At 53.1% G+C, this 70,444-nt stretch overlaps 2 protein-coding genes across 3 annotated transcripts; one reads left to right on the forward strand and one right to left on the reverse strand.

Annotated features, from left to right (window-relative positions):
- The first annotated feature begins 3,443 nt into the window (after positions 1–3,443).
- Positions 3,444–7,367, forward strand: ZHX3 (zinc fingers and homeoboxes 3). The gene is made up of 2 exons (XM_026076801.1): positions 3,444–6,219; positions 7,357–7,367. Exons 1-2 carry the CDS (start codon positions 3,444–3,446, stop codon positions 7,365–7,367), a joined length of 2,787 nt encoding a protein of 928 aa, XP_025932586.1.
- A 7,652-nt stretch (positions 7,368–15,019) lies between these two features.
- Positions 15,020–46,025, reverse strand: PLCG1 (phospholipase C gamma 1). 2 transcript variants are annotated; one of them, XM_026076842.1, is made up of 31 exons: positions 45,873–46,025; positions 44,642–44,735; positions 44,247–44,294; positions 38,050–38,134; positions 36,791–36,874; positions 36,173–36,195; positions 34,930–35,002; positions 33,775–33,876; positions 32,768–32,886; positions 31,812–31,897; positions 31,343–31,463; positions 30,718–30,886; positions 29,996–30,118; positions 28,926–29,027; positions 28,500–28,687; positions 27,961–28,161; positions 27,356–27,475; positions 26,439–26,619; positions 26,003–26,080; positions 24,463–24,566; positions 24,141–24,237; positions 23,901–23,970; positions 22,873–23,030; positions 22,226–22,322; positions 21,440–21,664; positions 20,407–20,555; positions 17,848–17,962; positions 17,220–17,381; positions 16,843–16,931; positions 15,818–16,002; positions 15,020–15,208 (listed from the first exon to the last, which is right to left on the reverse strand). In XM_026076842.1, exons 1-31 carry the CDS (start codon positions 45,904–45,906, stop codon positions 15,166–15,168), a joined length of 3,525 nt encoding a protein of 1,174 aa, XP_025932627.1. In that variant the 5' UTR covers positions 45,907–46,025; the 3' UTR covers positions 15,020–15,165. The 2 variants fall into 2 exon arrangements, with proteins under 2 accessions (XP_025932627.1, XP_025932626.1); XM_026076841.1 differs by having other exon boundaries at positions 15,818–16,005.
- Between the last annotated feature and the right edge of the window lie 24,419 nt (positions 46,026–70,444).

The raw sequence follows: 70,444 nt of genomic DNA on the forward strand, positions 1-70,444 counted from the left end.
TGCATTTTTAACAAAACTTGTTGGAGAAAGCACTGAGCTTGATGCAAATGTGCTGGTAAATGAAATGCAGTGCTTTTAGATTCTCTGTAGGTGGGTCAGACCATTCAGATTTACCCAAAGTAATACTGACTACATGCTCTGAAGAGGCACTCTGTAAAAATGGCACAATGGGGGGCTTTGTGCGTCTCGATTGCTCTGTATCAAATTTACTCAGTTGACAGATAAAAATCATGTTTTTGATATCTGGTGACTCTATAAACACAACATAAGATCCATCTGRGACTTGAGCTGTCTCCAGTAACAGAGATTCTGGAGCTGGATCTCTATTAATAGTTCTGCTGGAAAGGCAAAACTTGCAGAGGGCCCAGCAGTTTCTCCCTGACCTGCGGCAGAGCTGCAGAATGAAATCAAACAAGCATCAGTGAAAACTTCATGCGGTAAAGGAGGTGAATGTAACTCTGTAGATCTCTGTGCAGTAATAGAACTCACTTTTACTGTTGCTTCCATGACACTGAACTCCTTTCAGCTTTTAAAGCTATATTTTGTAGCCTTGGGGCTGTTCTTATTGTTTTTTTCCTAATTGATTCGACTTGGAAAGGTCATCGTACCCTGCTAGATTGTGTAATATTTAACTTAGAATCAAAAATGAGGATCTTGGGATTGGTGTCAAATTGATGCTGTTCCCTCCTGAATAGCAAAGCCCATTCATAGGCATCCAAGTATTCTACTTGTTAATGCTAATGAATAACTTTCTGGCCCTCTGCAGAGGGAAAGACTAACCACAAAAAGGTGGGATAAGAGTGGCATAAAGCAGGTATTGAGAGCATGAAATTCGCACCATCTAAATCGAGATGACAGCATTCATACTTTCTTATTTATAGATTTTTTTAAGTTATAATTTCTAGCTTTTCATGAAGCATTAGCATAGCAAACAGTCTTTTCTGATGCCAAGTTCAGTGATGACTAACACTATTTACAGGATTATTTTGTAATCTCAGATCAGCCCACATTAACGGGAAGTTACGTTTTCCCATCAGTCTTTTAAATTGTGCCTGAAAGTTGCTGAGGCCAGAATTGGCCATCCAGGCTCTTCTATTTTAAAGCTAAAAATTTTTTCCAGAACAAATTTTTTATTAATTTCTAATGGAGTTACAAAGGTCAAATTTTACTTCCTCAGTTTGATTTTTGCATTAGGATCTTTCATTCCTGTATTCTAAAAGCTACTGACAAAAAAAAGGCAGAGTAGGTATTGCATAAGGACTACCAAGTGATTTGCCTGATCTGCATTTCTCTATGCATGAGATCAGCTCAGAAAATCTGATATAAGAAAGCTACTAGTGCACAACTGCTTTAACTGATAGGAGTTATCTCTGAGAGTCATGTAGTCGGATGGTAAGTTGCTCTTTTTTTTTTCTTTTAGTTTAGGTTTTTATTAGTGTTTTTGTAAAGCTCCATCTCTGTTACTGTGAATCCCAGGAAAATCTGGCACAGAATCTTTATAATATGAATAAGTGTGTCCGTATGCTTCCAAGTGACCTTGCAATCTGGAAAGATACAATTTTATCCATGTGAATAAAAGAAGAAAGAAGGGTTGCTGTAAAAGATTAAAGAAGGGGTTAAGGCAGAGATGTTGCTCTGTCAGATTTGCTGCCTTCCCTGTCACCAGGACCCATTTGGGCAAGTGACTCCTGGTGCCAGCTACAACAGACAGTTTTACTGCCCTCGGGTTGTGATCTCAGGCATGGAGCATCCGCTGTGCAGATTGCAAAACTACGTCAGGCCAGAAACAAAGTTTTGGCTAAAGAGCCATCCAGCCTTCCACAGTCTGGAGCAGTTGGGCAATTGCTTTAACTTGGGAATAGAACTTGAGACTTTTTAAAGCATTATTCCTTATTTTCTGTTAATGCGACAGATCTCTGGTCACCTCGAGCCCAGAAAAATGGCCTTGTGTTGTAGAGAAATTACACTTTCTTAGGAAACGCCCACACTTCACTAAGTTGTGTGAATGTTGACAGTCCTAAGTGTTGTGGGAGGGGGAAGGCTGGAGAATCTGAGATAAGCGTGGGCTGCCTGCACTTGGTTTTTGGGCCCTACCTTCTCTTGCATGCAGTTCCAGCCAAAGACGCAACAGATGCTGCTAAAACAATTGCAAAGTGTGCATGTGGTGGCACRGGGAATCTCACAAATTATTTGCTGGTTTCCTGAGCAAGGATGGCCAAAATACATGGCTCCAACTACAACCTTGTTGCTCTCTCCAGAAATTTCTGCACGCAAAGGCCTTTGGCATGGGCATGGTGCTTTGAGCTGGCAAGAAACTTTCCGACAGGATGGTTGGAAAATGCCGATTTTGAAGAAATCGAAACATTCTGTGGGAGCGTGTTAATTTTCGTCAGGTTTTCTGATGGAAACCAGGCAGGTTTCCCAGGGTGACCCTGCATGGTATTGCCTCCGCTTTGCCTGGCAGCGTGCCGCTGAGCTGAGAGCCTGGAGGCCCCAGCAGGAGCCCGGGTGTGCAGGGAGCCTAGGCATCTCCTCTGCAGAAATACTGGTAACTTGTCTTGTCAGGGAACTAAAAGGGCAAATTTCAGCATTTTTCCTCCTTAAATGAGAATTTGGTTTTCTGAGCAGACCAGCTGTAGTGCTTAGGGTTAGCATGAGCTCTTGCTGCTCCAAGGTTTTATGGTAGAGACCAGGACCCTGTATCTGGTAGGTGTAGTACGGTGATGCGGGCTCTGAAAGAGGCATTGCACAGTTGCACTGTGTAGGTAAGAAAATTGCTCCTCTTTTGGGCAAGTGAAACCCAGCAGCAGACAAGAATTGTGGTGCATATAATGCACCACAAATACCTGGTGTTCTTTTAAAAGTAGTTGTATTTGAAAAAAAGAAGTCCTTAGATCTGCCTCACATCAAATGCCAGTTGTGGGTAGAACTGGATGCTTAGAGGGTTTTGGGGTAAAAGGATCAAGCTATGGGGAGGGAAAGAAAACTGGGGGTCAGAGCTGTGGGGAGCAGAGTAGGCGCCGGGAGGCACATGGGAGGTCAGCTTCCCCTTGTGATATCTGCTCTGCTGTCAAATCACAGATTGGCTTTTGGTTTTGTGTGTTTGTTTTTTAAACAGATAATTCACTGATTGTACTTATGAAAATATGGTAAATCGAAGGTCAAGTTAAAATTTTCCAGTGTAACAGGCTGAAAATGATTTATTGAGTGAAACAGTTAAATACCAGGACAGTTGTGCTATGCCTAATGCCAAGGGAACTAACTCCTCCTCTCTCTCCTTGTCCTTAGGTTCAGTGGCAAATATGAACATTTGTCAACATTTGACAACAACTCCTTGGGACGCCATGAATTTGCTGGAATCTAGACCACAGAGCTTTCACAATAGCACTTTTAAATTTTAATTTAATTTAAATTAAAAAAAATCATCTGAATTAATTGTAGTCATGGCTAGCAAAAGAAAATCCACGACTCCCTGCATGATACCAGTAAAAACGCTGGTGCTTCAGGAGACTGAACTGGATGCTGTAGAAGATGATCATGAAGGAACTCAACAGGATGTTCCTCCTGAAGTGCCAGCAGCTAGTGATGCTGGTGCAAGTAACAGTAATAACGGAGCATTATCTAACGGGCACCGTGGTATTGCTGATAGTGATACTTATGTGTGCAAGTACTGTGACTTTGGATCTCAAGATATTCATCATTTCCTTGGGCACCTGGACTCTGAGCACTTAGACTTTAGCAAAGATCCTGTGTTTGTGTGTGTTGCATGCAGTTTTCTGGCAAAAAGCCATGAAGGGCTCTCACACCACAATACAGAGTCACATGCTGGTGAAACAAGCTTCGTTTGGAGTGTGGCTAAGAAGGATAATCATACAACTGTGGAACAAAGTCTCTGTGATGCCATCAGCAGCCACGACCTTCCAGGAGAGGTCCCTGAAGAAGTGGTGGATGGTCAGTCTGAAATTATCATCACCAAAACCCCCATCATGAAGATAATGAAAGGTAAACCTGAGGCCAAAAAAATCCACACGCTGAAAGAGAACATATCAAATCAACTGAGCAGTGAATCGGAGGTGAAAAACGGAGAGCATTCATTCACAAATGGGTCCGTGCCGGTCAGCCAGTCCACTGCAAGTTCAGCAAAATCATCTCATATAATGAATGGCTCCATCATAGGAAACGTGCCTGTTTTGCAGGCTGGTGTTGCACAACTTGTTTCACTGCCGCAGCAACCACCATTGCATCAGCAGCTACCTACATCCAAATCCCTTCCCAAGGTGATGATTCCCTTGAGTAGCATTCCAACATACAATGCAGCCATGGACTCTAACAGCTTCCTGAAAAACTCTTTCCACAAGTTCCCTTACCCTACAAAAGCTGAGCTCTGCTACTTGACTGTGGTGACAAAATACCCAGAAGAGCAGCTGAAGATCTGGTTTACTGCACAGAGATTGAAACAAGGCATCAGCTGGTCACCAGAAGAGATAGAAGATGCCAGGAAAAAGATGTTTAACACAGTTATTCAGTCTGTGCCACAACCCACAATTACAGTTTTAAACACACCATTAGTTGCAAACCCTGGAAATGTCCCGCATCTTATTCAGGCAACTTTACCTGGCCATGTGGTTGGGCAGCCAGAAGGAACGGGAGGCCTGCTTGTTACACAGCCGATAATGACAAATGGATTGAAAGGAACCGGTTCCTCCTTCACATTAGCAGTGACTTCAGTTCCCAAGCCCCAGCCCGTGACGCAGCACAACACRGTGAGTTCCAATAATGCATCAACAGTGAAAGTGGTCAATACTGCCCAGTCTCTGCTCACTGCATGTCCAGCCATATCATCACAAACTTTCCTAGATCCCAACATTTACAAAAACAAAAAGTCCCACGAGCAGCTGTCTGCATTGAAAGGCAGCTTTTACAGAAATCAGTTCCCTGGCCACGCCGAAGTCGAGCGGCTGACAAAAATTACAGGCCTTTCTGCGAAGGAGATTCGAAAATGGTTTAGTGATAGGAGATACCATTACAGGAATGTGAAAGGCGGTAGAGCCATGTTTGCTGGAGATACTCTTGATTCTCTGCCTGAAATAACCTTTGACATGTCACCCAAAGGAACAGAGTTAACTTCTGCAACGGCAGTAACACCTGTCACTCATCACCAAACAAGACGACAATCCTGGCATCAAACGCCCGACTTCACACCGACAAAATACAAAGAGCGAGCGCCAGAGCAGCTGAAGGCACTAGAGAGCAGTTTTGCACAAAATCCTCTTCCTCCAGATGAAGAGGTGAATCGCTTGAGGAGTGAGACAAAAATGACGCGGAGAGAAATTGATAGCTGGTTCTCTGAAAGGAGGAAAAAAAAGGTGGCAGAAGAAAATAAAAAGGTGGAGGAAGCAGTTCAGCAGGAGGAGGAAGAGGCCGAAAACGGYTGTGGAGAGGAAGACTCTTCAGATGACCTGAGGGCCTCAAGTGAAAACGGCTCAGTCGATGCATCTACCAACAACCCAAATTCATCAGAGCGGAAAGTGAGTCCCATTAAAATCAATCTGAAAAATCTCCGAGTGACAGAGTCCAATGGCAAAGGCGAATTACCAGGGATTAGTGCAAATGAGAAAGGGGATGGCAGCTCCAGCCGGCCACCCACTCCTCAGAAAACCAAACTGAACTTTAAAAAAACAGCCCAGCAGCGGCATTTGCTTAAACAAATGTTTGTGCAGACACAACGGCCAACAAACCAGGAATATGATGCTATAGTTTCCCAGACGGGCCTGCCGCGGGCTGAGGTAATTCGCTGGTTTGGAGATAGTCGATACGGCTATAAGAACGGGCAGTTGAAATGGTATGAGAACTACAGGCGTGGTATTTTCCCTCCAGGCTTGGTAGAAATCAGCCCTGCCGGTAGAGAGGTCTTGGAGGACTATTACAAAAAGCACAAGGTGCTGCAGGAAGACGACCTGCAGAGCCTCTGCGAGCGGTCTCAGCTGAACGCCCCCCAGGTGAGAGTCTGGTTTGCTGTGAAGGCAGAGGAGGAGACCAGGGGCTCATCCGACACAGGCAGCGAAGACAGGTACCCGAGCACTGGCGAACAAGCGGGAAATCAAAAAGGGCCGTACGACGCCTGCTCRGAGGTGTCTGAGAACAGCGAGTCGTGGGAGCCGGGAGAAGGCAGCGCAGAGGCCCTGGATGCCCCCAGCCAGCCGCCCGTGGTGCAGCTCGGTAAGGCCCTCACCTCCCCTGCTTCGGGCAGCTCACGCTTTGTCTGTAGGGCTTGGGCTGGAGGCACATTTAGACAACCACAAGGCACTGAGTAYTTTGCATTTGGGAAACTGAGACTTTAGGTAAGGAGGATGCGGAGGGCTGGAATGGTGTTCACAGCTGCTGGCCCTACCCCTCCTCCTGGACTTGCTTTTGAAAGGCTTGTGTGTGTGGAGGAGAGGAGAGGTGGTTTCCAAGCCCTCCGCGGGTTCTTCAGCGGTGCAGCTGGGGGCTGTTTCCTCTCTGGCAGGGCTCCCAGCAGATGGGGAACGCCGTGCACGGCGCTCACCCTGCCCCGCTGCGTGCTGCGCYGCCACGGGCCGGCTCTGCTCACGCAGCCCTTCGCCCGCGCGGCCAGGCTGGGCTCCTTTCACCRGGTTCTCTGGCCCCGCTGAGTTGGTTTGGAGCCTCCCACACACCTCTGCCGTGTCTGCAGGCCTTAAAAAAAAAAAATCAGCCAAGAATGATTGGTTCCCTCCCCCTCTAATTCAGAGGAGATGGAGCGTGGGCTTGCATGGGGCCATGCCTTCATTGCAGCTGAAAAATCRGGACGGGCGTTGTCCTGTGCGCGCTGCCAGGAAGCGGCAGCACCTGGCTGAGCAGGGTGGGAAGGCAGCGGAGCAGAAGCCGTTCGGGGAGGGGTGGTGGGCCAGGGTTTTTGTCCACACTGGGGAGGCGACCAAAGCCTCACACAGCTGCTCTCCCTCGAGGTTTTTGGGCTTCCTGCTCCATCCCGGCACCGGGCTCGGCTCTCACCAGCGCACGGGCAGGACATGTGTGGGCATGGCTTTTCCCTGCAGCCTGCCTGCATCCAGGCTGCTGCTGTGATTCCCGCTTCCTGCTGGAAGAGCAAGAGCTGCCTCTCCGGCCGCAGAGGAGGAGGATGGGGCTGTCCTGCCAGCTCGTGGGTTCTGGGCGCAGACTGAAGCAGAGGGAGAACCTCCTCCGGAGGCAGCTGTCGCTGGCAGGGGCCGGCTCCCGATTTTGCCTGCCATGAGCTCCATCTGCGTCCCTTCCTCCCCAGCCAGCACCTCCGCTTTGCGATCAGGTACCTGCGGGGGGATGTGGAGTCTCTCTGACACGTGTGTTCTTTTTCAGAAGCAGACTGAACTCAAACCACCTGCCCTGGAGGATCTGCTCTTACCCTGGAGAAGACATTTTTGTTTTTTTAAGAAATCCATGGGCCGGCCTGATACACACCTCAGGAGCAGGACATGGTGTTAAAGCACTGCCGTAAACGAGACCTTTGAGTACAGCACATCAGAGTGAGAGTACATGTGAAAACTGAGCACGTAGTGCAGAGCCCTCTGGCCTAACCTAGGAGATGGCTGAGAGCTGGCAGAGGAGGGGGCTGTGAGCTCCGCTCGCGCCCAGGAAATAGGATGTTCTTACTTGCTTTCCAGTGGACAGACTTTCAGATTTCATATTCATATACCGATGCCTACAGCTGCCTATACAAGCGTAATGAATCTCAGACATTGTGTAAACAAGGTCATTGCTTTAGATATGGACTATCATGGCACAATGCTTTTTTTTTCATCTGTCCATAAGGTGTTTGTTCTCTAAAGGTTGACATGGCTGCATAAATGCTCTCTAACCTTTGGTCCTTAAGCCCTGATAATGAAGGGTTTTGTGTGTATGTGTGTGTGCACATGTGTGAGTGTGTGAGTGTGTGTGGGTTAGGAAAGGAAAGGTATCTGAGAAGAAAACTGCTAGTCTTGCATTAAAGTCAAGTGGAAGTTCAGTGAGATTTTCATCCCTAAGGATGAGGTTAGATTTAGCATTGTATACCCTCCAATAGGTAGCAGGTCTAAAACCCAGAAAACCCAGGAGATGGAGTTTTGKTGTCGTTTGTCCCTTGCTGGCTAGAGTATTTTTTCCTCCTCTGCTCTTGGAGACTCACTGTAGCAGGCTGTTAAATCTCCAAGTCTCCCTTTAATCACTGAGAACTAGCACATAATAATTTTTCCATCCTGACCTGGAATCCTTTTCATTGTTTGGAGAGAACAAGCTGTTCTTCAGAGAACAAATGCAGAGAATATGCAGTGTTGCTGCTAATGGCTCGAGCCATTGTTGTCTCCAAGGGATCTGTTCGGCAGGCAGCTCTTCTGTAATCAGGAAGTTTGCCTGCTACAGCCCTGTGCGACAGATCCTGCTGCAGTGATGCTGGTAACTTCAAGTATTTGCCCAAGTCTTTTTCTTCAGTCCATCTACAGGAGTTCTGGCTTCACGTGAAATAGCAAAATAAATTTCCCTGTTAATTTTCAGTTACCTGGTTCTTGGTGCCTGTACCTTTTTAACATGCCCATGTTGTCTTGGGTTGTTGCTGTGTGATACAACTACTTGATGATTTTTTTTATATTCCTTTCTAATAGAAACCAAGGTCTAGAAGGGWACTCTTGAGCTATATAGTCCAACCAAGTGCAGTGTCAGACCATCCTGTCATAAACTAATCAAACCCCAGCTCAAAATTGGTTCCATGTCTTGCCTTCACTTTTGCTCTTGGAAGGCTATTCCAGAACTTCACTGCCTTTGAATGGTTAGAAACTTTATTTAAATTTCTAGTTTGAATTAATTCATGGCCGGTTCATTCCTGGTTTGTTTCGAAGCCAACATTGTCCTTTAACTTAAATAGTTTTTGGTGTTTATCCACTGATGTATTTATGGAGAGTAGTCATAGCTCCTCATTTTTGCCAAGCGAACTCAGCCAAGCTTTTTCAGTAGAAGGTTTTTATTTAGTGAGAGCTTTTTAATGTGGGAGACTTTATTGTTGGTGGTAAATGATATTTATTAGAAGGGTGGGTACAAGCCCCAAAGCATCGGATCCAGAGATTTACAAAAAATCTGTTTTAAAAACAAAAAGCTCTTCCAGAACCTCTTCCAAAGATGGTGTCTGATTTCTACCTTTAATTGCCTTTGCTTTTCTAATTTTTTCTTCATCCCCTCTTTAGGATGCTGCCTTACTCAAATATTAGGAGATCAGTGCTTTGCCTGCAGTAGAGGGCTTCCTCTCACCTAGCGGCACATGCCTRCATCGTAGGTGCCTGCATCTGAGCTCGCGCAGGCTCCCATTGCAGTCAGTGGACATCTGACAGCAGCACAAGGTGCAACTCCTGCAACCAGGCATAAGCATCTACTTTAAAAGAAGATRAACTGCACCCTAAAGAGAGCTGGGGGCGACTTGCTCAGATGCAGACACCTGCGCTGTAACCACATCCCCCCCCTTAGCAGTCAGACAAATCCTCCCCCAAATGCTATGAGCACAGGCGGTGGCACCATGCTGACACCAGGCTCCCTAAATTTCTTCTTCCTCAGAAGCACTATTGCTGGTCATGCCTTTGAGGCATAACTAGCAACCATCCCACCTCTGCCRCGTGTCGTCTCAGCAGCACATCGCGTCTCTGAGGCCGCATTGCTCTCGTCCTGACGAGCAGAGCTGGGTGTAATGTGAAGACTGCCAGAGTCCCAAGGATTCAGCCCTTGCAGGTGTAATCCTGTATACCCTGAAACTCCGCAGGTAACGGGGGGAGCTGGGTGTTCCTAGAGCCGAAGACACAAGTTCTGGGAGTCTTGTGGCCCGAGAGTGTGAGTGTATGTACAGTGTTACCTTCAGAGAACAAATACAAGTAGGTAATTTACTCTCTATTGTCTATGTACATGCAGGTTTATTTAAGTACACATATATACAGTTCAGATATGCCATTGATTCTTTATTGCATTAAGATGTACATTAAAAATGTACACTTTTACTAACTAATTGCTATATAAATATGTTGGAAATGTAGTTTGCCCATTCAAGGTGATTTTCTGTGGGATTTTTGGTGTACACTTAAAGGCTTATGCTAATTGGAAGAGTGATCCCCACTCCATCTACAGAAATGCTTAAGGATTATGGTATGAACTGGTCTCTTCAAACCATTTTTCCATGCACTAGCTGAAATTTTTTGCATTTGGATTGTATTCGGCCAGTTTTCCAGAAAAAATAAAAAGAGAAATCTTGTGAGCTAGGGGGAGAATTTCCCGGTGTACACAGAAAAAACAGCCTTGAGGGTTGGAAGCTGCTGAGATTTTTGAGCTTTGTCTCCATGCATTCATACAAGCACAGCAGGAGTTTTCTTTCTTTTGGGTCAGAGGAATTTTAAAAAGTGGTTCCATGCAGACTCCCCTCATACGCAGCAGCCGGGCAAACAGGCTGGCAAGCCCTGTTGCATGGGGAGGGTAAGATTTAAAGACAAATGCTGATATACAGCTTTTGAACCAGAAATCAAAAAGTAATTGAGTTCCCTTTCTAACTACCACATTCTTTGTTATCAGCATTTTTAGTTGACTTGATATTTCCTTGAAAATTTAAGCTAAAGATTTGAGGGTTTAGCTCTGCAGTGCTTTGTTTCCCTATCACATCATTTTTGAAGCTGAAGAGAAGCAGGTGTCATCTCAAAATATACTCAGGTTTTGGTGCAGGACATTAGAAATATGTTTGCATCTGAAACTGAAAGAAATGAGAGGTGGCTTGACAGTCCCAGCAGCAGCTCTTCTGGTGTTAAGAGAAGCATCACCACAATTCTACACGTAGTGTGAATACTTTTCATCATTAATCAAAGATGACTAGGTTGACTTAAAGAGTTTAAGGTAGAGGTCATACAGCCAGCATCAGTAGGGAAGGGAAATTAATTTCTTCACCTCCATCAGCCATGTGTGAGCTTGGGTTTGATAGACACAGTAGTAACCATCATTTTTAATCCATGTGAATCTTGTTACTTATTTCTCTGAGGCTGCTTAGATTAAGGTCACAATCCAATTACTTAATAACCTGAAACCCTGATTTGTGCTGTACCTGTCTCACTCATGTAAAGGGCTGCTGGTTTTCCTGATGCAAGGAACAGAGTTAGTTTATTTGTTATATCAGCAGGGCCCAGATGAGATTTCTAGACACAGCTCTGTTTTGTATGAGTGTCTTATTTTTCTGTTCCTTAACTAGTATCCTGGAAAACCTTCTTTTATTATTATATTTTTTAGCAGAACACTAAACAAACCGTGATTTACAGGAACCTATTTGCATTTGCCTGAGAGCTGAGTGCTGCTGCACATCAGGCCAACAGCCAGAGGAATGGACACAAGTGCTTGCTTCAGCTTCAGGTATTTGAAGCGGGCGCCTGTCCCCTGTCTGCTGGGGACTTGCATTGGTCACTGTGAGGAGCCGTCAGCAAAAGCAGCAGCCGATGGCAGCTGCGGCTAGAAATCCGGTAGACAGCCCCGCAGCTTAAAGCAGAGCCTTAACCTGACAGTGACACTYGTGCAGAAGCTGGAGCTGCAAAATATCTGCTTGGTTTATTCTTGCTAGTCATCCCCTGTCTGTTCAGGAGGATGCGAAAGGTTGGGTGGTTTTTTGCCCCCCATTTAATGTTTTTTGTTTGTTTGTTTTTTAATGAAAAAGCAACAATTCTGGTTACAGGGAGAAGTTTGTACTCTCCCCCTCTGCAATCAATCTATCTCCTGTTAAGAGACGTGATACAGGAGACCTGATTGGAAGTGATGTTTGGAAGCTGGGGTAAATGGTAATCAGAAGGGAAGGTGTTTTTCAGCACTTTAAGCACAAATTGGCATGGTAAAATGATACTGCACCTTCCCATGGTATTTCACAGTCAAGTTGGTTTTATTTAAAAATGCTTTAAACTGCTCTCGCCTGCTTCCCAGATAATTTTGGCTTCACTTTTTGAATCACTCTGTGGACTGATGTGATTCAGCTCACAGAGGAGTCCAATGGGGACAAGATTAGGCAAAACTACAAACGGGGGGATGGACTTGTGAGCTGTATCTTTTTTTTGTTTTTTAAGTTTAGTTTCTGCTGTATCTTTCACTGGCAATGGGCCCTGCCAGGAATACTGAATCAGAATCACAAAACTTTAAARTAGAGCAAGTGAACTCTTTTCTCTAAGCCGTGATTTATTTATTTTTTGGCTTGTTCCAGTAAAGAGTGCTCTATTGGCTCAAGTTGGCCATTTTTTTGATGGTGTGATTAAAGACAGTTTTTCCTGTACTGATGGAGGTGGTATTAGCAGGACTCTTGCTTACTGGTGCTAGTGAAGGTTGGGACAGGAATCCATGGCATAGAAAGCTTCTTGCTAAAAATTGCACTTTCTCTCTGCGCCCCATCTGGCTCGTGGTGGTGTTATGGGTACGTGGCCGTGTTTCCCCTTGCACATACTAACATTGCACTAAAAGAGAGACTTTGGGAACAGCGTGTTGATCACTTTGTTTCTCGCCAAACCACAAAGTCAGCCTAATGGGGTCTTTTTTTTCTGTTTGTTTAATTATTATTATTTAGAAATCATGCTGGTGCTGAATGACCTGGAATTTTTGCTTGGATTTATCCAAAGGAAAATGTAATTGTAGCTGCAACGGGACCTTTCATAAGGGTGGCCGTGTAGCCAGGGGGGCAGAGCAAAGTCTCTGCTGTGTAACCGTCTTTGTACCGGGGAGAGGTGKGGGGGGGTTCTGGTGGGGTTATTATTGTGTTTTTTAAGACCACAATTTTGGATGGTCACCTTGGAAACGTGTGAGACAGGAACTAGTTTTTACTTTTGGTAAAGGTTTTTAAGAGAAAAAAAAGTGAAGCTGCCTGTGATTGTGGGCTGTGGCTATTACTAGGGCTAGGGTAGCTTGTACCTGCTATGGACTTTACCTGCTCTTATTCCGAGGGCAAGAACTCCCTGTAGCAACAATGCCACTTCTGAGAAGTGAATGGCAAGTTTCCCTTCCTTTTGTATATGTGGATGTGAGGGTGGGAGAGGGGAAGAGCTTGCTTGTACAGTTTGTTGAAATGAAACCAGACATTTTTGGTTGTTCCTAAATAAAGAGCATAAAATACGAACAAGAGTTGACTGGTGATTGGAATCAGGTTTGGGTTAGCCCGTGGGCCTGGGTATTGAAATGCCCAGGTGCTACCCCACGTCCTGTACTACTGCACTGGAACTAGGGGGGTGTTACGGTGAGAGGTGTCCCACGCAGAGCTACTTGGTCCGGAGTGGGGAAGGCTGCTGCCCCATGCATGGCCCGAGGAGCCGCTGCTGCTTGCAGTTCAGCTGGGACTGACCATGCCTATATGGGGCTGCTGCGTGCACTGCCCTTCCTCTTTCAACTTGGTGCCAGAAAACCATTGCCCTCTTCACCCGCTTCCTTCGTTATACCAATAAAAGCAGCTGGGACTTCCGCGCTGCTGCCTCTTGCATCAGAGCCCATTCTGTTATCATCAGTACAAATAATAACCAGCACCAGCTGAATGAGTCCACCTTCCAGTGCAGAGGCCTGGCAAAGGGTCCTGTCAGGGTGCTGGGTGGTCTGTTCTGGTGGCACCTCTCTGGGCAATGCTGCCCTGCCTAAAAAGTACCTACCCAAGCATGCAGTGCCCTGGAGCCCAGCAGCTACTGCCCAGTGGGTCCAGGCCTGCTGGATCCCCTTCATGGACTTAAAAGAAAGTGATGGCCTCCTACAGTGCTCCAGGGCGCCGGGGATCCGTGCAGGTCCCTTGTATTGGGCCCTGGCCTGAATTAGGGTATGTTTTTCCATCCTGCTGGGCATCACCATGGAAAATTTCACCCACCCAATTTCCGCACTGTCCTGCCTCAGAGTCTGAAGTGGGTGTGGAAAAATTCAAAGATGAAACAAAACAGATAAATCTTTCCTACAAGCCCTTCCACAGCCTGGAGTCTCTGCCTGGCTCCAGTCCTGTTCAAAAAGGCACAGTCGGCTGTAGTTCATGTGAGCACAGTAATTTTTACCCTTTTGAGTGAACAATTTTAAAGCTGGGGTTGTGCCTGGTTATTATTTTTTCCCAGTGGCTGAAAACTAGCCAAAGAAGTGGTAGGGCATGACATAGCCACCATTCAAGGGCAGGTTTGCAACACAGCTAGCTTCTAAATTGAACACGGGCCCCAGGTGGGCTTCACCAGGCTCACAGGGTCCTTTAAGCCCCTAAGGCGAGCACAAGGAAGCTCTTACCTGCCCGGAGCCTGCAGCGGGCCCGAAGGCAGCTCAGTGCCCAGCTCCCCTGCAGCGCTCTGCCCTGCGCTCTCCGGCCCCAGCAGCAGCGACCGCGACGGCTCCCTGCCTACCTTGCGAGCGCTGTGCCCGCTCTTGCTGCCTCCCCAGGAGCCGGGACAACAAGAACAGCGCTCTGGGCCTGCCCTGAGGGTACAAAAATAAATCACAAGTCCCCGCCGCAAGCAAGGGCCGGTTCTGCAGGCCGGGCAAAGCACCAGCGAGCCAAGACATCACACACTTAATACTGACACTTTTATTGTCGTTTAAAGCTAGAGCGGCCTTGTAAACGTAGAGTTTCACTACTGGACCCATAGGCAGTGGCTATACAGGTAGGTAGGTGTAATACTGCCAGGACAGAGGTACGGTCTGCCTCGGTCGGGTAACGCCGCGGCGCCGCGCGCTCCGACGGAGCCTGGGCAAGGCAGGCTCTTGGGGGCAGTAGTGGAGAACAGTTGTTACAGCAAATTAACGCTGCAGAAGGCTTCCCAGCAGCTGCGAGTCGGAGCAGTGCAGGATCAGGAGCGCCGCAAATACAGTCAGAGCAGAGACGGCAGAGGGCTTTTTGTCTCTTTTCCTTGCGATTATAGACAGTTTTGTCTCTCACCTCGGCGGCTGGCAGGCTATACACATCAATACACTTCATTAAGGGCTTCATGGTGAAGGTTGGTGGGTGTTTGGGGCTTTTTTTTTTTTTCTTTCAATTTTTTTTTTTTTTTTTTTTGTTCTCCACTCGAACACACTTCAGCAGAGAAACTGGAAAAGCTGCCTGAAAGTAGGCCATAGCAGTGCCGTTTCCATAGAAACCAGTTCACAGCGTGCCGTGAGAATCACAAGCACTGGAGGTGCCTTCAGCAGGCCTGGGCTGGGCTACAGCCGGTTGTCCCCGTTGACCCTGGTCCTTCGCAGTACCCTGCAGGGTGGGCACAGAGAGAGGGGCACAGAGCTCAGCCGGCGCCCCCAACGCCCCGCGTGCTGGCTCCGGCGCCGGCGGGCGGCAAATGGCTACGCTCCCGCGCGTCTGCGTCAAAAAACTGCTCAGCGGCAGCAATGTCGGTGCCGGCCCGGGAGGTAAATGCCAGGGAGGGCTGCTGGCTCCCCGTTAGCGCCGCACCCACGCCAGCCCTCGCCGGGGCCACGCTGGCCAACAAACTGCGACACAGCAGCTAAAACCCTGGTGCGAGGCCTCCCCGCTCTGCCCTGCTAGGTCTCACTTCTCGACCTGTGTTTCAGCCCCACGTGTCCCCCCCAACCCCAGCGGCGTTTTTTTCCAGCCGGGCTCTCAAGACGACGCTGTTGCCCCTTCGCTGTCTGAATGGCGAGGCAGGGACTCGGCAAGTCGGCCAAGCTGGGAAAAAGCTCCATCAGCCCAAGCTTCCTCCTCCTCCTCCCTTAGCGCAGCTGCAGCCGGCTCCCAGCCTCCTGGTGCCCCTACCAGCACCCATCCCTCAGCCCTCCCGTCTCCCACGCTCAGGGGCGGGAGCTGGAAGGAGCTCAAGCAGCCCCCAGCCAGCCGGCGTACCTTCGCTCCCGGCTGTCGAAGTGATCAGCCAGCTGCTCCTGTGAGACCCGAAAGTCCTCAAAGGGCTGCTGGTACCGGGACTCAAAGGACCCCTCTCTGGCTCTGCCTGCCAGGAGCTGGTTTGACGCATCCCCGGCTCGTTCCCGTAGGACCGACGCGCTGAAGAGGTTAATTTCGCCATTCTCCTGCTTGAATCGGAAACAGGCGGCAGTGAAGGGCTTGGGATTGCAAAGCACGTGCAGCAGGACCTGCCTTTTCTACAAGACGTACAAGCGCAGCGCAGGGCCCTGGCCGCACGGAGCGCTAACACGCACGGGTGCCCCAGGGCTGACAGTGTCTCTGGGTTTGCAACGTGCAGCAGCTCTGCCTTYAACAACCATCAGCGGCTCCCAGCAACATAACTTTTAATGAAGAAATAAAAGAAACATCCGTCTCAGAGAACCCTGCCCCCCCTGCTCACGCCAACGCCGATGGCCCTGCGTCACCATGCTCCATGACATTAAGCTAGACCATCCCCCAAGAGCAGATGGAGATCTGGGATGGAGCAGATCTGCCTCCTTCAGCTTTTTGAGAAGGGATTTACAGAGAAGCCCAGGCAGGAACCTGCCCGAAACACCTCTGGCTCAACGCAAGAATTGAGCCTGGTATGACCAGTGCTTCCCATCCCCTCAGCCCTCCGTGACTACAGAGCATGACTTGAAAAACACCCCTGGACCACGAGAGGGAACAAGGGGAACGGGAACAACCCCAAGAAGACTGGAACCTTGCATTTAAGAACCTGGCCTGTCTGCAGCTGTGGCCAGGGCTCAGTGGGACTCAGCTGTCCTGTGTGTGCACAGCTAATGCTGTGCTTCAATACCCAACCTGTCAGATGAGCTGCACCATTGCGGGTGTGAAAGGAGGCTTGCAAGGTGGGGAGGAAACCCGGCAGCGCAATGCTGGTTAGCAAGGAGGGGTGGTGAGGGCCCTCCGGCTTTGCACCCAAGTTGTGCGGCCTGCTCACCTCTTGTGTGAGCCACTCTTACCTTGCTAGGGAAAATGTCTATCTTGACAAGCAGGGAAGCTAACTCCAGGCTCTCGCTGTAGTTGTTCTTCAAGGGTACAGCTCGGAAACCTAGTGCAGAGACAGCCTCGGCGTTACGCGCAGCACAGGCAACGTGTTAGTCCCCATGGCACAGACCTCAGGGGGGGCATTTTCCAATTCCCCTCCCCTCCTCTGGTGGCCCTGAAGTGCCAGTGAGCCCAAAGGATGTTAGCAAAGGGCTTCTTGCTTCCTTCTCCTACGAAACTTCGTATCTCCCTGGCTAATTATTTGATTAGTAGATTGGTGAGGACCAACACGACACACACACACACACACACACACACACGCGCGCGCGCGCGCGCTCCCTGAGCACTTTACCTGTCTTCAAGCCTTTCACCAGGAAGGTAGCCTGAGCCAAGAAGTTCTCATCGCTGAACATGTCCTCTTCATACACCACGAAGCGGAGGAAGGCAAAGTCAGGATTGCTGACCTGAAAATGGAACTGCTTCGGGGTCCAGAGAGGGTTCAGGCCGTTGTCCGCTGTTCACAAAACACCACAGTCACACAGCAGCCCCGGCACTCGCTCCGCAGAGCCACACGCCCCTGCCCCCCCTGCTGCTCCCCAGTCATGGTTTAGCCTATTTGTAGCCCAAAAGCAAGGAGTCGGAGGGGGCAGCTGCTCACCCAGGTGCAAGGCTTTTCCGCGGTGCCCATGGTTTATCTATCCAATTGCTGAGAAAACACGCCAGCCCGGTCCCCGGGGGCTGGGAGGGCACGGGGGGGCCTGCTGCGGCCCCCAGTCCCCGTGCCAGTGCCCTGCCCGGGCGCACGCAGCCTCCCAGGGACTAGCTGCAAYCAAAGCCGCGTCTCTCACTTGGCTCCCCACGGTCGCTAACGGGCCGCAGCATCGTCCCGTGTGTGATGGAGCCCAAAAAGCTGCTGAGAGCAGCCGTGAGGCCAGCAAATGGCCCCGTGCCTTCAGTGGAAGGGTTAAAAAGGAGCTCACCCACAATCTCGGTTTTGTGTTTCGCATTGTCGTACTCGGCACCGGACACCTCCACCTCCACAAACGGACAAACGATTCCCCTCCCRTTTTTGGGAAGGTGCCGGGCCCCCAGGACCTAGGGAAGAGAGCAGCAGAAAAACTTTGTAACAGATAGAAGCCAAGCAAAAAAGCCTTGTTTGCATACCAAGGAATTTTCTTTCCAAACAAATCACCCCAGCTCTGCTAATTGGAGGGAGAAGGGACACAGCCGGCCAGCCCAGCCCAGCCTGCCTCTCAGGAAAAAAGAGCTCCCAAACCTAGAGGCTACTGTTACCAACCACCCCTTTAATTTGCAAGCCACAAAAAAGCCAGCTGAACCGCCACAGGTTCCTGYGTGCACTCAGGATAGCTGGGCTTGTGACTACAGCATCTTTCCTAGAGCCGGCGAAGCAGGATTCACGGCCTCCTCTGAGCCAGGCCACCAAGCTGGGACTCTCTTCCCTGGCTGCTCCCAGCCTCTTGYGGCACGGAGATTTACACGGACCCGCTTCTTCGTCAAAACTCCTGGGTCTCACTGCCTTGAGGGCCAAACRGAGCTCCTCTCCGCGGCTGTTCCCCCTCCTGTTAGCGGCACTGCCTGTGCTCAACGCAAATGACAACCTGCTTCCTTGTAGGAGAAAGAAATCCCAGTTCCCTCTTGCCAGCGGCCATATGTCACTCCAGTGTGCTGTCGGCACGCTGCTGTTGCAGGGGAAGGACAYGCTGCCAACGCTGGATCATGTGCTTTGAGTCATGCTGGGCTCGAGATGGCTTCTCCATCCGTGAAAGCTGGCTTTGGTGGGGACATCGGGCGGTTTCGCCAGAGGACAAAAGGCTGAGCCCATCTCTTAAAGGAGACGGCGGTTGCAGCTTCACCTCAAGAGGCAGAAAGAATCTGTAGAGTGCTGTTTCGTAAAAGGTGCAGAGAAACGGTGCCAAGGTTTCCTCGGGAGACACTGGACGTGGGGTTGACAGTGCCAATGGAGCAGAAGGGGGCATCCTCTCCGAGCACGGTACTGGCTCTCTTGGGTGGGATTGCTTCAAAATGCAGGTCGCCTCGGAGGGGCTGGAGTTTTTGCACATCGTCAGAAAACTGCAAGCCCCTAAGGGCGAGATCTCTGCTGCCTCATCCCCAAGGTCTGCGTGAGACGAAGGGGACTTGCAGAGACGACTGCCGACCTGCAGACAAACGAGCAGCCAGCTCGGCTCTGGGACCACTAGGGATCTCTGTACAGGCTGGTGCGACGGCCACCGGTCCAAGCACGAAAGCCATCTGGTCTGGCAAAACTATGGCCTTCACGTCCCTCCAGGGGCTTGCTGTGTGCCTGGAGAGCTGCCCTGTGCCCTGCAGGGTCTCTGCACTGCGGCTCCACGAGCGGGACTGGGACAGGCCAGCCCCAGCCCCGCCAGCCGGGAAGGGAAAAGCGCAACGGGAATCTGCAGCCGATCCTCCGCTAACCCCGCAGCAGAGGAAGGCAGAAATGGGCAGAAAAGCCTGCTCCGACCGTGATCGAGCAGCTGTGAGCAAAGGGACTCTGCACCGCCCGAACCCAGCGCCTCTCTCCCCTGCCCGGCCCCTTCCCGGCCGCTGGACCAGGGTGTGCCGGGAGCAATTCGGCGACAAGGAAGGGAGGTCTGGCATGGCCGGGGCCAGCTGTGGGTTGGAGAGAGCAGCTAGGCAGCAAGGCCTGGCTCTCCTGCTCCCAGTAAGGGACATGTTCAGACAGCCCTAAGGAAGCTCAGGGACGAGSCTGCACACCTCGTTCCCCTCCTCGCCCACCGCCTCCCCGGGGCCAGCGCGTAGCTGCCCGCCGAGCCAGGGCTGGCAGGGCACCGGGGCTCCGCAGCTCGCGATTGCCACCTGCCGGCACCAGCACCCTTGGCACGGTGCCCTCTGTCCAGTGCTGTCTTCATGTCTCCTCTTCAGGCTCCAGGGTTGCAGTTTGCTTCTGCGAGGCCATGATGAAGGGAGTAAGATAGACAGCCTCTTCCTTCCCCCTTTTCCCATGCAGAGAGGCAGTAGGATTCCCCCATGCTCCAAGCAGCAGGTTCCCCAAAGCAGCCGGTGCTGGAGTGGTGCATCCAGCAGCTCCTGCTGCTCCTCTGCAGGCACCTGGGGAGTCTGGCGGCACTTTCCGCCTAAAGAAGCGCCCCCAGATCTCCCCTTTCAGCTATTGCTCTCCAATCCAACCCTGGCAGGACAACTCTTAAACAGGGGCTGAAGTGGGGGCTCAGCTGAAGAACAGCAGCAGACGGAGGCCAGAAACCCATGCAAAAACTGTTATTTCACCCCACTTGCCCAAAGCCCACTATAAATGCCTTGGGCTCAGCCCCATCTTCCTCCCCCAAGGGGACAACCGCCCCTCCACACCTTCTGGCCAGAGGGATGCACATCGCCTCCCCCAGGGTCAGGCCCCCTGCCCCTAGCAAGGGCCATGGAGCCAGGTCGGAGCGGTCTGCAGCCCCTCTCTGCCCTCCCCACGCTGCTAAGGGTGGCAGGGAGGGAGCAGGGGAGGGATCGGAGCAGAAGAGGCCACCCACCTCAATGGAGATGGAGAGCGGCTCGACCCCGCGCAGCGTGCTCTTGTCGAAGGGGTCGAAGAGGTCATCCCGCATGTTGGTCGGCTGCAAGACGTACCCACACTGGCCGCTGGACATGAACAAGGCCTGGTTCATCTGCATGGGCTTGTCTGGGGAGCACAGGCAGGAGATGGGCAGAGGAGGCCCTAGGACCTTTCCACCACAAGCCAGACCCCCTGGGCTATTTGTGGCTTGCAAGAAACCCTGTGCTGGGGGACTCAGCTTATCCCCCCAGACCCCTTGAGCGCCATGGGCTCACTCAGTCACTGCAGCCCCTGCGTGTGCCTGGGCCAGGAGGTGACTTCCCCATGTGCGATCTGCCCAACCACGCAGTGCTTCACAGGTCACCCTCCTATTCCTCTTCCCTCCTCTTTCTGTTTTCCTGGTGCTGGCTCTGACATTTGCCAAAACCCTCTGTGAGATGCTTTAATCCACAAAAGAGATGGAAAACCCAGCAGAAAAAAAAAGACAGGTGGTTTTCTGGTGGGTTAGCRAGCTGAAGCAGCTCGTAGAAGGGTCTGGCAATGGCCAGTGAAAGGGAAGGGCTGGACTGCAGGGGCAGTGAGAAACAGAAGCTGGGGAAAGGCAAGCGAAGCCCCTGCTACTGGTGGCAGCGAGCAGTGAGGGTGGCTCAGACCTTACAACCATGGTCTGTGTCAGTGTCCCAAGGCTGGGGCTTTGCTGTTCCCTTTGGTACGTCTCCTGCGGGCTGCTGTGGACCTCAAGGGGATTCCCTACTGCTTCTCCACTTCAAGGCCTCCCTTCCTGTGCTCACTGCACCACAACCTCTTGGCTTAGCCCAGCTCCCCAGGTCAACCCAAGCCTCTGGAGCACGTCCCCTCCATGGTAGTGCTGTGCCTGGACATGAACACGGGTCTGCGTGTGTCCCCCAGCACAGGGACTGCGGAGGTGCACATGGGGCACGGGCAGCCGGCTCGCAGGAGGCACAGTCTACCCCGAGGGCCTGCCCAGCTCCTCTCCCTGCTGCTCTCACCTGGCGTCTGGAAGTTGAGCGCTACCAGCTGGCTGCCGCAGATCCACATGGGCAGGGGGTCATAGTTGGAGGAGTCGAGGCGCTGGCCCTTGGGGTAGATGCGGGAGAGCTGCAGGCGGTTGTACTGCAGGAACTTCTTGCCTTTGATCTTGTTGACGTACTTTTCCGCCTTGGTCTCAGGGAAGGAGGACATATCCCGGTAACAGGCCCTCTCTGTGCCGATCTCTGGGAGAAGACAGCATGCAGCATAAGTCATGAACGCTGATCGAGGGCTGGCAGGGAACTTGCCATGGGAAAACAGCCACCTCGGAGAGGTCTGGCTGCTCCAGCATGCTCCCTTCCCACACCAGCCACTTCAGCCACACCAGGTCCCTTCCTAACACTGCCCTCTCCTGCTCCAGCCCCGATACTGCTGGGTCTTGTAGACTCGACTCTGCTCTGAACTGGGTTTGCTGGTGCCACAGCAAATGCAGATGGTTGAAAGCATCAACACCACTCTCTGATTAGACAGCCCCAGCGCATTGCTCCCCAGCCCCACTCCCCCAGCAGCTCTGGATGGTGCCAGATCTCAACTACCGAGAGACAGGGAAGGGAACTTCTACCCTCAGGAGAAGGAAATTTTCAGATCTCCAATGTAAACTGATTACATTTTGCCTTGGACACCTATCCCCTGTGACCAAAGGCCAAGAGAGCATCCTTGAGGACACACGGGAGGGTCTGTAATCCCACGGTTACTGCCTGCTACAGCCATGAGATCAGAAGGTCCACCAGGAAACTGATGCTCACTCTCTTCATCGAAGGGCACAGGCCGGCAATAGACAACCAGCTCCGAAAGCTCCAGGGCAATCTTCTTCCTTCTCTCCATCATCTTGCCTTCAGAGAGCTGCCAATAGGGGGAGAGAGGCTTCAGGGCCAGCTCAGCAGCTGCGGCCAAGGGCAGCGTGCAGCCACCCTGCCGCAGGGTGGGAAAAGCCGGCAGGTCCGCTGGGCCCTCGCAGAGGCAAACACAGGAGCASCCGTGGGAAGGGCCCTCGGTAGGTCCAGCCTCCCGCTCAGAGTAGGACTGGCACCAGCACGAGAGCAGGGCAGCTGCGGCTTCATCTAGCTGAGGCCTGACACCCTCTGTGGTTGGAGATCCTCCACCTCTCTGGGTAACTGGCTTAAGCTGCAACACCTTCCCGATGAACTTACCTTCCCAAATATCCAGCCTGAACCTCCCAAGCTGCCGTGTGTGGCCATTATCCCTTGCTATATTGCCCAAGAAGACTCTGCCTTTACCATCTTTCTAACTCCCCTCCCAGGAGTTGCCGGCAGCCATTAGACCACCCTCTCCCCCAGCCTCAACCCGTTCCCTTGGACTTTCCTCATCTAAGCTGGAAAGCCCAGGGCTTTGCTACAAGATGTCTCCCCCATTCAGGGGTCTCCAGACTCACCCGGGCATCAGCCGTCTGGGCTGCCTCCCGGATCTTCTTCACCCAGTCCAGCAAGTCCTCGTGCGTATCGGCTGCCACATCAAGGGACAAGCGTGACACCGAGGCCATGCTAATGGAGAAGACGAACATGCGGTTGTTCTTCCCCTCGGGGCGGATGGCTGTGCGGGGAGAGGGAGCAGAGGGGAAGGTCACTGGCAGGCGCTGAGCAGAGCCCTCCACCCCAGGGAGGGAGCGAGGAGGGGACAGATGCTGAGGGACTCTCATGACTGCCCCAGTCTCTCCAGCTGAGAAGAGGAGCTCCTATTTCTGGTGATCAAAGGAGAAGTCACCCGGAAAGTGATAGGTGATGATGCAAGGTGCATCCCAATGGGACTGAGAAGACCTATGTGGCCTTTGTACCACCCTTTTCCTCCCATTCCTGTATATTCTCCACTCCATGCCCTGAAATGCCCTTGCTSTCTGGGAACAGCCACCCGGAATAAGACGTCCTCTGAGCCCAGGGGGCAGAGAGGGGGCAGCAGGGAGCTGCAAGCCAGACCCAGCTCTGCCAGGGCTCAGAGGAGCCCCACAGCCTGTGGCAGGCTGGCAGCGAGGTTTGAATACACGTACACAAGGGAGGACAGATCATTACAGAAAAGGTGAAGGAGCCCTACAAAATCAGTCTGAGAGCCATTGACCATGGGGTGGCTGGGACTGACTCCTGCTGCTGCCCACTGAGAGAGCAGGTTCAAGGTATCCTGGAGAGGCTCCTTAGCATGACACCAAGGATTGCTCCCAGATGCCCAAATACGCTCCTAGGCTGTACTCGGGCGTTCAGAGACATGCCTAGGCCCAACATCCAGAGGGCACCATCGGTGCAGGGAGCAGCAGCGGAGCGCATCACTGCACAGAAGCAGGCACTGCAGACTCACATCCACTTGCAGCAGGCACAGGGGTGCCTACAGACAGATGGAGACCCATGAGACCCACAAATGGACCATGAACGGGCCATAACATACCCCTGTCCTCCACCCCTCTTTGGCACTCACCAATCTGACAGGATGGCACATCCAGGACACCTCCGAGCAGGTCTCCCAAGGGGCTGTTCTCATCCAGCTGCTATGGGAATGAACCACAGGCATGATTGCGTTGGACGTGACAACAGAGCCGCAAGGGCCCCTGCTGCGCTGGCCCCCAAGCAGCCGGGTGGTGCGGCCCTGYGTGCAGGGGGCTGGGCACACACATCCCTCCCCACCACCCATCTTTGCTCCTYGCAGACACAAGCTCACCTCCCGCTCTGGCTCCAGGCTGTTGGGACTGGTGATTTCCTCCACGTAGTTGGAAGGGAACCACAGCTGCTTCTTGCCCCCATAGTCCCCTCTCCACCTGGAAGAAGGGAAGGGGCAACGTCAGCACCCACCGTGGGATCCCAGATCCACCTGACTTGGGATTACACGTGCTAGGCAGATCCTTTGTTGCCTGCCTTTAGGGTTCATGAGAACACAGTGGGCTTCGGGGCTGTGGGCTATTCCCAAAGGGACCCCCCCCAAGATGGGACACCTCACTGTAAGGACTGTTCCCTAGGGAAAAGGGAGGTCAGGATCAACTCACCAGCCTCCTTCCTGCTTTTCCACATTCTGGATGATGGCATTCTTGGTGAAGGTAAGCTCGTCCTCCCGCTGCGCCTTGTAGTCAAACAGGGCTTTGACTGCGCACTGCAAAGAGAAGGGCAACCGACACGGTCACATTTCCGATGAGGCCAACGCTGAGATTAGCTCCCACCACCGTATGTGTGGGGCAGCACAAGGCACATCATGCGCAGACAGCAGCCAGCCTGGCTGCCAGACTCTAGTGACTCTTTACAAAACAAGTCAAGGCCCCCATTTATGCCAACCCACAGAGGCCAGAGGTCTGGCATGGCCCTGCACAGGCACTTTCCTTCGTGCTSAAGCGGCTGATGGGTTCAGTATGGAGGCTCCAGGACAGAGAAAGCACGACCAGGAAACGTGCAGCCTAGAGCACGCGTTACTGGCTGGTCTAGAAATGAATGTGCAAAACAATATACCTCTTCCTTGGAAAATAACAGGAGATATTTGCTAAACCCTCAGACCCCAGGTAACACAAGGACTTGGAGAGCTGCAGTAGTCGTGGTTATGCTGAGGAGGCAGGACAGGAATCAGACTGTTCAGGCTGCTCACCTGCAGCAGGGCCAGTGCTGGCCACAGCTAAGATGCCCCGGGAAGCAGCTGCCTGCTGCAAAGCTGCCAGGCTGTATCAGTGGACCTGCACATTATCAGCTGGGGCTGAGCTTTTTAGAGCTTTAACCCGCATGCTGAGGAGGAGGATGCGGGGATTTTGCACGGCTGTGGGCTAGCAGGGCTCCCCCTGAGCAAGCTGAATCTGTCTGGAGCTACCCAGGGATCTCCCATCCACCCACACTGGCCCTGCTCAGAGCACAGGGCACCACAGCCAGGATGAGCTACCCCTCGCCAAGTGCTAGCTCACGGGGACAGTTCCTTTGAGGAAGGCAAGTCTGTGATCCTCCTCTGAACCCTGCCTGCAGGGACTCACGTGAGTTGTGTTAAGCTCTGCAGGCTGGCTGGATCACCAGAGAGAGGTTCAGAGGTGGGGCCTGGAGTGTCCTTCCTGAGCAACTGAAGATGAACAGCTGTGATGCAGGGAAGATCCCAAATGAAAAGGAATTGCTACTAGTGCCAGGGCTACTGCATCCCAGCAAGTTTCTGCAAGAAGCCTGCAGACCAGAGCAGGCACAGCACCTCCCAGCCCRGCACAGGAAAGTGTGCGGAAGAACTTTCACTCATCTAGGTTTTTCTATGAAGTAATAAACTCAAACTGATCCAGATACTCAGCTTGGTTGACCGGACCAGAGAGAAAACCTGTCCTCATCCTCGCCTGAGCTCCGGGTAAGACCAACAGAAGGTTGGGAACCAGACTCAGCAGCTTTGAGAGAGAAACAGATGGTGGCAGAGAGAGATGGGTCTTATCTACCCTACAGAAGGTCCTCCCTTGACCCTGCCTTCCTCAGCAGAGATCAGGAAAGCAGGCAGAGTGGGGCAGAGCAGATTGAGAGAGGCTGTATGGTGCAGAGCTGGCCTTGCAGGGTGTTACACACCAAGCAGCGAGAGCATACCTTGAAGGTCGGCATGGGGTTGGCTTCCACGTAGAACCCGGGATGGCGTCCCTCATACAGGGCTCCATAGTCCGGCTCCTGCAAAAACAAGGGTCAGCAATGAAAACGGTGACTCTGCAAGAGAACAGGCCCTCTCCCTTGGGGGAGAGAGAGAGAGAGAGAGAGAAATGCTCCAGGAAAGATGAGCCCATCGAAGAGATGTTGCACACTGCAAGCAGATGCACAGCCCACACTCCCTGCTGCCGTGGGTCAGACAGGCAGCCACAAACCTCACTCAAGCCAATAAATGTTTTCAACAGGTTGTGGCAGGGGACAAGGCACCAAGAGGTGTGGGCTGTGAAGCACAGAGATGGTTTCATGTGACATCGTATTGGGGCATTAGYTTAAAACAGACTTGTCCCTTTTCCTTTGACTTCCAATGTCTGCCCACACTCACCGCTGTCCCTATCTTCTCCAGCGTCTCCTCATTGATGGGGTACCTCAGCTTCATCTTGCGGTAGAGCGGGTGCTTTTCATAGTAGCTGATCAAGTCCACCAGGCTCTCGAACTCCGAGTTGCCGAGCAGCACAGTCTGTCCCTCCTGCTGCACTCGGCAGTGTTTGATCTTCCCTTCCGCCCTGGCAGGTCGAGAGAAACAGAGAAGCCGCTTGGTACATGGCAAGAGAGGGCTTCTCCCCCCCACAAAAAAGACACCTAACTGAAAGGTCCCTCCACACTGGCTGCTGAGCGCAGCAGCGAATGTTGGCCAAAGCGACCTCACACCACAGCCAGGTCACCTCAGGGAGGTATCTGCACAGCTGCAGCACACCGCGATCTGCAGGCACCACAGCCAAGGATGCCCCACACCACACAGGGCAGCGGAGGCAAGCAGCCAGCCGCTCCTTTCCTTGCGGAAACAGGAATGTTAGGCAGCRAAAGAGGAAGAAAATGCTATGGACCCCAGATTAATCAGAGCCACCATGGCCAAGGAGGAACAGGATCCTATAGACTCTTATAGGACCTAAAGCTTATATAGGGCCATCCAGGAGAGGCCAAGAGCTCTGGAAAAGCTCATGTTAGCTCTGGAAAGCCAGAAATGCTCCACCAGCTGTGTGCCCATTGCCCTATAACATGAGCTCCCACACCCTCCAGAGCAGGAGTAAACAGCCCCACGGGCACAGGAGGGAAGGAGGCAAGAAAAGGGCAAACCAGAGAAGAGGAAARATTCCCCAAGGCACGTGCAAATCACTCGGACCCATCACACTGCTATTCCTGACTCCTTCACACACATGTCCCTCTCYTGCTCTTTGCACACAGCCTCCACAGCATCACAGCTCTGCCTCTCGGGCCCACCACCCTTCTCCCAGGGCGTACCGGAAGGAGATGGCGTAGGAGCTGGGTTCACTCCTCTTGCGCACCAAGAAGGCTCCRTCGCGTGGCACCCTCATCAGCATGTGCTCGGCTTGGGTTCGGGTGAGGTTGGCATGATACCATCTTTAGGGAAAGAAACGTCACTGTGAGCAAGTCCCTGAAGTCCCTGCACTCATCTGCCTCGTCCCAGGCTCCGGCCCAAAGCTCTGCCATGCAATACTGTTTCCCCTCGCACCCCAAAGGCTGCCTGAATCCTCAGGAAGAGGAAGGCAGCAGAGATCACCATCATARATGTACACTGCCACAGGGCTGTCTTCTCCCCTCTGTGGGACAGCCAGGGGATGCATCAGGAACAGAGCCAGCTGGCACAGCCAAGGGAATTGCAAGCAAGCCCAATACCTCCTTTCTTTGCTCAGAGCTCCCAAGGCAGCCTGCTCCAAAAGCAACGCAGCTGGCCAGCGCTGCTGCCCAGGGAGCTCTGCTGCTGTGACACAGAGAGCCCCAGCAGGGACTGCAGAGGGACTTGCAAGGGTTTCCCAGCAGGTGCCAGCTGCCCAGTCATTACGGGACACAACCCACCTTCCTCTCACACACACACACTCACTCACTCTTTGCTCTCGTGGGCGTTGGTCTGAGGCACCGGCTCCGTCAGCCTCATCTCAAACTCGTTGCACCTCAGCGGCACCTCCTGGTAGTGGGTGATGAGGTCGTAGAGGCTGTCGAACACTAGGTTGTCGGTCAGGAAGAACTTGGGGCTGCCAGCATCCTGCCGTGAGTGGATCCGGCAATGCTGCACCTTCCCGTTGCGCCTGCAGAAAGGGGACAGGGTAAACCAGGGTCGTTTGTGGAGATTTTATGCCCACCTCAGACAAAGCTCTAGCTGGGGTTACCTGAGGAGGACATGGTGTTCCTGCCCTACAGGAGACCATTGCAAAAGGGTCTCCAGGGACTTCACCCTTCTGCACTGACACAGCGAGCTGACGGGCCAGGGAGGCACAGAGACATGGAGAAATTTGCTCACAGATCAGTGGCAGAACGGGGAACGGGATTCCATTTAGGACACACCTCTGAAGACGGCGTCAAGATGAAGACCACCCCAGGAGTGACACGGAGAGCAGTGAATAGGTTGGTACCTGCGGGCCCTTACCAGAAGGAGAGGGTATAGTCTCCAACAAAGGTCTCGCTTTCTCTCACAAGGAAGGAGCCATCGGGGGCCCCTGTCTCGATGCAGTACTCCGTCAGCAGCCTCTCAGCTATGTGGCGCCCGTCACGTCCTGCCCCCAGTTTGCCATGAAACCACTTCTCTGTGGAGTGAAGCTCGGTGCTGTTGCTTGCCTGGCAAGGGGACAACACACAGCCTTGGGTCACTGAGGGCAGGGTCACGGTGCCTGGGCCTGCTCTGCTCATGGGGCCTCTAACTAGGACCAAGGAGCTTCTGAATTAGCTCCCACCTTTCCCACCACAGCATCTCCCTCTGAAGTCAGGCTGCAGCAGAGACGTTCAGCCCCTTGGGCAGTCAGGTCCTTTCTCTAGGGCAACAACTTATCCTCATACAAGGGAGTACTGCCCTTACCGCCTTTTGCTCTTCCTCATCCTCATTTCCTTGGTCACTGGTTGTCTCCCCAGAGTAATAGATCTTGCTGCTGGTCAGGACAAAGTAATGCGGGTTCCACTCCTGCAAGGAAACGAGCTTTGGGCAAAGAGATCCCCTGAGGAAGCCCCGAGAGGCCCAGTGCTGACCAGTGGGGTTTTCTCCTTCTGATTAGCACAAGCAGTGAGGGGTGATTGGGTTTGTGAAGGACAGTTGTCAACAACAGTGATTTAAGTGGAGAGTCACAGGAGCTTCCAAGACATCCCCCAGATCCAAAGCAGGGATTTATCAGTAGCAAAAAACAACATGTGATAGATCTCTCATACAAACTGACTGCAGACCATGCAGCAAACTCTCCAGGACATGTTAAAGGGAGATGGCCAAGGGAAGGTCAAATCAATGCAGACAGAAAACACTCAGCATGGATTCGGCACAGGGGATATCAGAGATGGGAATAGTTTTACCATTGCACCGTGCTATTTTCCAAAAACCTGTTTCTTTTCCATATGACTTTGCCTGAAAGATCCTCATCAGAGCAAAAGCAGCTAAGTAAGACAGTGTATAAGTAAATGCACACAGAAAAATGAATGTTCGACACTTTCCAAAGCAGAATGCTCATTTAGTTGTGTTATTAAGTGTTTAGGCACTTGATGATAAGCAGCCAGGTCTAGAAACGCAGGCCGTCACTAGAACTTACTGCAGCAATAGATAACACACTATATGGATTACACAAGGGCAGAAGAGAAGCTGCAGCACATCAGCCCAGAGCTCCCTTTGGCCCAGACTTCTGCCTCTAACAAGGGCCAGGAGGAGATGCCTAGGGAAGAGCACAGGAGACAGCCAGCATAAAAACTCTCCCAGCCTTCAACTACCTGCGGCTCAGGGATTCCCGAGAAACAGGACAGGGCGACAGCCCCTTAGATCATTTGTACGACAGATCTTCCTTCCAGCACCACATGTTGCCTTACTGAGTTATTCACAGAGCCTGGTTTAGCGGTGGATCCCTACGTGGCCCACAGAGAGGGGCCAGGGTGACAGTAGCAGAGACGTACGTGATTGATGGGGTCTTCCAAGTAGAGGATCCCATTCTTGATGGAGTTGCTGATGTCATTCTCTGAATACATTACAGACGTGGGGAGCTCCTCATAAGCACTGCCCTCTGCCAGCTTCTTGTGCTGTGGAACAAGAGACCGGTCAGGCACTTTGAGGGGCGCAGGCACCCTGACAGGCAGAAGGAATTTCCTCGTGCCCAGATGTGAACAACCCTAAAACTCCAAGTCTACTCCAGACTAAAAGGACCAAGACAAGATCCATGCCACAGAGATTATCAAATGGCACTAAAGTCCCAATCTTTTTTCCCAGGGGTCATTTCTACAGGAGAAATACCAATATCCTACCAAGCTCCCGAGAAGGGCAGCACCCAGCTGCTGAGCTCCTTTCCTTGGGAGGGATGAAGCCACAATAACCCCAGACTGAGGAATTCAGACAGCAAAACAGAGAACGGTAATCATTTGCAATGGGGGGAATGGGGCTATCGATGGGACCTGAAGCCAAACCACCCTGAAAATTTGAGAAAATTCCTGTCTGCATCCAGATCCAACCCTTTTTATCTAGGCAAAATTAACCAGGGAAATCAGCATAAACATAACCACAGCTCAGAGCTCAAGCCACAGCCAACCCCTTCCAGAGGTAAGCAGCTCCCCTTGGTCCCAAGCCCTTGCCCCATCCACTCCCATTTTCTCCATTTAGAAACCTAACTGGGGAAGGAGCTCACCTTTATGAGAATCTTCCTCTTGAGCTGGTTTGGAGAGGGGAGCCCGTCAGCTGAAATATCTACTGGTTTGGTCAAGAGCATGTCCCCAAAGACCTTCTTGAAATTCTGAGCCATGTTCCTCTGCTGAGCGATGCTGCAATGGTCCTCAATGGACAAGATGACGGGGAAACTGGGAGGAGGAAAACAGCTGTCAGTACCAGAGCAGTGTCTGGATGGGATTTAACACCTTCCAAGCTTGGTTTCAAAACCTGGCTTCTGTGCCCTCAAAGAGTGTTTTTCAGCAAGAGTTATCTGTGCTGCAGCTGTGCTGTCTTTAGCCTTCAGCATAACCATCCCACAGCAAGGTGTCCCCACAACTGCTGGCGATGCAGAGTAGAGAAGGATTGGTAAACTACCAAGGTCCCCTAAAGCCTTCCCTCCCACAAGACTTTCTTCTGGGTGGACTCTCCCCCTTTAGCTGGAAGGCACAAAGGCATGCTTTCTTCCCCCTGAATCCCAGATACGTGTTTTTTTTGCCAGGTCTCTGGATAAAGGCAGGCTTCGCTCTGCTACAGCCTCAGCTCTACCCACGCTTTGCCTTTCTGACAGCTCTGCTAGGTGAAATTCAGGCCCCTGCTGTACTCACTCGGAAGTGACGAAGGCGTGCTCCTTGATAGTGACCAAGACGTCAGAGAACTTGATCTTGGTGGTTAAGGTGTGTCCATGGTAGATCACTGGCATCCCATCAGGACCGTCCCAGCAATCCACTGAAAGAAACCCACAGGGGGAAGCTTAGCCCAAAGGCCAAAGCACAGGCAGGACCCAGACACGAGACAGACCAAACCGAGCGCTGCTGGGAACTCCCATTGGATGGCAATAAAGGACAGAGGGGAAATCAAAATCTTTCTGGGGGAGCGGAAGCTCAGGTATGTACCAAACAGCCCCACAAAGCAAACAACCTCAGCTCTTTCAGCATGTCATGGTGATAATGCTGTCACCAGGACTTCATCCTTCAGCCCTGCCTTCCATGCAAAGAATTCATCCACCGCTGTAAACTGCCATAACGGTGGAGACAAAGCTGCTGGTACAGGAGCCAGCTCTGCCTCCGTACTCACGTTCGATACATCGGCATCCCATACGCAAGCAGCGGGCATATGCTTCCAGCGAGGACTCGCTCGAGAACTGATCTCCCGTCAGGTACCTTTCACATGAGAGAAGACATCAGGAGAAGAMAGACATGCACTACGGGTGTGGCTATCTCCTGGGGCACTACAGACCTGCCTCTGTGCTGTAAGGAAAGGTGAGAGCGACTCTCATGCAGTCCCTGTCGTCTTGCCTTGGTAAGGTTCAACTCTACCCCTACTCTAAGGGGCTTCAAGCACTACCTTACTGAGGCACAGTCTTGCTGCTGGCTCTGGAGATAAGCCTTAAAGAGTGATATCAGTATTGGTGCAACAAAGAGCCCCCTGTGCCAGCCAAAGGAAGAGTGAGCTACTCCCACAGTCCCAGAGCAGGGCTAGCCCAGCTCTTGCAGGCAGACTGCAGCTCCCCGCTTGTGCTCCAGCTCAGCTATCAGCTGGCTTGGGACATCAGACTCTTCGGCTTTTAAATTAGGACTAATGTGTCGCCACTGCACCTCGCAAACTGGGAGCAGAGACAGAGCACGCGTCTGCCTGCAAGGATCGCAAGTCCTACAAGATTCTTCTGTGCAGCTGAGGGGTATGTGGCCAACTTCAGCCTGACAGGGTTTTATCACATCCATTCCTAAAGGCTACGAAAGATGATATTGCTAATGGTAAGACACTGCCAGGGTGACAGCCTGGGACCTGAAAGCACAGTCCGGGCAGATGTGCATTGCTGACAAAGCAAAACACTGATGTTAAAACCATGGGGGGAGGACTGGGGTACCAAGAGGAAAGTCTCTGATGTACTGATCCCAAGTTGGGAAAAGTCTACTTGTCACATCACTGGGATCAGGCAAAGCAGTTATTGGGAGAATTTCATCCTGGCATAGCAGAACAGGATGCTGGGAACAGACGGGCAGGGAAAGAGACGTCTCCCTCGTCCTTACGTGTTGTGTGAGGAAGAGATCCAGTAATGAGAGAGGGCGTTGTTCATGTTCTCCAGACACACCATGTCCAGTTGTGAGTCCCAGACGCTGTTCTCTTTGGAGAACAGGAAGGTGAGAAACTGCTCAAGAGAAAAGACAGAAGAGTGTTAAGGACGAGGAGGATTTGAGTGYGGCGGGTTAGTTTTACACACACAGCTCGTCTTCAGTGTCAGCAGCTACTAAGAGGGCAGCTGTTTTACAAGCCCTGCACAGACTGTATCGTGCGGTGGGAGACTGACCACTGGCTTCACCACCGCCAGGCAGACAAGGGCCTGATTCAGTCCTGACTGGAGGCAACCGAGACTTGGGGCACAGCTACCTGACCCAGCGTGCTCGAGTGACCACAGCTTCAGGTGTTACCACCTATCTTCCAAGACGCACCAGGTATCTGTATACAGATCCTTACATTAGCCCAACTGGAGTCAAATAAATCACTCTGTATTTTATTTTGCAAATCAGGCACACCATCAGCTCACATGGCAGGCAATAGTTCATTAAGGCCATGCGGATATCTCTAGTCATTTTTATTCTTTAGTTTTCAAAAGTTCTGGGTACTAATTTTCTTGCTCTGAAGAGAGACAGGCTGCAAAGGGGCATTAAGCCAAATGTAACCTCTTTTTGTCTAGCAATTGCACTGCTTGTAATCATCCATTCCTCAAATGAACTGCCTGATGAGTGCTCCCAACTGCACACGTTCAGCACAAGAGAAGAGCCCAGAAACCGTTCCCTCCACCAACGGGAGGTCTACCTGCTCTTGTGCAACATGGTGACCACTAGACCATGAAGGTCATCCTGTATAGCACTGCTGCTCAGGGGAGATTGCAATCCTCTGACCACCATGACCACACAGTAAAGACACAGACAGCACAGACAGTACAGCTGGTCACACCACAGCACTCATTGCACCAGGGACGTCGCACCCCATTCCCCCCTGGTCCATGCACATGCTAGCGTTCAAGGTGTCTTACTTCATCCAGGGAGAAATATGGCTCGTCAATCTCTCTCAAAGGGTCTCTCAGAAAGCTGAACATGAATTCCTGCACCTGAAGGATATCTGTAGCCCAGAGCTCCTGCAAACCCACAAAGAGACATAAAAAAAAAAAGCAATTTCAGAAAGTGTTATTCAAAACCGCATGCGGCACATCCAGCTAGAAGCTTTAGCCATTAAGGAGGCAGTTCTTAATGTAAGGCCATCCCTGCCTGGGGATTCAACTATCAGCACAAGCACTGGCTAGCAAGCAACTGCAGAAACCCGACCCATTCTTAAGTGGTCTTCGTTTTCTCGGTTTCACCTCTTTTTCTCTCTCCTAGCGCTGCTGCACACATCTGCCACGCCAGCCCCCTCTGCAGCAGAAGCCAGCTCGGCTTCCTTTTGTTTATTCCTCGCCCGGCACGTCTTTCGTTAGGTCATCAAAATGGCTGCGTCTCGCCGCTGGTTAATTTTCTACTCGCTGCGGATGAGGCAGTTGGGAGGCAGCTGCGGGAGACGGGGCACCCGGCATGAAGCAGGAGGCGCTGGGCACCGCTCTCCCTGCGCACCCGGCCTTGCGCGGAGCGAGGCTGGCGGGTGACGGAGCCTGGCCGGAGGCTGCGGAAAGGGTGCGCACCGCCTGCACACGCGCTGTTTGTGCCCGCAAGCGTGTGCGAATGTGTGCGCTGGGCTTTCTGAAAGCCAGGGAAAGGTTCCTTCTAAAAGGGAAGTTCAGCAACCAAATCAGTCGGCTGCTTCTTAGGTCTGCTGAGGTCTCCTGGGCAGACGCTCCTGCCAGGGAGATGGGACAGGCCAGGGACTTTGGCTCCTGCAGCCCTTCAGTATCAGCCACAATCTCAGGGTTTCAGTAAACCTCTGCTCCCCAGTTCTTCCCTCCTGGAGCCTCTGCCTTGCTCAGGCCTTGCAGGGATCTTCTGCTCTCCAACTCCTCTCCGACAAGGGCGCCTGGCTGAGGCCACGCTTATCAGTGCTCTCCTTTACCCATTTCTGGCCCAGGCAAGGTGCTCTCCAGTGGTGGCCCTGGGCCAGGTAAAGCTCCCCATGGCCTGATCATTCCAGCTGCAGGTCAAAGCCACCCGCCGAGCGCAGGATCCCTGTGGATATGACGGCCTGCCCCGGCCCCACAGCTCACCATCTGGCACTCCAGCAAGAACTTCTGGAAGTCCAGCAGCGACACCCTGAAGTGTTCAGACCTTTCTCCACCCCTGAGAGCAGAGAGAGAAGCTTCAAGCAGTGTCACAACACGTCACTAAGAACAGCCGCCGGGACCACAGGAGCGGCCACCGGCAAACAGCATGGCACGTGCAGGTGACGCACACCATCTCCCCCCGCAGGCAACACCGCGAGAATGGACGGGGATGCACACAGAGTGCCACAAAGGCGGGATGGCAAACGCCCAGCAGCTGAGCTTACGTGTCCACATCCCAGAGAGAGGGGCACCTCCAGCAGTCCAGGAGTCACACCACCAAGGGTAGGACAGCATGAAACTCCAGTGGAGAGCAGCAAAAATAATCAGGAAGCCAGAGGGACTGAGTTGTACAAAAGGGAAAAGAACTAAATAGGTGCGAGGCAGTCAAGGGGTGGCTGCGGACAGGACAGACCTACGGATATTCAGAGCACACGGACTCAAGGAGCTGCTGGGAATGAAGGAAGGACTTTTTGCTGCTGATTATCTCAAAAGACTACTTGTCCCTGGGAGTACCTGGCCGCAGTGGACAGCCAAGGGCCAGGCTGGGGACTAACAGGAGAAAAAAAATGGACTGAGCAGTGCTGACTGCCTTGGGCACAAGGATGAACCAGATGGTCCTTTCCAACTCTCTTTTCTATGATTACATGAAAAAAAAGAGAGGGAACCATGGGAAATTACCTGGACAATTTAATAAGTCTTTCGCTCTTTAGCTTCCAGGTCTAAACTGAGGCTCTTTTTATCACAGCCGAGATGCGCAGGGGTCAGGGACGGGCACAGACGGCAGTGGCACCGCAGGCACAACCCGGAGCGGGGCCAGCGGCGAGTCACTGCTGCTGCCCTGCGCGGTCCCTGGCGTAGCGGCCAACTAGCACCAGTTACGAAGTAACTTTGGGGAAGCAGCTCAATGTCTGATTTATTTCACATAAAACAACTGACAGTTTTTTGGATGCAGCTGACCTGAGCTAGGTCTCAGTCAAATGCCTGGGAGAAAGGGAGTCCCTTACTGACCCGACCTGAAGTGCCTACAATGCAAATGCTGCTTCAGGAAATGCAAAACCACAAGCAGCGCTGTGACAAGCAAGAGGCATGCAGCATGCCAGACAGGCTGCTGCAGACACCGCAACATGCTAGGGAGCGAAAGGAAACAGCTCTGCCCCTTCCCCAGCGAACAGAGAGAATTAACCACCTTTCTAGGAATGGGACGTCCATCTGCAAAAGAAAAAGCACAAGCGTCAAGTTTGCATCAGTGTCGCCAATGTACTGTATGTGAAAGCACAACTTGATCAAGAAGGTGACGGGGTAGTAGAACAGCTCTTTCTACGGCCCTGATCTCCTAGACCCTTTCAGCTCGCTGCAGGCAGATCTCTCCCCCTGGACACCGGGCCTTGGTGCTGTATGAAGGCAATCACGGCCAGCTCCCACCTCCCCTGGAGCAGCCGTAGGCGTCTGGCCCTCCCTCCTCTCTGCCCTGCTCCTTGCGCCACCGTTCACAGCGGTGTCAGGCGCGGACCCGGGGGACGRACGCTGGGTTGCGAGGTGCTCCAGCCTGGCTCCGACGCGAGCTGGGACGGCAGGGCTCTGCCCTGCTTTGCTAACCTTACAGCTGCTGCTCACGCAGCCCTCGAAGCACTGTGCTAATCAGGCTACAGCAAAAACGTATCTACCCCCTGCCTTCCCTGGCCCAGAGGTAGGAAACAAGCTATTAGTTGAGGGCGGCAGCGTAAAAAAGGCAATTAATAGAAAATGCTCAGTAATGAACACAGCTCTCCTTCCCCACCCCTGCCCTGGAGAATTCAGCTCTTACCATTTTTTGGGCGCTGAACATCAGGCTGCGGTACAGCTGTGCAAACTGCCCGTATGTTATATCCCCGTTCCTCTGCTCCACATCCTACGGCCAAGAAGAGCAGAGGTTTTACAGGGTCCACAGGCAGCTCTGCAGGAGACCTGCAGAGCTCGTGGCTGCGGAGTCCCACCTGCCCTCCGGATCGCCCATGGCAGGACTGGAGATGCTCCCGCAGAGGGGGAAAAGGAGAGAAAGCCCAAACCTTGGCCTGGCTTTGCCTCCACCTTCATACCTCTCTGCTGGGAACAAGGGGACCACAGCAGTGCCCCGGGACACAAGCACATCCTAAACCCGTGCTACCAGCATTCCCCAAGCTCACCCACATAGAGGCATCACCGTGCTGGTCATAAGAGCATTGCAGCTTACACGAATAGTTACGAAAGGATCATTTTATTTTTCATTTGCAGCGAATATTTGAAGCGCCTGCAGTCTGCAACACATGAAGCATATGCTCTCCTTGGTATGTAATGACCTTTGGCCCTGGAGTTTATTGCTGGTGGAAGTGACTGACAGAGATGACCCTGGCGCCTGAGGCCAGAAATGTTGACTTTGCAACGCATACACCCTGCGTTAGATACACACAAAACTACCCACCTGCGAGTGGGGCTGTAAAACGCCTGTTGGTACAGGAGCCCCTGCCCTCAGCCCTGCTAAGAGACCCCGGCAGGATCCGACTCGCATGCACTTCCCTGCCCCTTTGCCCCTCGTACGGGACAGGGGTCCCTGGCAAGGCTGGCGGGAGCAGCGGGATCTTCCTCAGGAAAACCGAACCCCAGGCGAGCAGAGACGTTTGCAGCAGTGTGCGAAGAGCAAGGCCCGCCGGTAACTCGGGGAGGGTCGGAAGCGGCAGAGTTTCTCAGCTCTGCTCCCCACTCCTCCTTCAACCTCGTGCGGACGTTGCTCAGTCGCTCCCACCTCTGCCCCTTACCGTCCTCAAGGCTCCGCTGGGGGCCCGGGCGCCCGGCGGGCAGGAGCGGGGGAGGCGGGCGCGGGAGCAAGGGGTGCCGGCCGCAGGCGGGCCGGGGTGCGGCGCCCAGTGGGAGCTGGCACCTCTTCGGAGACGGCGGTGGGGGGGGGCCCTCCCCGGAGAGGCTGGGAGCCTCCGCAGCGCGCAGGCGCGCCGTGGGAGTTCAGGCACCGCGAGCTTCTGCTTCAACGCAGGCGGCAGGCTGCTGAGGGCCCCGGCGCAAATGAGGAGAGGGAAGGGGCTGCAGACTCACCGTCAGTCTCTCCCGCAGGAACCTCATGTTGGGGACCCGGTAGTTGACCTGAGACAGCATGCTCTTCAGGTCCTTGGCAGAAATCCTGGCTCGGCAGGGGAAAGAGGGCAAACGTTCAGGAGCTGTGGGACTGAAAGGTCTCCCCCGGCGCGTGGGCACTGCGTGCGAAGAGCAGCCATGCCCCAAGCGGCATCGGCGGTGAAACACGAGGACGGACGCGCATCCCCRGAAGGACACAGTCGCTGCGACCCAGGGCAAAACAGAACATTTCCCGCTTAGATACATGTTGTACCCATGTCCTGCGTGGGGAGCAGAGCTGGGAGCACCAGCTTTTTTAAGGTATTTGGGCCCCAGCGTGGAAGCTGGGTGACTGAATCCTTTCCAAAACCCATTTTCTGACATGGGGAGGGAGCTGGAAGTGGGCAGACTTTGCAAGCAGTTTGGGCCAGGCTAATTTTATCCTAAAGAGATAAAAAAAAAAACCCTGTTTTCAGCATCTCCAGCCACAGACACAGCCTGGCCACGTCTTGTCCAGCTGCACTCRGTGGGAGGAAGTACGGGGATGCCTCCTGACCGTAGGCTTTAAACAGCTGAGACGTCTGCATGCAATAACCTCCTGGCAACCCCCACCTTAAAAACTAGGCCTCCGAGTCCGCCCCAGCAATCACAGATGCTGCTTTTGCCCCCGCCCCGATGGGAGTCCAGGACTCTGCAGGCTGCCGCCCCCTCCTGCAGAGGACACGGGGGGTCTGACACCAGGACCCTCACAGCCCTGGGCCCAAATAAGCACACCACGGATGACGCGGTGCGCATCAGTTTTAACTGAGGAGGAGGAGGAGGGATGCAGGGAACCCCAAAGAGAGAGAGAAACCGGTGCCAGGCACTGCGGAGATGAGGCCCCCCGGCAGCGGCTGGCACAGAGCACCGTTGTACCGCCAAGCCGCGCCGTCCGCGCAGGGGAACGGGATGCCGTCACGTTCACACCACCGCGCCGCAGCACGGCGAGGGCTCCCGTGTCAGGAGCCCGGAAGAGGAGTCTGGCTCTGGCTCCCGTGCCGCCTCCTGTGCCGGCACCCAGCCACTTTGGGACCATTCAGGCAACTTGCTTCTACTCACCAACGGGACCAAAAAAAAAAAAGGGTTGGCACATGGTCCCAGCCTCTCCTGCCTCTCTGCATGGTTACGTGAGCTACAAAGCCAGCAACAGTCTCAGCATGAGCAACAGCTCAAGTATTTTCCTCCCCAGCAGAAAGAGTCGCCCCTTGCAGCTCAGGCAAAGCTTTTCGGGAAGGAGAGCCTGCCTTGCACCTCCTCCAACGGATGAACCACTGTTTTGCACAGCTATTTGCAGGCTGCTGGGCGGTCCGGAGAGCGGGCAGGTCCGAGCAAGAGCATGCGGCTGCCGGGGCCCTGGGTGACAGGGAAAGCGAGTGACACGGGGGAACGAGACAGGATTGCAAAGCAGGGAGGAGAAGGTGGCTTATGGGACATGCCCTCACATGTCAAGGACCGTAGCGTGCAACAGCTCTTGTGGGATCCCTGACGGACGCCCAGGGCCCCCAAAAGACCAGCTGGGACAACTATCTCAGTGCTTCTACCCACTTCTTCAGCTCCTGTCTCTGCCCTGGCCTACAGGGTTTTCTTCCCAGAGAGGCCATGGTCTGGAGAAGGAAGGAAACGGGGCTGGGGGAGAAGTGCCCGGGGTGTGGGAACCCCACGGCATTGCAGCATAACCCCAACAGGAGGAGACGGGGGCAGAGCACCACCATGCCAGCTCACACCACGTGGGCTAGACATGCGCCAGGGAAAATGCAACGGGCACCAAATTCGGTGCCCCACCTGGACCAGCCGGGCAGCTCGCACTCACGGGGAGAGACCTCGGCGGTGACCGCAGCGGCTGCAGCCAGCCCTTCTCCTCCCGGCTCCGCACACTCTGCTAGGTGCGGATCATGCGAGGGAACCCCTGGAGCCAGCGCAGAGCACTGCACAACTCACTCCAGTTTCACCGGGCTGTTTCACAGCCCAAGGAAGGACTGAGCTCTGCGGATGTACGAGGCTTGGACATTAACAGGAACAGAAACGAGCACGGTGCAGGAGCCGTGCTTCAGGAGCAGCATGTCACAAGCCAGGCAGGCTGGRATCAGCCCTGCGGTCCCAGGGGACTCGGCTGGTGACACAAGAACGGCAGAGACGGCATCTCCCACGCCGAGCCGGGGCGGCGGCAGCTCCCAGGCCACGTTCTGCTGCAGCTTCACAACGGCCTCGAACCATGACCCTGCTGTCACGTTCTCACAGGGGCCGGTAAGCGCTGGGAAAGAGGTCTGCAGCCCGAGGGAGGTGTTGTGCCACGCGCTGCTGGTCGACGTGACGGCACTAAGAAGTGGAAAACAGCAATCCCTCCAAAAGCTATGGTCAGCATTTCCCTCTCTGCTTCTGGTAGGAGGGCAGGGTACGGAACAATTTTATTTACTGTGTTATTAATAATATTAAAGTGCTCAAGACCTTGGCTAAACAGCTTGCTACTATTTTAAGACGAGAAAGTAAAAAAATAAACTAACCCCTTCTACGGAAGGTTTTTTTTTTTTTTTTTTTTTTTTTTTTAAAAGGTCTCATGGCAAACAGGCCGAAGGACAGATCCAGCCATCTCGGAGGGGATGGAAACGTTCCCCACATCCCGTCCCCCCCCCCCCGCTGTACTTCTGCTCCCGGGCACGGGCAGCTTTCCGAGCCCGAGGTGAAACACTTTCCTCTGGAGCAGTTTGGAAAAGAATAGCATCCTGTTATCCTCCTTCCACCTAACTTCCCTTGAAAAAACAAACACCCGGAGGCCTAGCAGCCAGGGAAAACAGCCCACACCTGTGTGTGTGCCGGTGCGGTAGGCGCGCGGCGCCCGCCAACGCCAGCGACGAGCCCCACCGAAGCACGGGGCTCGGCCGGACTTGGACCCCGCACAGGGCAGGAATGGGGAATAGCGCCTGCCGCTTCCAAAAACCTGCTATTCTGGCAAGCACCAAGGTTGCTGATGATTTGTAAGAGAAGCGTTTTTTTTGTTTTTTTTTTAAATCACAACTCACTATTCCCTTTTCAAATCCATTTCCAGGCTCCAAAGCAAAAGCAAAAAGCCCCAGTGACACCGAAGTGAATGCTGAAACGCCTCGTAAGGGCGAAGATTTCATCCAAGAGCCCTTAACTTCTGCCCCTGTTTCACAGGAAACACACGGTTGCTTGTAAAACAGAGAGACCTAAAATCTTTCCGTGTTCCCTCTCTATGCTGTGGCATTTATATTTTGCACTTTTTGCACTTTGGGCTGGAACAGCAGTTCTGTCAGTTAAATGGTTTGCATTTAATCCTCTCCCCTTGACTGGCAGCTAGGGAATACACTGTATTTTGCTGCCTTAACTCCAAATGCTAATAGAAAGGTGATATAAAAATAAGAAAACAACAGGAGAAACACACCAGGCTGGCTGTCAGCTCTGCTGAACCTACCTCAGGCAGACGAGTCTGCACATTCRGTCTCTTTTGCCCTGCCATAAAGGCATTTCAGTAGCTTTACTCTCTAACCGGATGAGAAAAAATAAGGACCAACTTTTCCCCCTTCTCTCGCAGTCACGCTCCAAACCCTCACGCAGCCATTCCCGCACCCGCCTCAGCCTCCTCCACTGCCGAACACGCAGAAATCCGATTTTTGGACACAGGGGGTCCGTGACGCATGAACCGGCGTTCCCATCCGGAGCGATGGGACAGGTCACCTCCTACAGACCGAGCCGGATCCGCCCGCGGGGAACGCGGGCTCTGCCTAAAGGAGCCAACGAGCTGCGCTCCTGCTCGCTTCCCCCTCGCGCCCGGCTGTCGAAGGCAACCAGCGCCGAGCGTTACGACGCAGGAAAACCCAGCCTTGATTCGAAAGGCGTCTGGCATATGCGGAGCAGCTGCAACACATTAAAGGCCCCACTCTCGCTCCCTTCCTACCTCGGCGAGGACTAACCCCTCCTCCGCAAAACCCCAATGCACCAAGGCCCGCTCTCACCACGCCGCGGCGCAAATCACTGCGCGGGCGAACCTGGGAGGGACTGGGTGGGTCACGGCGTCCGATTTCTGGCACTCGGAGGCAGCTCTGGAGTGGACATAAAGCCCATGTTCATTCAAGCCTTGATCACAGCCACCCACATGCCTCTACAGGCAACGGGAAGGAGAGGGGCCCCTCCAAAACACTCCCTCTCCACCGACAAGGGAAATCGGATCCTAATTTTGGCCACGTCAGTTCTTTGCTTACAGCTAAGCAGGACAGATGGGGCCTTCGTCTAGAGAGGTCTGCACAGCCTCTGCACATCATCACACACCACCTAACACCTCCAGACACCTCTCCGGTAAATTTAAACTCAAGCTCCCCTGGGAAGAGAGCAGGAGAGATGAGGCCCCAGCAGTTCCCAAGGGGAAATCCCAACGAGGATTCCCAAGGGCATTTCTTAGGTGAAAATGCCCAATGCACAGAGATTTCCACAATGCAAAACACTTCCTCTCCCACTCTGCTCTGCTCCGAGTTTTGGGCAGGTTTAATTTAACCCCAGGCTGCCCCACAGCAGGCTTTTCTGTCTGTCCTGGCTGGCACAGGGCAGCACGCAAAGTCTGGAAGGGAGGCAGAAACACGGCAATACGAAGCAAAGCAGGACGAGAGGACCGGCTCTCTTCACCGCTCCCGGCTGACTACCGAGCTGTTACTTTGGCCAGCTTATCCGCAGGACAGACCTGTCTGACCGCGGTGCAAACTTGCCCATGGTTCCCCCAGCCACGAGCCCCCGCCGCGGAGAGCCAGGTTCACGAGCGCAGCTACGAAAAGGTTCTGGGCAGGAGCTTCCTGCAAGGACCTGGAGCACTCCAGGGCTCAGGGCGAAACGTGGAAATCGTTAGCACTGCTAGATTAATACCAGGGAAGAGGCAAAATGGAAGCTCCTTTGGAATACAGYGATCCGCCAGGTGCTCCGTTGCCAGGGCAGTAAGCCCAGCCTAGGCAAATAAAGGGAGCAGATGGAGCCCAGGTGCTCCAGCGTCACCGGAGGGCATGTGCTGCTGTATCCGCGACGTCTCCAGCTCTTCCCTCTGCTCTCCCCTCTCCCGAGCGGGCCTGCCCTCTCGGGGGAGCTGAGAAGCATGGAAATCAATACCAAAAGGTTAACACGCTCGGTTAACATCACAGGGGAAAATCGTGTCCCAGTGACAAAAGGAGGCAAACAACAGCACCTTGAGAGCAGAAGACTGCCCGCCACCACGTGCCGTAGGCAAAGCAGACTGCAGGCGCAGGGGGAGCGCAAGCAGGGAGCTGAAAGTCAGCTCCACAACAGGGCCTATGTCCCCTTCCCCGATCTCCCCCTGGATTGACCTGATTCTCCTCGTGATGGGTCCAAGCATGACATTTCATCTACTAGGATATCACTAGATATTCACCCAAGAACCCCATGGGCAGTGGCCCTGCTGCAACCCACCAACCTAGAAATCAAGCAGTGCAAAGATCCACAGCTTCACAGACCTCAGAGGAGGAGAATAAAGCAAACGGGGTGGCATGGGGTGGCGAGTAACAGGCACAATCCAGTTTAGCCGCAAACCGGGTGGCCAGAGCTGTCTGTTGGCTCTTTCATATTTGTTTCCTTTGGTGATGCCAGTTGGGGCGTGAAGGTGCTTCAAAGCTACTGGGTCTCAAGGTGTTACTGGGTCCAAACAGCAGAGAAACAGGTCAGGGAAACAATGATGATGATTGTTTTGATGTTTTAATTCAGTGAAAACCAGCCAGGAAAGGATTCGGTTAAGGTTTCTTGGAAATGAAAACTAAAAATATAAAAAACTCAAAAGAAGCCTCTGCTTTGGATTTTTAAGTCAAAGGGAAACCTTTCTAGCTCAAACCCTCACCTGGAAGCAGTACAAACCAGGGGACTTATTCAGCACCTGAGTCCAGGTAGGCAAGTCTCSCCATGACTCTCCGTACCCGGGACAAGGGCAGGACAGCTCTGCGCACGCGACAGTCGTAGCTGGAAGACTCTGCAGCTCAGTACAGTCAGAATGGGCCACAAATATGTTATGCTGGGGGGAGGGGGCGCTTTTAAAGGTGTTTCTAGGCCCTCTTAAATATTGAGGCTTTGGCACCAGGTAAAACGGGCCTTGCTKCTTTAAGTCTGTGCAAGTGAGAGTTTCTCTCTCTTTTTACCTGTCTTCCCGGTTACGATCCAGCGAGTAGAACTGCTTCCGGAGCCATCTAAAAGGAAAGGCACAAACACRCACACACTTAGCCTTAACTTCTCAACAACAGGTCCATTCTGCTCACTGTTACGGCCAGAAGACGCTTGATGTCTCACCACCTGCTCACACAGCCCCCTTCCCACCAGAAAACCTGGCTCCGTTCCCCTTCCAGGGCAGCCTGCCGTATTTTCACGCAGACAACCTGCACCCCAGCGAAACTATCTCTGCCTGAGAGTGAGTGGAGGCTCACTGGGATAAAAATCCAAGCCCAGAACAAGGGCAGAAGGACCCTGCTGAGAAGCTGCCTGCTCGGTTCCCTTAGCCTGGGCCTCTCACTCCCCCGCACACGGACAAGTTTCTCACCTTTCAATCTGCAGCGGGGTGGCAGCCTTTAAAGTGTCTGCCACCAGCCAGTTCAGCCCTTTGATCCACATGTTGACCTCGTCCTCGGAGGTGGCTGTGGAAAGAAGAAAGAGGAGAAATGAGAGGAAGGGACATAGACGTTCACTATCCCAAACCTCTTGAGGCTACCCCCAATGCCGGGGATCCGTTCCCCCATCCCACGGGAGGGAGCTGCTGTCAGACGGGAACTCTCCTTGCAGAGTTTCTCCAGTCGGCTCCTCTCCCTGCTGAGCTTCTGCAGATGTCCCCCAGGACGCACACAGCTGGCTGGACGCCATCCCCTCCACATTTCACACTTTGCACCATTCAGCTCCTGAGCACTAGGGTGTTATCCTTGTCCCCAAGGAGTAATGCTCAGGCTGCCCTGGGTGACAGGTCAGGAACTCCTTGGGAATGTGTGCCAACTCCCCCTTAATCTCTCCGTTACCAGCTGCATCCTTTCCAAAGGCAGAAGTGCTATCGCTATCCSTGTGTGCTGCAGCAAGCATTAGGCAGATTTGCCATGGACATTCAGTGTGACTGCCTCCATCAGGGTTTGTTTAAACARGACACAAGATTGAGCACTGTTAGTGGAACAAGTTATTATCCATCAGCTGAACTACAGCAAGTGATTATGAACCAGTCTTCCACCCATCCCAGACAGGAGGTAACTCAACAGCACAGACCTCTGCTCATCAACAGCAGAAGGCAAGACTGGCTGCTCCCAGTCCAGCCTAAGTCAACCAACAAGATGTTCAGGAAAATTGAAACAACACATCAGAGTTACTGCAACTTTGAGAGTTACCATTTGTCACCAGCAGTAACTGGCAGTGTTTTCTTGCTCAGAATTGCAAAGTAGAAACAAGTGGGCTTTTATCACTTCATGTGCACAGCTGGTTACCACAACTCAGCTGATGAACGCTATCATGCCGAGCTGAGATGACACAATTTATTTCAAGCACACATTTGAACTAGAGGGTTTTGAGCTTTTGGTTTTACCAGGTGAGTTAACTGGCTTAACTAGATCAGCATGAGCATCAGTGAAACAGTGTCACTTCTTCCAAAGACAACCCTTGAGCATGCTGAAAACATCTGCCCAGGGATATGCTTCCCTCACTCCTGGAAGGATGCAAGCGAAGTTCGGGTACTGTGGTGACGATGGCCTGTTCTGCCCTCGCTGGCACAGCCCCGGGGCCGTGAGCAAGTGCTTTACCTTGCAAGCTGAGGGTCTTCAGCCTGAATTCCATGCCATAGAGGACAACGAAACAGTGCGACTGGTCTGGTCGGAAACATGGATCCTCCTGGTACCGGTCAAAGTCACGTGAATTCTTTCCTGGACGAATCTCTTTGATTTCACGAATATCCACTAAGAGATAAAGGGAGAAGGAAAGGAGAGTTAGTGAATGGCCTGAAACTCCTGTGAAGATGAAAGTCTTAAGTTCCTAAAYGCACAGAAGAAGGTGAGACAAGGTGAAAGGAGGGGACTTGGAGAGYAAGCAGAGGACAGCCTTGCAGTGCAGACACTAGCTGGGGATGTGCGAGAGTGGAGTAGATCCCCTTGTTCTGCCACAGACTGTTCATATGCAAATGTTGTGCAAAACATTTGGCTGCTCTGTGGCCTGCCTGCAAATAGGGATAATATCCCTGTCTGAGCTCAGGGGAAGGTCTGCAAAGGATCTAAACAGGGCCTGAAGGACTCCGAGAATGGGGTAACCAAGGCTCTGTGTCCTACCCTAGGAACTGCACAACCAGACAGTCACATCCAGAGCACAGGGAAAGGGATGGTGAAACAGGGACAGATACACCTGAGAAGGGACAGATGGACATGGCCTGATCTCTGGGCATGGGGCAGACAGAGATCACACTGGGGACTGCTGTGATGGGACAAGAAGCTTGGATTACAGCACCTTGCTGAGCCGGGGCACCATCAGCCTCAGGCTGTGGTCCCCATCGACCCCAGCAGCACAGATGGTCTCAAAACCCAGAGGCGCTGAGCCAGGGAGTACAGCAGGGGTTGGCCGCACGCCGCCGTGACGCACGGAGGACCAAGCGCAGAGCTGGCAGCCACAGAGTACCGAGCCCCGGGCGATTCCCGCCTCGCTGCCCGAGTCCAGCCTTGCCGCATTGCTACCCAAAACCACAGTTTCCCCAGCTCTGACGGGAGGAGAGGCTTTAACCTGATCCGACTCACAGGGGCACCAAGAGGTCACTAATTAACATCAGCTTAGTCTTCCACAGCATGAGAGGGAGAACCCATCCCCTGCCTTGGCCTAGCAAACGGCAGTGTAGGCTAGACTGGCCTCTCCAGCTAGGCAGCACCTCACCATTTTCACTCTTCATTAAAGTCAGAGATGCTGAAACACCCAGGGACCTCTCCATCATTAGAGGAGAAGGGAGGCCACGGATAGCACTGTTGCAATCAYTGAAGAGCTGAATTACCACCCGATACGTGATGCCAGGCATGCCTACGTCAACGGGGTACTGAGCTCTGCACAGCTCGGCCCAAGAATGGCTTCCCTGGTGCTGCTGGAGAGCGAGGATGGACGGATGGACGCCGAGCCCATGGGGCAGCCCTGCCACCCTCTGCCAGGCCTGGGGGCTGCGGGCACCGCACTGCGAGGTCAGGGCAGCCGAGGGTGCCTTCGGGAGGACTTACTACGCTCAGGGCTCTGCCTGGCCAGAAGTGAACCACCCCAGTAGCCTTCCGGTCCTCTCCTGCCCTCCACCAAACGCAGCGACTCGGGCTGACCGGGGGAGCCGCACACAGCGCTCTGGCACCGCACAGCGAGCGCTGTGTTCAACGCGGCTGCATGCGGCCACAGACCATCCGCCCTGCGTACGGCCCTTCGACCAGAAAAGTCACCCGCACTTCTCACTTCCGACGAGAAGCATTTCAGGAGCCCCAAATCACGCTTTCAGAACAAACCGGAGACCTCACCGCTTATCTCGCGCATCTCTCTCACCGTGTCCGGGTGACAGCRTGCACATGAGCCTGTGAGCTCTTATCACTTCTTACCACTTCTTATCAGTTCCCTAGAAAACCTCGCCTGCCACCACCRTGCTTATTCACCCGTGCGTCCCCCAAAGAATGGTCGGGTCTTTCCTCCACGGCGATCCCCAGCCAGGACACGCGACAGCTCAAGACCGCCTGCTCCAGCGCGAGCATGAAAGGCAGGCTGCACCGAGCGGCGTGGGCTACGAGCTCCGGGGGACGTGCCGCGGAGCGCCCCGGCGCCCAGCTTCCACCACCGCACCGCCTCCAGCTCGGCGCCTCTCACCCTCCCGACCCTGCCCGCGCCCGCAACGCCGTGCAAGCCCAGCAGAAAACGCTCTGGTCCTTCCACGCGGGAGGGACTGCAAGCTGGGGCGCTCAGCAGCAGACACCCGAGCGCCCACAGCCGGGAGGCCACCGGCGCGAGGGCTTCTCAGCCCCACCAGCAAAGTGCCGCTCAGCGGGGACCAGCCGAGGCTCAGAGGCAACAGAGCGCGCGGGGCAGAGCTACGGCGACGGCGAGTTTCTGAGCTCTTTGGCTACATGCCCAACGCTTTCCTCTTCCTCCCACCAACAGACATCTGTAAGCTGTGCTTTTTTTTTTTTTTTTTTTTTTTTTTTTTTTTTTTTTTTTTTTTGCCTTTCAAGAGAGCAGCATCTGTTAAGAAAGCCTCTCTCCTGAGGAGAAACCTTCGGCCCGGCTACGGGACGTCCCGTTTGCAGCTCCCGCGCCTTACAAGCGCCATGGATTTGAGGTCCGTTCCTTTCCAAATTCAAGTTAGACACTGAACCTGCCTGGATTCCTGCTTCGCACAACCARACGGCGCCCCTTGCTCCCCTCTCCCCACTTCCACCCAAAATTTTGGTGCAGTTTCCATAGGGCTGGCCGGGATGAGCACCGCCGGCACGGCGGCGGATGCGCCTGGAGACAGGCGAAGGGAGAGCGCGAGGTTGTAAATCCGCGGCCGCAGCTCCGGCCGACAAACAGCAGCTAGCTCCGCGCCGGCCACCTCGGCGCCGCRAGCTCCTTGGCTCGGGGAGGCCGCGAGCGCTCCAGGTCAGAGCGTGCCAGGACGCTAAAGGCAGAGAGACGAGAGGGAGCTGAGGAGGAGGCGGTAGGGGAACGTCTCGCGGCCCGCTCGCCTCCCTCCCCAGGGGAAATTCTGGGAAAGGATTCTCATTACCATAAAACAAAGAGAAAACAACAACAGCAACAACAACAAAAAAAACCCAAACCCCCAAGAATCTTTGCTTCCTGGAAAAATAAAGTTTCTGAAAAGCTCGGGGGAATCAAACAACAACATTTCTGAGTCACGTTTCCAAAGCAGATGATGCTTCTGAGCAATGTGGGATGGAGATTACTGCAAACCTGGCGTGTAATTCATCCCAATTAAACTCCACTTACTGCAGTCGCTGTGGATCGACTTGCCCTTCATTTCAATTTACTGCAGTTTAACGCTCRGCAGAAATGCGACCTGCTCATCAACGACGGCAGAGGCTGGCGGCTCTGAGCCGGATCGTGAGCAACGACACTCGCTCCAAACAAATACAGTGGCAAGCCCAGAAATTTGGCACGACTTTGGGGAGACTTGTCATAAACATTACATGAGAAAAGTGGGATCCTCTTTAAACCAAACTCTCTCTGCTGGGGAAGCGGAGTCACAGCAGCCTCTGGACTATAGATACTCGTTTTAAAACCACTTCTGTGCTGTGATTTGCACACTCTGCACATGCACCAAATGTGTGAAGAGGAGAAACACACCAAAACCTGGATGGTCTTCTACCTTTTGACAGGATATACTGTGCAGCACAGTAAATTTGCATCCAGAGACGGTTGCAACCCACTCACTTGCCTGACCCGGGACATAACTAGTCTGGATCATTGCAATAACCCTCAAAACTCTGCAAATAAGGGCAAGTGCACAGAAAGATCCAGTTCCTTGGGACTGTAAAGGGCAGRCAGACAAGTTCCCTAAAACAAGCAAGGGTGTGACTTTGTAAGGCATCACCTACCCTGTGGAAAGTAACTGGCTGGACATTCAAACAYGCGCTTGCCCTGTCATAATCTGTCCATGTGCTTACATCCTTAGTGAAAGGGCATGTTATTTTATCCCTAAAAAAGTGTATTACAGCATTCAGAAGTTACAGTCTTTGCATCCATGACATGCACAGCAGGGCTGAAGACTATTCCTGTCTTTAAAGGACACATCGCTTGACAAAATCAGTTGGAAAGAGCTGCCAGCTGGGTTTTCACAGTAGTTTACCAGGCGATAACCAATAAGTATGTGCTGTCTCTCAGTGGAAAGAAGGTGCCAGAACAGTAATGGCCTTCCTTCGCACCAGACCTAAAGCGTCTCATCTCCACTGGGAGATACTGTAGTGTGCTAACTATGCCCTGCATTTGCTTCTTGCTGCAAAGAGCGCCCGCGGGTTAGTGGAGATAGAGCTGTCATTGCAAACCGCATGCCTAAAATCCACGCTATGGAGAAAATCCCGGAGCAAACGAGGAGGTTCTCAAAGGCAGGAACATGCAGGGAATTCATATGGCCAAAAGCAGTCCCTGGGAGGACACCRTGCACCTGGAGCTAGCAGGGCAAAAAGCACCAGCCCACGCATGCTTGCAGTTGCTTGCTCGGCGCTCTCATCCTCCCAAACACGCCTGTGYGTGCTGGGAAGAAGGTGGTTTAGGGCTTGGTTGATGCAGCCCTCTTCACACCACACTGATCTGCTGTGGATCAGCTCTCTCTAGCTCCACTATCTCTAGTGACTCAGATACCTTCCAGCRTCTCTGTACCATGGAAGGAAATGACTCTTCAGCAGGAAGCGCGGCAAGCGCAAATGCCACCATCCCAATCAAGCAAGCACTGACACGCTGCTTCCCTGAACCAGCCCATGCCCCTTTGGTTCAAGCACGCCTCTGCGGTGCCTGCTTCCAGGTCTCCTCCGAGCCCACCGCAATGCCACGCTCCCATCCCTCCCGCCGCAGTGCTGCCCTGTCCTACCGCCTCCAGGGCCAGACGGACTACTCCAGACAATAAACCAAACCCCAGGCCAGAAGTATTTCCACCTCAGCTTGCAAGAGCCACAAGTAAAACACAGACATCTCAGCAACCACCAGCCGCCCTCCCAGAGGTAAACAGGAAACCCAGTGCCCTGCTGCAGTCTCCATGCCCTTGCAAGCTTGGGCAACCTTCTTTTTTTTTCCCCCCCTCCTCCACAGCCTGCTCCGACCACGATTGCTGTAGCAAGTGCCAAGGACTGCTGATCCCACGCACTTGGATCTGCTCGCCAGCGCCTGCGTTTACTTGGGGAGAGCAGAGTCCCTGGCAGGGAGCGCTGTGTGGGGGAGCCTGGTCCCCCCAGGGCAGGCGGGTGGGGGGAACTGGCAGCCAGCCTTGAGGAGGGAGTGGAAATTCAAAAGGAGAAGGTAGACAAATGGAGGCCAGCTGAAAATATGGCAGAGGTTCTCCATGCGTGCAGTGGAGAACAACTGGAGAGCACATGCTTGAAATGGAAAGTCAAGTCACAGCTCTGTCGCTCTCAGCATCAGTGAGCTCCCCCAGGTGAGCGGTGGTTTGGGGTCCATCATAACGCCCACATGTACCACCCTGGCCAGCACGGAGCTGGGAACTCGCCCACACTGCAGGGCACACGAGGGCTGATCTGACCCTCGCAGAAGAAGGCTCCTTTGGTGGGCTGCTTTGCTCTTCCCTCTTGTGCAGCTGAGGAGGAGGAGGCCAGGCACCAAGAAGGACCAACAGAGAGGGAAGCTCCAGTGCAGAGAAGTGGTGAAAGACCTCCAAGGCGCAGGGAAGAGACCATCTGGTGGGGCCATGGAGCGCTGTGGGCCTACAGCACTGCAGGCCATATATGCATCAGGGCAGAGGAACGGGTGCCAGGTCTAGGCTGAACCCTCTAAAGATAAGCAACCGCTCACTGGGGAAAACCACATCTCTTCACAGTCACGGCAGAAGGCAGAAAGTGGTCCCCACCTGTGCGGACAGGGGCAGGAGGAGGGAGGACTTGGTGCCGCAGCAACAGCAGAAGTAGAGGGCAGCTCTCTGCATCCCATGGGTCCAAGAGACTTGACGTCTCAGAGTGGGGACTACCAGCAAGCTTGGACAGATGAGCACCAGATGGTAACTGAGGCCTGGAGCATGCTGGCCACCCTCCAGCTTCCCTGGGGCTGCGTGCAGACGGCACCTCTTTGGCAGGAGCCAGGAGAGGCTCTGTGAGAGAGGCAGCAAAGCCCATCCGGCCTGAGCCTCACCTGCAACCGGCAACGGTCTCAGCTTCTGCTCACGTGGTGTCACGCTGCACCCCGAGCTGTGCCATGGCTTTGCAAACAGGTTGTGCCCTTCACAGCCAAAGCGCCACAGCCTCCCAAGCTTATCTCCACCCAGGGGAAAGGCCTGGACCTAGTACACTGTGGGCTGCATCCAGCCGCGCAGGCGAACGCCTCTCCGTGGCATGCCTTGCCTTCGCACGGCACTGCTCGGAGGCTGGCACAAGGCCAGAGCATTGCACTGAACTCACTCGCGTTGCTGTCCTCAGTCACCTGGGTGCTGCCTTCACCTGGGAGGTGCATGAGGGCAGGCCCCTGCCCTCACCCGGGCTGGCAGAGAGGTTTCTCCTTTGCCCGGTCACCTCCTCCTGCCTGGCGGCCACGAGGAGCCTCGCAGTCCTCTGAACTGAGCCTGCCCCAAGCATCCACAGGACTACGGAGGGATGGCCAGCAGGAAGGCACTGCGTGACTCGGGTGCCTGCCTAAATCTTGCGGGACTTGACTTCAGAGCGGGCTTCCTGAGAGGCTGTAGGAAAATCACTCGGAGCCTCTCTGCCTGGCCCTGGACCAGCCAGAGTGTATGCGAAGGGAGCACCCCACTTGTTGGATGACCGCGGCAGAAGCAGCAAGGGCTTGGGCTCAGGGAGCAGGAGAGCAGAGGGGCTAGGTGGACGGTGCTCCTGCGAGGAGCTGAACCTCTCTGGCTTGAGGACCTTCCCACGCCTGCACGCTCACTGCTCCATTCATACGGAGAGATCCCGCCAGCCATGTCCTGTCTTTGCTTTAAGATGACACCAACCTCCAAATTGCTTGGCTTCACCGAGTCAGATAAACACTGCCACAATGTACCCAACACCCAACGCTGTCTGGAAATTCACTCTCCTCCAGCGCTCTACACAGGACATGGTCACGTTTCTGGGCACAGAGCCTTCCCTCCAGCATGAGCGGGTTGCATCAGAAAGAAAAAGCTGGCCCTACATCCACCCCCACCACCACTTAGGGAAGAAACCAAATTACCCTCTGGTTACATGAAAACCAGATCCACCCTTAAAGGGATTCAAAAATGAAACCTCATCCAAGCCTCGCTTAACCGCTGATGGATAGGGTGTTGTAACGTGCAAGGATAAGGACACCCTGGAACAGACTGCCAAGGGTTGCAAAATTCCCATCTCTGAAGGATTTTTGGAAAGATGTTAGACTAATTAAAAAAAAAAACTGATAAAAAGGGAGTTTAGCCCTAATTACCTTCCAGGAGAGATYCATCAAGGACAGCTTCCAAGGAAACACCCACACCCCTTCCACTAGCAATGTTCAGTGCAATGTGTGTGTGTGTGGGGGGGACAAACAGTGCACTGGTGGCTACATACTCGCTCATATTATAGCTTGACCCCAGCTGGCTGAGATAGACTGATCCTGCCCTGGGGCAGCAGGCTATTCACTCTGTTCAAAAAACAAACAAACAAAAAAACCCCCCAAAACTCGTCATGATATTTAACACTGTAGATTCCACTGAGCACCACCTGTGTGATTGTTTCTAGCCTTCCCAACACTCAGAGGAGGCACTGGAAGGTCAGGTCCCTGGGGAAAGGAAGTCAAGTGAGAAAGGGAAAAAGACATGACTCTTAGGTGCATGGCAGTAGAAATAAGATAAACCTATTATGCAAGAGCACGGAGAATGAAGCGGTGGTACTGACCTCTTAATATTTCAGTAGAAATCCACTGAATCTGATATTCAGGCCAGCACTAGCTATGAGAAATTGCAGAATTCTAAAGAAGGATTTCAGACTGCCTTCGTTTGGCATAGGTTTACCAGGTGGCGAAGGGATTTCAGGACCACTCGGCTAGCACGCAGCTCACCAGACACCTGCTGAGCCCAGGGCAGGCTTGGCCTCCCGCAGGGATTTTCAGCTAGGCTTGCCCTCTACGTACACTTGGCTCTGTACCAGGTTAGCTAGGACAATTCTGATTTGCCAACTGCAACTGAATACCACTCAGAAAAACTCATGTGATTTCAAGGGAACGGTCAAGCATGCACTAAGTGCTTTGCTGGACTGAGGCCAGAGTCTTCAGCACCTTGCAGTCTGGAACCATGTTTCATGCCCTTCAGCATTTATAAAGCCCCTTCCATCTGCAGAGCTCTGCATGGGCTCGCAAGCCTGCTTTCAGTCCATGCATAAACCCATCGCCATTGAAATGCAGCCACCTCCTGGGTGGCAGGTGTTTCGCAACGCAGAAACACTCTCCCGGCAGCACGTCCAGTGTGAACACCACCACGTCCAGAAGTGATGATGAAGGCACCAGGTGGACGGTAATTATTCGAGCTTGAATTTGGCTGGACTGCAAAAATTATTAAGGCTGCTCTTAATGAAATGCATGTTACACCCGTAACGAACACCAGTTGGGCCCTACAATTTATAAATGTCATCTAAAAGAAACCAAAAAGTAACCCTAACCTGTTAAAAACAGACATATTTTAAAGGGAAGAACCACGCATCTCTCATTAATACAGGTTTTCAAAGTGACAATAGCTCAACCTCTCAACTCCACAAGCTTTCCTGAGCAGATTAGTCTGCATCAGACACATAATGGTGCATTAAATGTGCCTGTGCACGAAGACACCGAGTGAGGGGGTTACTACATCCTCTTCCTGGCCACACATGCTGCTGCGCCTGCCATCAGCATTTCTGGGCACTAGCTATCAGGTTTCTGAAGTGTCGGTAACAGATGGCTTACCCAGACAGCACAACAATAAACCAGCTGAGGCCTCTAATTTAACCTCACTGCTTCTTCAGAGGCCAGGAGGCCTGACCGAAGCATCGACGGAGGCCAGTATAAACACAAAAYGTCTTTGTCCTTCTATGAACTAAAAACAGACATGCTGCCATTTCAGTGAGGCACCCCAAAACCTTGTGGAAAGCGTTCTCACCTCCACTGCTGTCCCCAGGGAGGGACRCAGCGATCCTGGCGCTCAAGGGGCCCACTGGATTCTGCTGCCCTTGGAGCTCCAACCTGCAGGAGCCTCCTCCTGCCTCAGGAGAGGACRCAGGTGAAGGCACTTTTCCCTCCAGACTCAGCACAGTTGCGTCTCAGATTGCTCTAGCAAGATGCTCCATCTCCCCTGCTTCCCAGCTGCAAGAGGGAAGGGGTGTGATGGGGACGCATGCCCCTCACAGGCCTGCGGTGAAGGTTAAGTCCTGTCCTCACACCTGTGATGAGGAACCACGGTAGCAGGGCCCACGCGTGCAGGTAGGTCTGTCACGTGCTACCTGCTTGGCAGCACRGCGCATTGGCCAACACCAATGTTTGCTCTAAGCCACTGCGTTTTGCTGCGAGGTGACTGGTGTATCGTCCCAGAAGCAGCAGCACCCACACAGAGCGCATTTCGGGAGGGGAAAAAATAGACCAAAAATAAAATAAATCAAAAATAGAGACAGGACAACGGGGAGCTCCCGATATGCCAGGATGACTGGGAACGGCCCAGATCCAGACTCAGATCTTGGCTCATCTCTGAACAATCRTTGTCCATCAGCAAAGGGCAGAAGGATTTGGCAGGGAGCTTTCCAGGAGCGGTGGACATCCCCGTAGCTGCAACGCCGTCGCTGGGAACCGGCGCCTCTCGCCAGCGCCTGGCGAGCGCGGTTCACACCAGCTGAGCGCTGAGTGGCTCGGGCAGCCCGTGCGGGTGCACTCCCCAGCACACCAGCTGCTTCGTGCGGCTTCTTTGCGGGCACAAGTACTTCCTGCCCTCGTCTCAAGCTGCAGCTGCCTCGGCTTCACCTCCGCGTCACGTGCCCTGCGGTTTCCACGCTCCGGTTCCTCCCTCCCCGGCTCCCCCCTCCCAACAAATCATTATCAAACACGAAGGAAGCTGCAGGAGATGCACAGGGAGATTATCAGGAGCAGCTCAGCTCTGCGGCCCAATGGATCTGAGGAGAGGGAGCAGGTCTCCAAGGACTGGCTTCTCTCCTCCTGCTGGCCTCCCCACGTCACATGGGGGCTATGGGTTGAGCTTCTGCTCAGAAATTACCCTACTTCTGTAGGGAAGTTCAGATCTCTTCCCAGACAGTCCCATACCTTGCTGCTCTACTGACATAACTGGCTTCAGCCTCACACAGGTGACCTCCAAGAATCGTGAACATCTTCCTGATGCTGGAAGCAGAGGTAGTTGCAGGCTGGCAACTGCTACAGCCCTTAGACTTACACAGCTACAAGAAATTATGAGTTAAAAAAACAAATCGGATCCCACAGCGAGCAAAGCAGGATGTTGCTATCTCACAATCTCTGCCCATCGGCCAGCAAAGAGGGGGTATGTAAAAGCTGGCAGTTTCCACTGTGCTGGTGTCAGCCTCCGAAAGATAACATCATACCCAGATTCACCTGGCCTGAGCAAGCACCATGCCAGCAGAGCTGTCTCTGCTGATGAGACACACATCCGCAGCTGTGCCTGTCTCCATCACTTGGCTGCAGCATGGTTTAGGTGGGAGGGTAGCGGGTCTCACATCAGGTCTCTATTCCCAAGGGGCTGCATGACTTTGGGCAAGAAATCCTTCCCCCTGCCGCTGCTGCAGCCACCGCAGCTGTACCTCAGGAGCTACAGGGACAGGAGAGTATCTCATGGCGGTGCAAACCAGCCCAGAGCACTCTGCTGCACACTACAACATTGTGTGCAATATTACACAAGTGCAATATCCCAAGAGCTGGAATACGGTCTGACATCCCTGTCTTAAAAAACAGAYAGCCAAGAGACCACACCAGCAAATAAAGCAAAGGAGCAGATGCTGGATCCCTGCTCCTGGCCCTGGTTCCTTGTTTCAGTTACAGCCCAAACCTCTGATTAAGAGCCAGGGGGTCCCAGACCTGCAGCCAGCCCCAGGMTCCCAAAATGCTCCCATGGCTCGCAAACACCCCTGCCTCCGGGACCCACGTCCTGCTCAGGATGGTGTAGCATTCACCTGCCTCAGGGAGGCACTACGGCACYGATGGCAAGCCGGAGCCCTGGGCTACAGCCCACAGCAACCAGCAAACAGGCAGAGAGGCCTGGGAGAGATGGGGGTAGAAGAGATTCACCATCCTGCTCCAACGCTGGCTGATTGCCAACTGGACCGGCAGTTTAATGGAGTTATGGCAGGGAATACCTCCACGCACCCTTGCAGGGACTGCCTTTCCGTTCTCCCCGAACGCTCTCCTCAGACGGCTTTGCTGCCACCAGGGCATTCAGCCAGGGTGTTTGCAGGCGTTGCAGGGGGAGTTTGCTGAATGCAAAAGGCAAGTGCTGCCCAGGTCCCTCAGCCAGGTTCTCCTCCCCAAGCAGATGAGCTTTCCCTATGGGATGCTGTGCTCCTGCTGCCTCTCCTGCTCTCCCCTGAGCTTTCTCCCACATCAGTGGAAATCCAGTGTCTACCTCAAGGTGGTCACTAGGGCTCCGTCCACRGCCCAAAGAGAGATGGGCACTTCATTCCAGCCCTCGTACAAGTGTCCAAGGCATTGCATAAGTGTACAAGGTAGGTGGGAAGAAACATCCCAGAAGACACATCCTCAATGACTATAGGAGACAGACCATCTAGCCCAATACCTTGTCTCTGGGGTGGCCAGCAGGGAACAGCTAGGGGAGAGCTAAGAACAGGGCAAGCTTATGTGACACCTCCCTCCGAATACTTTCACACCATCCAACCCTTTGCAGTTTGGGGTCTCTTGCAGAGGTGGTGTTTTATCCGTCTTGAATCTTCACTCGTGACAACAGCAGGGTACAGGCACCCAACTTGAGGACCACCACTGTTAGGAGGGATGAGCCCAGGCAGCATGACTAGTCTACAAAATGCAAAAGCAGAGTCACAATTTATGATGCAGAATTCACCCAGCTCAGCGCTTGGGTCCGGGAAACACAAACTTCCTCCTTGCTGGACTCCAGCTATCCCGGGGGAGGGAATGACACGTCACTGCTTCCCCCCATGAGGGCAGTGGCAAAGAGGTCCAGGAGACAAGCAAAGAGACTGTAAACATGCCATGCAGGGGTCCCGGCAATGCACTTCCTGGGAAGCTCCAGGGTTCCTCTTGTTCTCCATGGAAATTTTGTGTGGGTAAAGTCATGGGATCTTGTACTGGGATTTCTGGATTGTGCTGAATCAAAACCTGGGCATCCAAAATGCCAGCCATGCCCACTCCYCAGAATGCACAAGGCTAGCACCCATGAAAGCCTTGGACTCCTTCCACCTTCACCATGTGGGACCAGGGAGCATATTTCCATCCCAAACAGAACCACAGTGACTCCAACCTCACCTACTTCTAGGTAGGGTGGGCCAAGGCATTGCCTGCAGGGATGCTGCTCTAGAGAAATCTGCACCCTGTCCCCAGATCAAACCTGAGAGTGGCAGTCAGCAGAGCCGCCTCCAGCCGTCAGCCTAGTCCACTTGAGAGGCAAAAGCTTCCATTGACTCAAATGGAAACAGGAAGCTCGGTGCTGGATGAATGGTCCGTCTAGGGGTGGCTCTGCATGCCGTGCCCAAGGTGACCTTCTCCCCACAYGGCATCGAGGGCTCCATCCCCTTCCGCCCTGCCGCGGCTAGAAATGCAATCACCTTACAGGAACATAACGCAGCGATGGGAGGAGGGGGAAGATTTGAGAGCATGGCTCCTTCAGCCTGCGTCTCGCCTTCTCCCTCCAGGGCGGGTGTGCAGTGGTAACAAGATCCGAGAGGTACCGCAGAGGACGCGGATGGATCGATGAGAGGCGTCTGACACAGCACCGCGTCTCTGCACAGAGGGGGCTGGGAACAAGCGGCAGAGGGACAAGAAGCAAAAGAAAACTTCCTCATCAGGCCAGACTCCATGGACGGGTTTCTCTGACAGAAAGGGCCTGGCAGGGGGCACTTCTGCGCAACTGCCCCCGTGGTGCTGGAGCTGACAAACACACAGGTCTCCACAGCTCTCCCATTAACAGCCAGCTAGAGGACCCCTGCCCACTGCCCACACAGCTCTCTGCACTGTCTGGCAGGGGAACTGGATGGACCAAGAGCAGAAGCCAGCAATGCCCGGAGCACCCAAAGGCAAAGCTCACAGCGTGACAGCCAGGAATTGGCAGGGCCAGCGAAGAGGCCGCAGGGTGTCTAACAGCAGCAAGCTCTTTTTGGAGTCGCTGGGGGATTTTTGCATTCAACCTATGTGCATTCTTGACTCCTCCATGCCCAGGGAGAGGCATGGCGAGTCACCGAAGGCAAATGGAGAAGAGACACGATGAGCTGTCCCCAGGAAGGACTGCAGAGAGGAAAGGAGCAAAAGCTGAAGGGCAGAAAAGATTTGTCACGTTCTCAGCAAATACCAGTGATGTTCCAATGACACGACAACTTCGTTTTCATCCATCCCACCCATCCATGAAGTCAGGCTTCTCTGAAAGCAAGTGAACAGCAAAGATGATTGCTAGCCAGGACATTCAGTGGGCAGCAGGGAGATGGCTTATTTCTGTCAGTGCAAGCCCCTCAGCTCTTTATTGCCAGGATAAAGTTGAGAAGAAAAGAACGGGATAAAGATCCCATCTGTTGCTGAGTCACTTCAGGTCACGACAACAGCCTGACCTCTTCCCCCCRCCATGCCTGACTCCAAAGCTGTTTTCAGACAGCAAGGCCAGAGCAGTCACTGAAGCACAGATCTGATTTCCAGATGCGGGCCCTCCCCTGCATCTCCCCGCATGCCACATCCGCAGAAGGGACTCCAGCGAGCTGCACTGTCCCCACAAGGAGCCTAATGCGCCCAGCTGGCTTGGGTGCCACAGCTGGGTGACACGACTGCTCCTTGACTATCAGCACTGCTCCCTCCTGCCTGTCACATCACGGAAGCCAGGGAAAAAAGGCAGAGTTACCCAGCGGCTACTCTTGAAGGCAAACCGCTTGGAGGTAGGCGCACGCTCCTGTCCCAAGGCAGATAAAAACGGAGACAATGACTGTCTTCTTCCCTTTCCACCAATTTACTTCATCTGCGCTAACCGTGCTGGGACCAGAAAACATGCTGGCTTCACTTTCTATCGCCACAGCAATGGCATGATTGACAATCAGTCATGATGATATCTCATTACAGCACCTTCCAGCTGAAGATCTTCAAGGGCTGAGCAGATACTAGCAAACCCACACACAGCCCTAGCAGGAGACACCAGAGTTGTTATCTTCAGGTTACAYGGGAGACACGGGAGCTCTTGGTGACTGTCAGCACGTACACACAGCCAGWCTTCTCTACTGGTTGGGTTGCTTCTGTCTTAATGACCTGACCTGGGATTTATTTGGTCTCTGAACTGGAGACCTCCCCCTGCTTCCATACCAACCTGCTCCATGGTTAACACCAAACTTGCGCTAAGGCTCTAAAATTGCTTGCCCATGTCTCTAGGCCTTTTCATAACACACTCCAGCACCCGAGCCACCAGGGACTACAGAGATCATGCTCTGACTACAGGTGAGACTTCTAGCGCAAGCAGCCTGGTGCAAGGCATTAGATGACATGTGAGGCATGGGGGAGAAAAAAGAGAGATGTTCCAACATGCTAGGACTCAGCTGAGCAGTACCCAGCAGCAGTGTGAACTCCCTGCTGCACAGACAGCTTGGGGAGCACAGCACTGTTCAAGGTCTGCTCTGGCACCCAGGAGRACCCTTGGAGGTTGATGAGGGTTTTGAGCTGCAGCTCCCCATGGGGCCTAGATGGCAGCCAGGGCCAGGAATGAAACCCCAGTGCCTGTCTGGAGGTTTTCCCCAGCCACTGTGGACCATCAGCCCTACCCTCACTGCTCAGCCGCAAGAAGAGCTGGAAAGCTCTGCTCTGGCCTCTGCGGGGCTGCTCCTGCCCCAGGGCCAAGCACTGACTTCCCACACCCGCACCAGGAGCCCCAGCAGCGCCACTCCTCTGGGCCCACCACTGTCCCTAACCATCAGCAGGTTCCTGTCAAAATCCTTCTCCTACAACATGAGTGGTCAAGGACCAACAGGCCAAGGGTGGTGGGCTTGCAGGAAAGGGGGAAGTGCCCATGGACTCCTGGCCAGAGGAGTTGGTGGTGCAGAGGGGACAAGTGATGCCTGTGCTATGGGTGCTGCTCTAAGCCCTAACAGGAGAGCAGATGCACCCATGTACAAGAACTTGGGAAGCGATGGGGCAGCAGACTATCTGCTTTTGATCTGATACAGCCTGGGAATAAGTGAAGCCTGCCCTGAGCTTGCACTTAAGAAGAACCTGGCATCAGGCAGCGCCCAAGCGCTTGACGAGCGGAACAAGCCCATGCTCCTGCCCCACTCCTCTGTCAGCCACACAGCAGATTTATGGGGCGTAGATTTACAGGGCAGGGTGCCGAGAGGGCTAAAGTCCTCTTAGACACCTTGCGCTCCCACACCAACCCCATTATCTGACCTGGCTTGCAGGTGGGGAACTGCACATGCAGAGCAGTCACCGAGTGATTTGGGGAAAGCAGAAGTTAGGTCAGAGAGAGAGCAATAAAGCCAGGAGTACAGTTCCCACAGCTAGAGAGCAGAGGAGGAAAAGAGAAATAAAGCCACGCACACTGCAAAGAAGTGACCAAGTCACCTGCGTGATTTTAAAGATTCCCTGAGACACTGAGAAGTTAATGCAGTAACAGTGTGACCCCAGAAAAAGGGCCAAGAGGAGGGAGGAAGAACAATACGAGCACACACAGGAGGGATATCTTTTAATCACCACATTACCCGGCACTTCTTGGAGCAAGTAAACAGGAAAAAGTCTCTCAAACAGCTGCTCTACCCCGTGTCCCCGTGGGGAGCAGCCTGCCACGACAGCCTTCCTTGATGTCTCTCCAGCACGAGAGCGCTCATGAAATCTTCTCAGGGACAAGGAATGAAGAGAAACCACTTGCCCTGGCATGGAAAGCCAAGCTGCCCGCGTCACGTCATCTGAAATCAGCCCAGATGACCGCAGTCCTGGACTGAGGGTGGCAAGTCAGAAGCAGAGGGAGCAGGTCTAGAAAGCAGAAGGGGCATGTTCCCTCCCTACAGTCACCTAACGGGGTAAGATCCAGGAGGGTCAGAAATCTGCCTTACAGCAAGAATGATTTTTAACACTGCCTGATCCAGCCTGGACAGATGCACACATGAGACAGCAAGGGAAAAAGAAGGATGCTCATTTGACCCTCTGGGAACCCCAGCTCTGACCGTGCCACTGTGACCCAGGCACAGCTGAAGATGGAAACCATCCACCTCACCTTCTCAGCACAGGCCTCGGGAGGAGATGAACAGGGGGCATCTCAGGGCACCATCAGCAGAGAGGGGAGTTGGTCACCACCGTGCTGGGGCAGAGCCTGCCACTCGCAGACGGAGTGGCAAGCCAGGTCCGCACACAGCTGCAGGGCACTGGGAGAGCGCACAGCGGCCACAACACCTCTGCGTGTCACTGGGCTGCACCAAGGCATGCACAAAGACGCTACAGATGGGATAGCCCTCCTACGCCCTCCTGCTTTGGTGAGGCTCTGCTCAGACCATGCATGTCTGTGTCCGTTTCGCCCTCTCCCTCCGGCTCTGCCCATGTCCACGTGCTGATCTCCCCACCCACTGCCCCGTGCTGGGGGCTGCACCGCCCCAGAAGCATGCAGCCATTGCAGCCAGCAGTGAGGGGAAACAGCACATAAGGCTCCTGATCCCAGGGCAACAGCTTGTGAAGTTAGAGGGCAAGGCCTTGAAACGACTCAAGGCAACCTCAACCCTTGAGAACTATTCACCCAGCACGTATCTCCTCTAAGAGCCATGGGCCGACCGGCAGCAACGGAGACCTGACTACAGGTCTGACGTGCCTGTGCGGCTCCATCCGCAGGGAAGCGGCAGCTGCACATCACCCACGCGGGGCAGAGGTAAAGGCCTGGGGGAGCAGACAGGCTGAGCGGCGAAAGCAAGAGGCAGCGGAGTTCAGCGCTCAGTGAGGATTTCATGCGTCAGGACAAAAGCAAAATCACATTCCAAGGAAAAGGAAGTTAAGCGCACTTGTAGCAGGGGTTGGGGGAAGAAAGCAACCCCTAAGGCACAGTTAACGATACTTCTGCTGCGGGCCTGTTACCCATCTCATCCTCAAGGGCTGCAGACAACGCCAGTCCGGCAAAGCGTTCAGCTCGTGCAAACTCACTTGCTAGATTGCAGCCTTCGCCTGGAAAATTTTTAAAGCAACAATGTGGGTTTGTTCACCTGCAGAATGCCAGGCACGCTTCTGGGCGCCGTATTAATGACACCAGAGGAGATTATTGACTGAAACCTCAGAACCGCAAGAAGTTTTTGCAAACAAAAGGTAAGAGCTGCAGAAGAAAGAGAGAGAGAGGTCCTTCTCCAACACTGGAAAGTTTTACGTGACTCTCCATCCAGCTGAACTCACAATTCACAACTCCAAATCTAACTGAAAAGCCATCCAACCACACATTTAGCAGAGATGGAGCTGGAAAGCAATTTAAAAATCATGGTTTTTGGTGAGACTTTTAGAGTATGGGCTGTCAGCTATGTAAAGCTCTGCTGATTTCTACAGATTTCATGCTGCCAGCTTCCATTAGAGACTCTAGCTCTTGGCCTTTTTCTTTTTGGGGGCAGGCAAAGCTTATCTCCTAGCAGCTCCATTTCACGCTACAAGCTGACTTATGTTCACTCTGGCTCCAGGCAATGCCAGCAGCGGTTGTAGCTATATAACAGCTAAGAGAGGGCTCCAAAGCACCCTGAGCCCTGCAACCAGCAGGATCCCAAGCTGTACTGGCAGCCTTTAGCCCAGCTGCAGCTCCATCTCCACACCACACCGGTGCAAAGAGCGGTCTTTAGCTCTCCCACTGCACCCGGTGTGGTCTCACACAATGCACCTGCCCGCTGGATAAGCTGACTGCCTGCTACCAAAGATGAAAACATGGCAAGGTCTTCCGACACTGGCGGTCTCTGAGAAGAGTGGACATGCAATGGCAGAGGCACAGGGAATCCAGCCATGTGTCTTCCCGCTGTTTGATGCATTAAGGTGTCCAGGAGATGTAGCATGGTGCCCAGAGATCAGGAGGGCTAGGAAAGAAGGGACAAGAGTTATACAGCCAGCACAGGCAAGGGCCATCCTGCAGAAGCAGATACTGCAGCTTGTCACTTGGAAGTGCTGGGGGCGGGGAAGGGGAAGTCTGCAGAGGTGCAGAAAGTTCTCAGAGACTAGAAAGTTTCTAACTTGAATAAATTTCAAAAGCTTAATAAAAGGTGACATTTTCCATGAAAAACAGCTCTTGGTGCAATGCCAGAGTCCTCAAAACTAAATTTCTGAAGGAAAACTTTCCCTAGCRCTATGGAGTCTCTTTGGGAACAGCCGTTGTCCCTACGTCCCCTTCCCGAGAGCTCCAGCCTGCCTGCTCCAGGGAGAAACACTCCCACTTCTGCTTGACGTAACACCTCAGCCACAGAAAGTTTGTTCAATGGAACAGATTAGCAGGGAAGTCGGAGCAGAGGAAGAGCTATGAGATCATCAAACCCACCCCCAGGCAAGGCAGGATACAATCACTATGCAGAGGATGTGCTAAATATTAAGCCGACCTTATATGTGATACCAGAACAAGTGAAGCAGCAGTAACAAAACTGCAAACAAGGACATGAGCCAACAAGACTTGCAGGTATGTTTGCTTGGATGGTTGCAGGTTTCTGAGAGCATCCCTGACTGTCAGATACCAAATCATTTTCTCCACATTGATTCAAGCATCCGTTAAACACACAGATCTTTCCTTGACACCTGCTTCTTTCACCCTGTCCTAAGCAGATACCCTTCCAGCTGTTCTCCTTCAGCATCAACCTCCACCCTCAGCTCTCCAAGCTCATCTGGCCAAGGGGAAAGTGTGTGTTGGGGGGAGGGGGGGTAACTTTTCAAAAATATTGCAAGGACTTTGAAGTCCCACCAATTTCCATTGCCCTTAAATCTCAGAGCACACTGGGGGAGGGGAAAAAAAAAAAAAAAGACTCTCCACTGATTTCAGACATTCCTTTTTACTATATAACAAGATTTAGTTGATAGGTTAAACTCAGAGCCGCATGCTTTTGCGATCAAAGCCCTGCATCTCCTCACCACATGCTGCAAGCTCTTCCTGGACTCCCTGACACTAACTTTCATTATGCATTTTACACCAGGTCTTCTAAAATCCATAACCATTCAGAAATGGAAACACACCACAACAAGCACACGCCAGCCATAGCCAGTCCACCCGGCTCCAGGAAGCCTTTTCATGCACCTCCTAACCTAAGCTGCCAGCCTTGTTTTTGGTCGACCTGTCACTAAGCAGAGACTGTTGCTGTTGGCCCCTTCATCTAATGCGTTGTGGTACACCAGAGACATATCGCTGCACAAATACAGCAGGACTGGGTGCTTGTAGTTATGGAGCCCCTGCTACATTAAAAGTGTTGTGGAGCCCTAAAGTTGCGGCAGCTTGGCACACAGCTGTCCCCCACCGAGGACGAGAAAAACATGCAGGGAACAGTCAACACAGTTTCCACAGGCATATCCAGTGGCCTGGCAGGCAGGCAGAACGTCACGGGCTGGCCTCGAATGGGACCACAGCAATTCCTGCTCCGCTACACGTCTCAAATAACTTAGCCGCTCAAGTTTTACATCCCAGGCAGAAGATGTCCACTCTGGCAGCAGGATCACAGCGGCACATGGCGATGAGGCTACCATCTCCTCCTAGGTGCAGCTCCTTCCCATAACAACCTATTTGTGTCCTGCCAGTGTGCCCAGAGGGACGTGTCCCCAGCACGAGGCAGCACAGCCATGGGGGACCACAGCCATCCCACGCAGCCAGAGCGGAGATGAGTCATGTTTCACTTTGCAGCAGTGAAGCACTTACAGCTACACCCAGGAAAGGAACCCAGACACTGACAGCTCTGAAGGGATGTGACTCCATCCACGTTCTCCCCAAGACTGTGCATTGTGGCGCAGCACTGTCCCCTAGGTCACTTCATAGGGGACAAGACAGACCCAGAAGGGAAGGTCTCAGCCAAAGTGCAGTGCCCAAGTTCCCACAACCACAGAAATTAAATGAAGGCAGCATCCCCAAGGCAACTCGGCGGTCAAGCCAGTTCTACCACATGTAATGCTTGGGGACAGGGACTTCAGCACCAACTCCCTCACGGGCTCCTGCTGAGACCTCAGGCAAGTCTCCTCTCCTCTATCTGCAATCTGTGAGATATGCAGAAGGTCACACGCCTGCTCTCACAAGGCGCTGAGGGACAGGCGATGGATGAGTATCACTAACAGTTTGTACGTCTYCGGGATGTTCGCAGTGCACATCACAGCGATTAGATAACGAAGCTGAGCAAAGGCTTCACTGGCACTGATAAGAACGACTACTCCCACTGTGCAGACAAGGAAGCTAAAACAAAGAGYAGTAAAGAGGTCGCAGATTGGATCGGATGACTGCTGGCCCAATGCAGAGACAGGGCATGTTAAAAATCATGCAAGCAGCCCTGCAACAAAAGTGCCCTTGAGATGGGAGCTGATGATATCAAGCACATGAGGTACTCCTCTGCAAAGCCAGATGTTCAGAGCCTGCTCTCACAGACCGTCTTTCTCATCATGCTCAGATATCCAACCAGCACGGCTGCCTGCTTTTGTGGCAGATTCAGAGAAAGCCAGGTCATATCTGCCTTGGCGCCTGAAAAAATCTGTGGCATTCAAGGCCTCAGTGCAGGTGAGACAAATTTAGTCCAACACTACATAAAACTTCTCCAGCACTTTTAAATTAGTGGGTTTAAAATCCATAAACTGATACCTTCCACGTGGCTGACTGGCAAATGAGGGAACCAGACGGATGGACAACACGGGTGCAGCAGGAGCACAGGTCTCTTGACCTGCCCACAGACCTGCTATCTTTCCGATGCTCTTTAGGTTGCCAGAGAAGATCTTAAAGATGAAAAGGGAGGCGGTAATTTGTGACGTGTCTCTCCACTGCGTAAGTAGAGGTACTCTAACTTGCTTCTCCTGGAAGACACTCCTGAGAAGGGAGATGGCAAAGGGGTGAAAAGCAAGGGAAAGAGACTGCTTCAGCTCAGAGGTGAAGGTGGGGTAGAGCTTCTTGGCTTCCCCAGTTTAACACAAATACCCTAGTAAGCAGGAAGGGGAAGAGAGCTGTTTGGTAAAGATACAAAAACACCGCTCAAGCCTTCATTTACCACTAAGAAAGTTCCCAAGATGCATGACAGACCTTCAGCAAGCGAACCTTCAGCTTTAACCATTCCTGACAATAAGAAGTCAAGCTTCCAGCTTCCCGCACACGCAACTTCTGCACCCACCCCTAGCTCAAGGACCTGAGCTTCACAGGCTGCAAAATGCTGCCTGCCTGCAAAGGGACCATGTGTTGCAGGAGCAACCCAGACAGGGGACCCTGCTGCCCATCTGGGGTCAAGGAGTCCTGCTGCCCCACAGCTAAGTTTGCCCGATTTTTACCACGCAGACCTGATTGCGAAGCTTGTTTACTCTTGAAGGCCATTTCTGGCTTGCTTGTTTTTCAACTAGGTGTTCCAAATCCTACATTTATTCAGATGGTCTCAAACAAAAATGCTCTGCCTCGGTGGATTAAAGAAAAGGGCAGGCAGTTGAAAAGGATGAGGTGAGTAGGAGCTGCCCTTCAAAGTCATTTTGTATTAATATTTTACAGTTCCTGCCATTTCTTTTTCACAGGCCTGGGCTCAGAGCAGTGGCTTTTTTCCACCTCCACAGGACTGAGCTCATTTCACTGAAAGCAAGAATGCAACCTTTTTTTTTTTTTTAGGTGTTTTTTTTTCCCCCTTCCCTTCCCCTATAAAACAAACATCTGCTCCAAATTTTCAGCTCGCTCTCTGAGCGAGCTCTCTGAATTTTCTGACGTGTCTCAAGGAAAACAGATCAATTAGAAACTGGCCTATAACCCCCCAGCATGTGGAGTTATGAATGCTGGACCCTTTTACATTAGAAAAGAATTACATAACACAGGAAGTTTAAAAAAAATGCATAAAAGACAGCTGACTCAAGGGATTAGCTCTACTTTGCTTTGGGTGATTAACAAAAAGAATAGAAAATTATTAGAGCTCTTCCCATCCTAACAGCCAGGCCCTTCTGTAGCATAGATTAGAAAGAAAGCAATGCATTGATAATTAGAGTCAGCTGAAACCATTTGGGATAAAACAAATATTAATTGAAAAACGGCTTTCTTGGACAAACCACTATAGCTTTTCAAAACTGAAGTTATATGCAAAAAAAGTGGGGGAGAGGAGGGTACTGTTTTTCTCAAAGCAAAAGGCTTCCCGCATGCAAAAGTTTGCGCCCTCCTCCCAGTTCATCAGCCGACACTGATCACGGAGAGCCACAGAGCTCTCGAGCAAGCTGAAGAGCTTAACGAAGAGCCGGAGCTGGCGGGGAGATGGGCCCTTTCAAACAGAAGAGGTTCTTCATCGCTGAGCCCAGCTGGCTGGAGCCGTCCTGCCCGCTGCCGAGCCAGAGCCGCCCGCGCCGGGGAGGGGAGGGGGACGCACACGCTGACAATTAACACTGCCTGTCGCACAAGGTCACTCTTTATGCAACACGCACAATGCGCTACAGCGGGTCACYGCGCAAGGCTGTGAAGAGAGAGGGCTATTACACGGGCAAGGATTCCCCCCCTTCATATCACCCACGTAACACAGCCTCAACGCCCCCCGAAAGGGCCAGGAGAACGGCAAGGTGTGCACAGGAGGCATCTGCATGGGGATCCAGCCCTAGATAGGGTGTACGGTGGTGCCAGCCACCTCCATCAAACACACCAGCTCTTCCACAGCCAGCACCTCTCCAGTCCAATCTCAGCCCAGGCACTGCTGTTAAGGGAACTAGACACTACTCAGCACCAAGGGGCTTGTTGCATGCCAAAAGTCGTCTTCCAGAACCCAGCTTAGATCCTCCTCACTTCACCAAGTAATTTGAAATAAAAGACGTCCCGTTACCTCCAAGCACAAACAGCGTGGCCAGGGGAGCTGGTGGCCACGCATTTGTTTTGTCAGGCAAAAGCTGTGGAACTGATAATGCACTGTCAGTACGACACGGGGACGGGGCCACTTCCCTGAGCTGGACCTTCCTGGAGGCAAGCTCCTTTCTAGGGCGAGACAACCTGAGGCTGCTTAGGCTCTGCTCCTCTGCCCCGCAAGCGCAGGGTCGGAACACACCAGACCAAACACCACCAAAACGTAGCTTTTGGCAAAGGCAAACAACCAGTGGACTATTGTAACCACACAGTGTTCAGAAGAGATCATAAATGCTGACAAACATGTGTCCAGAGACCCCAGGGAGGCAGGAACTTTGTGACACCACCTGGGATGATGTCAAAGCTCTACAACGAACACCCGTGCATGGGGATGATGACCAGGACCATGCTCAGGACCCCCCTGCTGCCGGCACATCACAGCTTCAGCCCCTGTGCCTGAGGCAACCTGGAAACGAGCCAGCTAACCCCAGTCCTTCTTGCACTGCTGAGCCATGCAGTGCAGGGGAACCCGGGCTGCAGGTACCGGTGCCRTGCTCCTTCTGATGGGGTGAGTGATGTAGCCAGATCCCCTAGCGCTGGCCACCCCAACTCAAGATAGACACACATCTCTCTTCCACAAAGCCCACCACCTGCAGAGAAAGGGGCACCAATCCTCCACGCTGGAGTCTTCATGGAGACAAATCCCTTTCCAAGGCAGAGACATCTACACACGAGTGCCCTGAGACTGAGGCCTCTGTACGTGGCATGCTGCAGATACCTACCTGTTCTGAAATGCATTAAAAAAAAAAATTAGGATCATACTTATTTAGACAACTAGCTTGTCCAGGGGAGAGTGAAGCTCCTTTTAGTTCTCTGAGTCTCAGGAAACATGATAAATTCATTATTGACCCAGGAACACAGCACTTTCTGAATTGCAGACCCCCAAGCATTGCCAAGTGGAGATGCTGTTCCACACAAAGGAACATCAAACGGCCTGACAACAGGCTGCTCTGCTCAGCCCATGGCCTCATGCACACTGGGCGTGAGGGCCAAGCCAGTACTGCCACTGAAAGCCAACTCCAAACTTTCCCGACAGCCCCAACCATCTGCTCCCGGCCCTGGCATCGCTTGCCTTCATGAGAACTGAATCTGTCACTGCTCTTGGTTACAACTCACCCATAGTGAAAACGGCCAGCTTGACTCCAGCTCAGACTCCCCACTCTAGCTCAGACCATGGCCACGTGAGCCCTGCACCAGTCAAGGGTAGGTTTCAAGGGTGGGATGAGCCAGGAGAAAAATAAGCCAATGCATTTGCCATATAAAATACGTGAAGCACATAATTGTCACATTTCTTATGACTCTATACATCTGAGTTTTCCCAGGCATCCTTTTTCCACCCAGAAAGCACATCCAGATGAAAATGGGGAAATTGGCCAACTATCCAGGATTGCTGGACATCAGAGTGCCTCTGCCTAGATACACAGTCACTATTTACGTACACAAGCCGATATTTCCACCTGAAACTCCCACACTTCTGTACAGGAAGTCTTAAATGCAAAG

Source organism: Apteryx rowi, unplaced genomic scaffold, assembly GCF_003343035.1.
Source record: "Apteryx rowi isolate R43461 unplaced genomic scaffold, aptRow1 scaffold_44, whole genome shotgun sequence".
Lineage (NCBI taxonomy): Eukaryota > Metazoa > Chordata > Aves > Apterygiformes > Apterygidae > Apteryx > Apteryx rowi.